This window comes from Pelodiscus sinensis, chromosome 1 (genome assembly GCF_052426305.1).
Source record: "Pelodiscus sinensis isolate ZL-2025 chromosome 1, ASM5242630v1, whole genome shotgun sequence".
NCBI classification, from domain to species: Eukaryota; Metazoa; Chordata; order Testudines; family Trionychidae; genus Pelodiscus; species Pelodiscus sinensis.
Genome location: NC_143052.1, coordinates 115,068,421 through 115,140,509, shown reverse-complemented (window position 1 = coordinate 115,140,509; position 72,089 = coordinate 115,068,421).

The following is a 72,089-nucleotide window of genomic DNA, read 5'->3' as shown; positions in this document are numbered from 1 at the left end:
GACTCGATGACCTCTTGAGGTCCCTTCCAGTCCTATTATTCTATGATGCTATGATATCTGAGGTAACTCTTCAGATTCTGAATCTGTGGTAATACTTCTTTCCTCATTCAAGACAGAGCCTATGCAAACAGTTCAGAAGCCTCTGCAGTGGCTTTTAGTTTTTGTGTTGAAGGATGGATAACAGCACAATTCATAACTTCAAATGGATGGACCCAACTAGCCCTGAGACTGAGGCACAATTATTTCATTGACAAGAGAATTCTATTTAGGTGCCCAGGCACATGGGGTCCACCTAAATCTATTTTCTAATTATTTAGATATGGAATGAGGCTTTCTATACCAGCCGTAGGGACTGTATCTAGTCATGGTACTTATATGGCAATCATTACTACAATATCTGAGTGCTTCCTTTTAATAAATGTCCTCATACCACCACTTTGTGATATGGAATATTTCCATTTTACAGATACAGAACTGTCAAAAAACTAAGAGCCAGATTTACAATAGTGTTTAGGTGACTAGTGAGTTTTTCAAGAGTACCCAAGGGCCAGATTTTTTTTTAAATAGTGACGATTAAGTGCCTTAATACCTTTAAAACTTGTTGTAAGCACATGAATGCTTGCAAACATCTCAATAGGCACTTTCCTCCTTCTATAGGTACCAAAATCTGGAGTTAAATGATTTGCATGAAACTCACATGGTAAGTTTGCAGTAAAGAAGAAAATTGAACCTAGGTCTACCAAGCCCCAGGCAAGCAACCTAGACTACTCCAGGAAGTTTTTTTTTAAATAACTGTGGCTCTGCACATTTATTTTCTCAAAATATATGCTTGCAGCTCCAGAGAGCACTGCTTTAGAGAAGGTTCCAAAACTCAGTGGTGCCAGTAGTATATCCCATAAGTGGGACTATATAGAAGCAGTTTTCAAAGAAGGGTGTGTCTAGACTACAGGGTTTTGTCGACAAAAGTGGACTTTTGTCAACAAAACTATACCTGCGTCCACACTACCGCTGAGTTCTGTCAACATAACGTCGACAGAACTCAGCAGTTTTGTCGACGCTGGTAAACCTCATTTTACGAGGCATAACGCTTTCTGTCGACAGAAACTCTGTTGACAGAAGGTGTTATTGCATGTAAACTGTTCTTTGCGTCTACACTACCATGTCGACAAAGCAGCTTGCTTTGTCGACAGAACTCAATGTAGTCTAGATGCTCTTTGTCGACAGAAGCCTGTAGTCTAGATGTACCCGAAGAGACTACATGAACAGAAAAGCGGCTGAGTTCAGGACTTTTCACAAACAAAAAAACAGGAGTCAGATGCATATGGCTGAAGGAAGTGCTTTCTTTGTGATGGTACTGCCCAGTATGCAGTAGTGGCACCTCCAGTCAGACCTCAACAATGTTTCCCGTGGAGTACCAGCACCTTTCTTTTTCTTACAAAAAAAAACACTGGTTGAGGGGAAATATCAATTCAATGTAAATGGACTAAGGTAGTCTTCACTTTTGGCTACGTGTTTTTATTCCAATGAATACACAGTCATCAGCAGGAAGTCATTAGATATCCTATTTATGCCAGAAAAATGCTACAACAACCTTCCTCTCTTTTCCCTGTAATGTCAGCATAGTAAAACCATTCCTATGATGCTGTTATCTGGAATTATTTCTTCACCAGTGAGAATCCATTACCAAGGAACTGATTTCATACTGTTTTGATGGAGACAGGAGTATGGGCACTGTAGCATCAATTTCTTTTGATGCATTTATTTTTCCACTGTCCACTTACAGAATTATTTCCACTTTCCAATTATTTGTATTCAACCAATGGCATATACAACTTGAGCATGCATTACATTCTAATTATTTTTTGAATATGCAACTCAAGAGGCTAGGTTTCTAACCATTTGGATTTGCTCCCTCAAAATGAAGGACTGCTTCTTTTGTGAGCACAACTGTTTGCACAAACAGAAGTAATAGTACAGGTTGGACCTCCCTGGTCTGACACCCTTAAGACCTGACCAGTCTTGGATGAGGGATTTTGCCAGACCAGAGGAGGTCATTTTTGGACCCCTGACACCTGCCTCCCTGGACCAGCCGCTGGCCTCCCAGCTGGATCCCCATCTCCTGTGGCCACGCTACCCTGCAGACCCTGCTGTGCAGCCATTGCTGCCATGGCTCTGCTGGGCAGTGTGGCACTGGGGCTCTAAGCAGCAGTGTGCACCATGGCTCCCTGGGCAGTCGTATGTGCTGCCTGCTGTGCATCCGTGCATGTGCCATGGGCTGAGGCTTCCAGCCCCGTGGGGCATCCACAAGCCGGGGTCTCCCAATCCTGCTGCGTGGTCCCGCCATTAGTTCCCTGCAGGCAGCCCACTGCCCTGCCAGCCCCTCAGGGAATCTTACTACTGGTCCTCCACTGGAACAATGGTCCTGAAACATTCAAGCCAGACTATGGATGTTGCCAGACCAAAGAATCCCAGTTAAGAGAGTTTCAACCTGTATAAAGCTGAAAGTCAGATGAAAATTTGGTTTGTCATGTAATCCCTCTGCCTCAGAGAAATCTTGTATCCCTCCCTGTAGTGAGTCAGCGTGGCCTCCCACTGACCCAGAGGGGGAAACTCTCCCAAAGACCCCTTCGTGGGAGGTGCCAGAACCACCCAGCCCCACCCACAGGAAACAGAAAGGCAGGGCCAAAGGTGTAAAGAGAGGAGCTCCAAGCTCATTTGGAGCTTGGCTGCTGAGCAAGGTAGAGACTCTTCCCCAGTCCCAGTGGAGGAAGGCCCTGCCATGCTGCCCTCAGGGGGAGGACTGGGTTGGTCTGCCCGAACTACTGCCGGGCCCTGAGCACTGACCTAGGCCGCCACGGTCGCTGCTGGACCCAGATAATTGGACAAGGCTGTGGAAGCCGCTGCTCGGGCCCACAGATTTTCCCAGACCCCAGGACGCTTGCCAGGCTCAGATGAATCAGCTGGACTGCCTGGACCCTCACCCACACTGGACCTGGAGCCTATGGACACGTTGCGGGCGCCTCAGTCTCATACTGACCCGAGGAGCAGCACCTGAGCCAAGTAGCCGCAAGGGGGAACAGGGAGGTGGCCCAGGGCGGCCAACCCTGGAGCAGCTGAGGAGATGGAGTTCAGCTGGGCAGCATTTTGTGGCTTGAACCCCCACTGACCCACAGACCCAGTTGGCATGTTGCGGCTTGGATACTCGCTGACCCAGTGGCCGTGGGGCTGCCACTGTTAGGGCCCTGGGCTAGGACGCAGTGGAGCAGTTGGGCCTGCGTCCCCCCCCACCTTTTCCCTTGGGTAACCAATTGCCCCTGTAGGGAAAGAAGCCTCCGCTCTTGTCGGCTCTCCGCCAGCAAGGAGATCTGGCCCCTGACTCAGCCTGCCAAAACCCTTTGTCTCTGAGGGTATGTCTACACTATCCCGCTAGTTCGAACTAGCGGGGTAATGTATGCATACCGCACTTGCTAATGAAGCCCGGGATTTGAATTTCCCGGGCTTCATTAGCATAAGCGGGGAGCCGCCATTTTTAAATCCCCGCTGCTTCGAACCCCGTGCAGCACGGCTACACGGGGCTCGAACTAGGTAGTTCGGACTAGGGTGCCTATTCCGAACTACCGGTACACCTCGTTTCACGAGGAGTAACTGTAGTTCGGAATAGGAACCTAGTCCGAACTACCTAGTTCGAGCCCCGTGTAGCCGCGCTGCACGGGGTTCGAAGCAGCGGGGATTTAAAAATGGCGGCTCCCCGCTTATGCTAATGAAGCCCGGGAAATTCAAATCCCGGGCTTCATTAGCAAGTGCGGTATGCATACATTACCCCGCTAGTTCGAACTAGCGGGGTAGTGTAGACATACCCTGAGATTGGGCTAGAAATGTCTCATGGGCTATTCAAAATGATATGGGTATATATGGACTGGGAATACTAAAAGGAGAGCCCCCTTTATGCATGCAAGGAAGTTGCTTGCACAACCTTCATTTTGACATTTCCAGACTTGTTTGCTTGAAATTGAAAACTTATTTTAATCTAATTTTGGTGATGGAATTTCCTAGGTTCATTTTTTTTAAGATGGCAAAGGATGCATCCCAGCAGAATAATTTGTCCCATATGCCTTATAAAGGAATACCTCAGCCCAGCAATTTAGGAGCTACCCAGTATTTGAAATATGAGATGTGTAGAGGCTGAGACAGACTGGGACAAGGAACTCGGCTTAACCGATTGACAGCTATACAAGGTAAATACTGAATGAAGCTCATCTTCTTCACCCTGTTTGTGGGACATTCACTACTCTCCTCCCCCCAAATAATCACTATTCAAAGGCCATAAAATGTCATCATAGTGTGAAATTGAATTATGACATGAGGACACTCAACACCACCACATTGCTCTGCAGCACAAGACAACTTTTTGCATCAAAATGTCGGCTCTTTATTGGGATATGTGCACCCAAGTTAATGACATCTTCATGTCACAGTCTGCCTGCTGGATAAGCTAGGAGAAATGGCAGCACCAATTCCACTTATGAACAACACTGCTCCTTCAACCCCATAATCACCTCTACTTCTTGAAGGAAAAATCTATATCCTTTGAATAGTCACTACATAATTGAGCCAAAGCCGACTCTTTGATATACCAGCACTCCATTTTCTTCAGCCAAATGGGGCCATTTTCGAGCTATAGACAACAGCAGAAAAATTATTGTTAAAGTAAATTTCCCTTCAAAATCTTTCACAGAATGTGTAAGCACTGTTAGTATTTATTTGAATGGAAAATATGATTTGTCGATCAGCAATGGCTCACTAAAAAAGAAAGCCTAGTATATTAAGCTCAGATCTGTTAGAGGTTTATTTTCTTTAATTATTAACTTTACAGTGTAATTTCATCCTTTCACAAGTCAAGGGTATTATTAAAAAAATTAAAACAAGAAAAGAGGAAGAAAGGCTTACACTACATTTATCTCTGGACTTAACCGGCTTGGCAGAACAGTGCTGCAAACAATTTTGTTGTGTCTATGCTAGCACTGTCACTACTGCTGAAAAAATGCACAGTAAATTTGCCAGTGTAGACTAAGCCAGGGAGGCTTAATTTAAGTCCTTGGTAATGTATAGCAAAAGTTACTCAGGGGAACAAAGTAGGGCCAAGTGAATAGGTTAGCTAAAGATAGACACCTGTGTGTGCTGAATAGGTTAGTAGCCAAGCACTATTTAAATCCCCCCCGATTCATTTGCATAAATATGGCTGCCGCTTTTTTCCAGCTCGGAGCTTTCCCGGAAAAAAGCACCAGTCTAGAAGGGGATCTTTCGGAAAATAAGCCCTTTTCCGAAAGATCCCTTATTCCTATTAAAAAAAGGAATAAGGGATCTTTCAGAAAGGGGTTTATTTTCCAAAAGATCCCCGTCTAGACTGGCGCTTTTTTCCGGCAAAGCTCTGAGCCGGAAAAAAGCGGCAGCCATGTTTATGCAAATGAATCGAGGGGATTTAAATCCCCGCTTCATTTGCAATTGCGATGTGTCTAATTTGCATCCCTTTTACAGAAAAGGGATGCAGTCTAGACACAGCCTATGGATATAGGTCCATCTGTCATAATCTTCAAGGTAATATTGCAGTGGTTCATCCATACAAACCCCTGAGTTATTAGCCCAAGAAAACATCAGAGCTTGGAGAATGTATCAAATGACAGCTGGGAAGCCAAAAAAGCCCCCAAAATTCTACTCCTGGGGAGCTCAAACTCGGAACACATGAACAGAGAGGAGAATGAAACAGCTTACTTCCTGTGACTGAGCAGTAGAAAAAGAACATTCTCAGGACTTCAGGCTAGACTAGGCAGGTGTTGCTGCAGTGTCTGTATTTTCAATGACCATAACCATTAGGAATGGAGTGCCTGCCAGAAATAAAGTGACTATCACCTTCTGGTGCTCTTACTCTCTCTCTCTTTTCAAACGAAAAAGGAAGCTTTCCTACCCACACTCAGTTTACAAAACTTAGATCGTCCAGTCAGGTAACAGAAACAATACCATGTGATATACCTATCTAGTCATACAGTAGCCACCCTTCTACAAAATAATTTAAAAACCGGATTACAAAGGGAGACAGCTGAACTAGAATTCATTTGCATATTCAAGGCAATCAATTTAGGACTGGATAAGGATCTTAGCTGGTTAATGCATTACAAAGGCAATTTCCCCTCTCTTGGTATCCACATTTCCACATCAACTGCTGTGAACTGGATACTTCCACCCTGACTTGATTTAGCCTCATTTACACAAGTACCCTCTTTCTTTTATTATATATATATATATATATATATATATACACACCCAAGTCTCCACTCCAATTCATCTGATGAAGTGGGTTTTACCCACAAAACTTTTTGCCCTAATAAATCTGTTAGTCTCTAAGGTGCCACAAGACTGCTCTTTGGTTTCGGTCATACAAAGCAAATCGTGAATAAGGAGTGAAGACCCACAATCCACAGAGAATCCAATTACATTGATAGCAGGATCTCCAATCCCACATAGAGATGCTGGATTATTGCTGACCTACATTATCATTGTGGCAGCTGTAGCTTAAATCTACCAAAATACAAGAGGTCTCAGTGAAGCTGGTTGGATAAATATTTTGGGTTTGGGTTGGAATTTTCCAATACAGCAAAACTGAAACATTCTATGAGACTGTGTTCATTTCAACTAAATTCTGTCAGAAGCTGACAGAGGTTCCAAGCTCCTGGCTCTTTGGCAACCTGCCTGGTGGTCTGACGAGAAGCCAAGAGGTTGGAAATCCTATGAATCTCAGGTCCCAAACTCCTAGGCTATGTCCACAGTATGAGTTTTCTTGGCATAAAATATGCTAATGAGGGACTCATTTGCATGAGTCGCTATCGCAGTTGCATATTTTCTGCCAATCTGTTTTTGTGCTGGGTTTTTTTGTGCAAAATGGACATTTTCTTTTTGCTCAAAACCCCCTTTTTCTGCAAGATTGGTAAACCCCTTACCAATCTTGCAGAAAAAGGGGGATTTGCGCAAAAAGAAAATGTCCATTTTGCACAAAAACCCCAGTGCAAAAACGGGTCGGCAGAAAATATGCAAATGAGATCACGACTCAAGCAAATGAGTCCCTCATTAGCATATTTTATGCCAAGAAAACTCGTACTATAGATGTAGCCCTAGTTTCTTACAAGTCCAGACTTCTAGAGTACCCAGCTCCAGATGAACTGAAAAGAAAACATTAATTCCACTTTGCAGAGTTTCAACATTGTTGGTGTTCATTTCAGAACAAAATCAACTGTCAAGATTCTTCATGAAACAGAACTCCTGTTCTGAATCTAGATGTGAGCATGATCCTGACTAGGGGAGCAGGAAATTCTACTAATGGCTCCTCTTGAACTGAGGCTGGAGTTCATGTTCTTTTGTAAGAATTACTAACAGGGCCAAACTCAAGGAAAGTGGTGAGTTTGAATGGCCATCAGAACACCTGTGCTTTTTGAGAGAGGCTCATTTTGCACAAGAAACCCCTGCGGAGCATCCACCCATGCCTTTTTGTGCAAGAGCTGTAGAGCAAAAAGAAGTTATGCCTCATAGAAGGAGGTATATCTACACTGCAAAAAGCCCTCTGTTCTGCCAACTGACTGCAGATTTTCTTGTGAAAAAACGCGCTTGAGGTGTGGACGCTCTGTGGGTTTTTGCACAAAAACAGACATTTTTGTTTAAAATGTAGTGTAGATATAGCCATTTTGGCACTCATTTATGCCAATGCAATTCCAATGTCCTCCTGAGGACTAAGGTAAGTGAGGGCTGTACCAGGGTCAGATTACAGTATAAAACCAATTCAACTCAGTCATATTTGTATTTTTTTTAAATATAGTAATATATCTACCTACTGGTGCAAACAGAGTCAGCTCAATACTGATCTGAAAGTTTGGGTTTGTTTGGGTTTGTTTTGTTTTTGTTCCTGAACAGAATAGTTTTGTTCTCAAAATGTCTGGACAGTTCCAAGACAGTGAGGTAAATCTTCAAAGGCGCTTCTTCTCATGTCAGTCCTTGTGTAAAGAACTTGATACAGGCAACTTTCCCTTACCTCAGCAAATAAAAGGAATCTATATCTTTCAAATAGATAGTGAGATAAAACATACTTTTTTAATCCCTACTGTAGGGAGACTTTAATCAATAAAGCTTCCAGTTTTGATCTAAAAGCAGCCAGCCTGTTCACAGAGAGTACATTTTGCATAGTAGGGGCTTCTAATCATGCCTTGAAATTAAGTGTAGACTTGGATAAGTTCATTAAGCAATAAAGCTGAGGTCCAATTATAAATACAATCTGGATGGTACGACCTATACACTGTAGGCCGAACAACAGTCTTCAGAACTCTTCTGATCAAAGAATTCAAGGCTTTTATTGAGGAATTAAACTTTAATTTAGATTTTCTTATCATATGACTTACACGAAGATTCAATAGAAGCATATTAGGATCCAACTAGCTAAAATTAATTTCAAATTCTGGTCACAGTGAACTATATATGGTGATTTCTTTTCATGCATATTTCCTTTATTTTTAAAGTGAATTCAGTTATGGTGAATAGTACCAGAATAAGAGGGCTGGAGAATAAAGTCCTCTTCTTAGCCACGGTACAGATACAATATGAACAACAGTAGTTCAAACTTCTCCTCTGTATCCCAAGATACATCTCAAATATGTCCAGGAGGAACCACTCTGAGGAGTGACAAGACAGTATTTCAGAATTCTAAATCAGTACAATTCTGGAACTGTACACAGTCTTTACAACAGTTGTGAAATCTTCACTGTTTGTTTGTTCTTTCATTTTCATGCCTCTGTGCAAATATAGGTTCCAGGAGACTGCAAAGAGGCAACGGGACCATTTTCAGAGATGGCCCAAAATTGCAAAATTGAAATCCAGGGGAAAATTTTTGATTTAAGAGCATAAATCCCTTTAAGAAAAGTAAATTAGGGCTTCTCACACGGGAAAATTAATCCAAATTCACTGAAAGCATGAATTAGAAGTGGGTTAGGCAAACCTTGTTAAATCCATGCATGTATGCTGTTACTCAGAGTTAATGTGGACAAAACTCTGTTTAGGTTAATTCACAAGACCACTTTATCGCTGAATGGAGGGTATTCACACTGAGGCTTAATGCAGTGTAATTAATCCATTTCAAATTTAAAGCTTTAATAATTCAGACTCATTTTAAATAATTGGCACTTCATTTAAATTAAAAAGCCTGCCTCTCTGTGCCGATCAGGTGTTATGCCTCGTGGGATGAGGTTTACCAGGGAGGTCGACAAATGCCTTTGATGTTGACTGCAGAGAGTCCAGACTACAGCGCTGTGCCGCCAAACAGCTGATTGGCACAGTGCGGCAGCCATTTTAATTTAAATGAAGTGGCGATTATTTAAATCGCCACTTCATTTCCCTTTTCCGAATAAACAAATCTACATGGCTCTGTTGACAGACATGCCCTAGGTTATTGTTGAAAATTGACTTCAAGTCATCTGGATATTTGAGTATCAGAGGGGTAGCCGTGTTAGTCTGAATCTGCAAAAGCGACGAAGAGTCCTGTGGCACCTTATAGACTAACTGAAGTGTAGGAGCATAAGCTTTCGTGGTCTTTGCCCACGAAAGCTTATGCTCCTACACTTCAGTTAGTCTAAAAGGTGCCACAGGACTCTTCGTCGCTTTTTCTGGATATTTGAGAAAATTTTATCCCAGAATTAGTATCTTTCTAAAGTTTTTAGTCTGAATCCAGACTTCTTTGAGATCTATGGTATCAGAAGAGATAAGCAGTGCAAGGGTACATCTAGACTACATGCTTCTTTCGAAAGAAACTTTTTCGAAAGAATCTTTCAAAAAAGCTTCTTTTGAAAGAGATTGGCTAGACAGCCACAGCTTTTTTGAAAGAGAGCACCCAGGCAATCTGGATGCTCTCTTTCTAAAAAGCCCTGTTTGCAGTCAAGAACGCCTTTTTTCGAAAAAGCTCTTTCAAAAAAAGGCATTCTTCCTTGTAAAATGAGGTTTGCCACTGTCAAAAAAACAATCTAGATGCAGTCTAGACGCAGGTGAAGTTTTTTCGAAAAAAGGCTTTTTTTTTTTTTAAACCCTGTAATCTAGTCATAGCCTAAATGATGTTTTGCCCCAGTGGAACTATGCAGGTGTCCACTGGTGACTTGACTGTGGTCTACAAGTACCTAGCTGGGGGAGAGTTATCTGATTAATGCCACAAATGGAGCTTTTTAATTTAGCAGTAAAAGATGTAAAAAGGTCCAGTGGTTTGACATGGAAACTAGATAAATGCAGTTTAGAAATATGGGGCAAAAATTTACCAGTGAGGTAGTTAGGACATGGAAGATCAGTATCATAGTCCTTTCTTGCCTTAAAAATCTGTGAATCATACCACTCTTAGATACATAGTTTACCTGCTGTTTTGCAGAACAGGTCTCACTCCACAGTAATATTTACACATTTTTATGAGAGCTGGAAAAAAAAAAGAAATCACACTTTTAATCTATGCAAATATATACCCTGATAATCATGACTCTACCAAATTCCTGACTCTTTCACAAATTTCTGTTCATAAAAACGGTTATAGTATTTAAGATATTTTGAATGTCATGCTTTCAGATAATTTAAATCTTAAATTTCACAGGGTTATTATATATCCATGCTTTGTTTTCAGAAACTGCAAAATATAGACATGTAAATCCCACGATAATGCCCAATTATGACCCCCCAAGTCACTTCTTTGCAAGCTGCTGGTGACAGCTCTGACTGTAGGGCTAGGCAGCCATCCAGCAGATGTTGCTCTACAGCCACCTAGCATTGAAGGCTTCACAGAAGTAAGGGCAGCAATACCACAATATCCTACAATAGTCTTTTAACCCCTTTGGGTCAAGACCCCTGTTTGAGACATGCCCCTATGAGATAATAGTGCACAAAAGATCAGATTTCACCATCCATTACATGTTTTTCATGGCTGTGAATTTGGTAGGGCCCTACTTAAAATTACATAGTAGTTAAGGAGGTTCCAGAGCTTGCAAGGTTTAAAAGTTCATAGCTTTATAAGACCAATTTTCTTTGAGCTTGTGTTAGCTCAGTATAGGTTTAAATCTCAGTGAGCTCTAGAAAATGAAGAAAGTTTGAAGAAAAATTCCTCACTAATTATGATTTCACATTTAAATTCAATGCGTAACTGCAGAAACCCAACAAAACCTATGCAGTCAATACAGTCATCTTACAAAATGAGTATTTCAAGAAATTGTGAAGGTTTACGAACATCATGTGTTGTCAACTTTAGTAATATTGGATGCTAACAGGCTGTGATATAAAGAAATAATTTTCATTATAAATACTGTTTGAGATTAGAGAGAAATGGATTATTTTGCAAAACTGGTATAAAAAAACTCTTGGTGATTTACTTTATGTAAGGTTTCTGTCCTTCTACTCACACACAAACTCACACCTCTAATAACACATCCATGACCAGCTGCATACATACAGGTATTAGCTTAATGACATCTCTGTAGCATTGTGGAATAAACCCAGGACCTTTGACTCCTAAACCACAGACCTTTGCTACTTCAGCTAAAAGGAATACTTCTACTAGGTGTCAGTTGAATTATGGCCATATCCTTTCTTAGGCTTCCAGCCACCAGAGAACAACATAATTACCAGCACTTGAGTAGGTCTAATTCTATTTGAAAAAGGATGGTACACATATTTACAGCCAGTACATTAGATAAGGTGGCACAGGAACCTATCTGTATAGCTGTTTTTTATCCAGAGTTATCTCAGGTGAGGGAGGTGTGTATGTGTTCAGTCATCCATGTGTAGCCATTTCTGTGATTGATCATGGCAACACCACAATGCTACACACCAGTTTAGGATGGGAAGCAAAGAATAACTTTTCCAATTAATGCCAGAGATGAAGCCTATACATTTACCCGCATTGGAGCCTGGCTGGTGACTGGAGCTAAAAAGTTAACAGCTGATCTGTGAGAATGCCACCCACCCACCCACCTGAAAGCATGAGGAACTTGATAGGGCTAGTGGCAATTGGGACAGCCCCAGATGAATGAAGAAGGAGAACACATCCTGAAAGGACTCAGAGGTGCACTAGCCCATCAAGCAGGACTTGTGACAGACTTCACCGGGCCTTGGGCAAAGTGGAGGGTGCTTGGCTACAGGGCCCCTGAAGGGGCAGGGCTTTAAGAAGAAGGGGTGGGGTTAGGGCAGACAGCCCTCAACACTGCCTGGACTCCACTGCCTGGAGCTCCAGAGGCAATTTAAAGTGACCAGGGTTCTGGAGCCCCAGGCCCTTTGAAACCACCAGGCCTTGAGATAACTCCCCTGCCCATCAGTGACCCTGCCTTCAAGTTCTAGAAACTCATTGGCTAGCTTAGTGAGGAAGGGAGATGAATGATTCCTGCCCCCTCCTTTCGTTAATTTAAACTTGAAGCTGTGCCATTGGAAGCTTCTTTTTGCCTCATTCTAGTAGCTCACCCGCCCCATGCTGTATGGGTAGCCTTGAAGCAGTGTTCTGCCAATGCTGAAGGATGGACCAGACATCTGTTTTGGGGGGAGGAGGGGCAGAATTTTTTTCTTCTCACAAGCTCTAAATTGGAAGAGGTCTAGGGAATATTTCATCTTCCTTGCAACACCCTGAATACATAGTTATAGAAGTAGGGTTCAATTATTCATGGTAGTACTTGATAGGGATGTTAGTTCATCACTTGTGGCCTTTTCAAGTGGGGTTAAAGGCTGAAAGGAACCATTCCCAGAAATAAAAGACCTGAGGATTTCACTGATGGGCCTTGTGCTCATAGGATAGTGAAAGATCATTTGGCCTTTGTGGGCTAATTCCCCCTCCCCCTTCTTTTGTATCCTCTCTCCGCCTCATAGGTGACATGAAAAGGTGTAGGAACTAGATGAGTGAGCTGACTGCTAGAGCTTTGGTTATTTAACCTCCCTGCATAAGAACCAGTTAAAATGCCTGGTGGGTGAGAGTATGAGAGACAGGGCAGGTAGTGTTCCTTCCCTGTGTTAGTTGCACCCTGCTGCTTAAAATCCATCCCTGGGTTTGTCTTCATTTCATGCCACGTGTACATCAGTGGCCAAAGATATTTTAGGTCTTCATCAGAGTTAGAATAGAGGTGCACCTAAAAAGTGGTGACTGAATATCAACATCAATAAGAGTGATAAAATTCAGTGATGCATTTTGAAAAAGGTTTTGAGTGGCTTCCTGGAGCCACTTGGGAAAATTCCACCATCAAGCCAAAAGGAGGTTGGGTGATTTTCAAGCTTTTGATAGACTAATGCTCTTTGAAGATACTGCTAATTCAGGGATGGATAGATGGACAGATGTAAAGATGTACATGCATGCGCGCACACACACACACTCACACAGACTCCCTTTGGATTACTGTAGGTTGTACTAAATGACAGGTTTTTCAGGAAATGTTCTAGGAATTGATCCTTACAGATGCCTCCTAAAGAACTTCTCTCTCATTTCCTACTTGAAATTACACATTGTGACATTACTCATCATCATCAGCAGCAGCAGCCACATAGTTTTCAGGAACAAATTATAAACATTCATACAAGGGATGCTTAATTTACATTCATTTTCCAAGTGGTTATGCCTTCCTTCTTTATTTTAAAACGTGAAAAAAATGAATAGAACCTCCATTTCCTTCCCTCTACCCCCCCTCAAAGTACATTCAATCTGTTATATTGGATTTACCATCTAGTAAATTGGTGTATTAAGGGTATATGTGCAAAAGCCACTTATAATATTTGCAATACATCTCTCAGAAAGTGTCACTGAAATAAATATATAGTTTCCTGAAATCTGCAACAAAGGATGTCGATGTCTACGCCTCCCCCTTCCCCCCCCCCCCCCAACTTCTTCCCTTATTTATTCTTGGATTTGGACTTCTAATATTCCTGTGATCTGAAGAAGTGGGCTGCGCCCACAAAAGCTCATGATACCATCTACATGTTTTGTTAGTCTTTAAGGTGCTACTAGTCTATTGTTGTTTTTTAAGCTGTAGTAAAAGCATCTTGGAAAAATAATACAGGTTAGGAGGGGACCATTAATTAATCTGCAAAAATAATTCCTGTACTCTATCCAGGACTGCAATGAACTGAAAAGATTCAAAGACATCAGGAGTAAAAAGTCAGGCAAGTGTCACCCAAACCATCTCTGATACATAACCAAAAAAAGGAAGATTGAAAACAGGCCCATAAGTGGCCCGATTGTCAAAGTCATTGGATGGGTTCTCAAGCAGAGGGCACTTGTGAACCTTTGAAAGATAAAAGCATTCTGCCCTCCTGTTCCCCACTGCCTTTGATAGCAGGATGAAAATTCATCTGACACACAGATGTGTGCCCTTAACACCACCTATACCTCAACAAGCCACAAAGGCCAAAACTGAAGCTGTATCAAATATTTTACAGTAAAAGTCAATTATGCTGCAAGCTAAAGCAAATGGATGGTTTCAACCTGGGATATAAAAAGAGAACATGTTTTAATGGCTCCGAGGGAAGTAGAAAAGAAAGGAACGGTGCACTAAATAGATGGAGGAGCATGAGTGAAAGAGTTACTTAATCCATTTCAAGAGTCTCAGGAGGACAACAAAGAAGAAACCAAAAACGGAAGAGTAGAGTAAATGTCTGGCAAGGGAGGAAGTGAGAGGAAGAAGGGTAGGTGCATATGGGGTCATTGAAGGAGGAGGATGTAAATCTAAACTTGGATGAAAGTGTGGGATTGTAAGAAAGTTAGTTCCCAGGCCAACAATTTCTTATATTTTCATGAGCAGTTTGAAGGATGAAGCAGACTGTACACTAATCAGATTGTACAAAAACAGAGGTGACCTATTATCTTGTTTATACAGAATCTTTTATCTCAAAATATTTCATGAAGGATTATGGAGTAAAACAAGCTGAACCAAGAAGTCTAAGCAAAATTTCTTTACATAGATGAACACTTTAACTAATAATGAAAAAATCAGCCACCTGTAGAATGCAAGTTAACAACTGTTTAACAGCAGAGAACAGAACTATTTAACAATTTAGGACAAGAAATGAAGCAAAAAACATACAATGGAAGCTGAAGGAAAAAAATTAGCCCAACAGTAATATGGAACTCGTATCTAGTCCACAGTTGACCAGGAGTTTTGAAATCGCAGAGGGATAGCCATGTTAGTCTGTAACTTTAAAAATAACAAGTAATCCCAAGACACCTTAGAGACTAACAAACTATAGATAGCATCATGAGTACCATGAACGTTCATGGGTAAAACTCACTTCATCAGATGATGAGTTGGAGTGGGGAAAAAACCTGGAGTTTTGGTTTATGTTTTATCTGATATATATCATCTACAAAAGGATAGTGACTTTGATATCATGTTGGACTAAGAAGGCTGGAAATTGGCCAAAGACTGGCAGGCAGAGAACGTATTCTTAGATAAGGAGAGAAAGGACCACTGTGATTCACTAGCTTGATATCCTGGATAGCACAGGCTTACCTGAATTATTTCCTTTTTGAAGTATAGTGAGTCTTTTAGGGTATGTCTGCCCAGCAACATTATTTCGAAATAATTAGCATTATTTCAAAATAATTTAATCTGCGTCTATACAGCAGACAGGTATTTCAAAATCTTGTCTATGTCTAGACTGCAGAGCTTTTCCATGGTACCGGATATACCCTGGAAAAGCTATGCTACGTCCAAGGAACGCGTCTGTTTTTTTGGCACAATTTCCAAAAAAGTGGATGTGTTCCTTCGCCATCCCTGTAATCCTTGTTCTATGAGTAAGAAGGAATGTGCTGAAAGAGGAGATTTTTCTGAAATATGGTGCTGTGTAGATAGGCCAAATTTCGGAAACGCCTTTTTTGAAAGAAAAGCAGAAAAAGATACTCAAATTGTGAACTGCAATTTGCGTATCTTTTACCACTTTTCTTTGCAGCATAAACCTAGCCAATGTCAAAAACCCCGTTGCCAGCTTTGTCAACATATTCACTCTGCTGATACCATTATTGGACCTAACCAAGTGAGTTATAAGATCAAGAACACATATTCCTGCGCATCCAGAAATATAATTTATGCTATCATGTGCCGAAAGTGTCCATCTGCTTTGTACATTGGACAAATGTCTCAGACACTTCGCCAAAGGATCAATGCCCAAAAAAGAGATATTAGACAGGATCACAAAGAAAAAACAGATTCTTGCCATTTCAACCAGAAAGGGGACTGTCTCAATGACTTAATTACCTCCATCCTGCTTCAGAAGCCTTTTAAATCTGCACTTGAAAGGGAATCCTCTGAACTGTCATTCATGCTAAAATTCGACACTCTGCTCAGGGGTCTCAACAAAGACTCTAGCTATCTTACCCATTACAAAGATAGCTTCCCCAATTATCACCTCTAATACCATTAGCTCACAGACAGTTACCTCCCCCCCCCCCGCGCATTCCCCTTCTGTTCTGAAATTTGATTTGTCCTTTTAATATATGTTCATTTTTTTAAATTGTATCCTTTGGTATATATGGCTGTGACTATTTTCTTCCACTATTTGATCTGAGGAAGTGGGTCTGGCCCACGAAAGCTCATCATCTAATAAACCATCTTGTTAGTCTTTAAAGTGCTACATAGTCATGTATTTTGTTTCAGCTACACCAGACTAACAGGGCTACATTTCTATCACTATTTTGAAATAAGTACTGTGTAGATGCTCCCAATTTTAATTTCAAAATAAGTCACGCAATTGACACGTTATTTCAATTTGCGTAGCTTATTTTGAGTTAAGCCCTACTGTGCAGACCACCCTCAGAAAAACATCCAGTCATGATTTATAGATTGTCACAGGTGTGGACTGGGGAGAGCTGCTGGCATTGCAAAAGTGGAACTCACTCCAACACCATGTCAGAAATGTCCCTAGTCATTGAACTATCAAACTCCTATCCTGGCATAAAGTGATGTGTAATTTTTGTAATGATCTCATGGGATCAGTGCCATATCTTTATATCTCATCTCAAGGGTGTCAACCTCAAATGTTATCTGATCAGCCTCCCAGCTTTCAGTTTCCACTTTAATCCTATCCTGAGGGGATTCTAGGGGCCACTGTAGTGTTCAAGGGGACACCCTTGAGATGAGATATAAACTCATGGCACTTGACCACATATGGTCATTAAAAAAATCCACATCACTTTCTGCAAGGGTAACAATATTAGCCCACATACCCTGGGCAAATTCCAATATAAGTAATTATATTCTGGGTAATGACATACTGGCTAGTTTTCTAAGGTTTAATACATATTGTGGAAAGTGGTTTGCACCCAAGGGCTATGAGTTAAACTCATTGCAGTCAGCTGGGATAAAATTACAGGAGAAACTACCCAACCATGTCAAATGTTTAAGCTTAAAAACCTGGAGTAGAATGAAACAAAAGAGGAAATGATCCAGGGGTGCTTTAGCATAATCAAGCTGGCTCTGAAAGCTGTGTCACTGAAAGCACAGCTGGGCTCTAGAGCCCACTGCAGCAAGGAAAGTTGTGACTACATTCCCTCCCCACCTTCAGCAGTGAGCGTGCATGTACATTAAATCTCCATGATAGATGAGAGAGAAGGGTGAAGAAATTCATTGTAAAGTGTTTGTTTAAAATAAGATCTTTGTCCTACCCTAAAGAGCTCTCTTAAAACACAGAGGGTATGTCTACACAGCAAAGTTATTTTGAAACAATAGCTGTTATTTCTAAATACCTTTACTAGCATCTACACAGCCAAACCGTTATTTTGAAATTAATTTGAAATAGTAGAAAACTTATTTTGAATTTGTTAAACCTCATTTCATGAAGAATAACGCCAAATTCAAAACGGCTATTTCGAAATAAGTACTGTGTAGACACTTATTTGGAAATAGGGGACCTCCAGCCTTCCCAGGGTGCCCTGGTGGCCACTCCAGCCTCAACCAAGAACACTCCTGTCTCTCCCCCCTTCCCCGGAGCCCTTAAAGGGATTGACTCGGGCCACAGTGCCTGTGCCAGCTCCAAGCCTGCCAGCCCAGAGCCAGCAGTCACTGCCCCTGACTCAGTGGCCCCAAAACATGAGCCAGCAAGCCACTGGCAGCCAGCCCTCCACTGCTCCCCAGGAGCAGACTGCCAGCTCCCAGGAGCCTGCCAGGGCCCGAGAGAAGGTGGGTCTCTGCACTAGATGGATGAACACGGCCGTCTATGTCAGGATAGCTGCCAGCCTGGCCACCAAAGGCCACATGTGAAACCAGGAGCTGGTTTTCACAAAAATCAAATTGGTCCGGCAAGACCCCCAACCCTGAGCCCTGACCTTCCCCTCCGCCTTCTTACCCTTGCTTCCTCCTTCCAGCTCCCTCCTTCCAGGTTTCCCCCTCCCCTCTCCTGCCTCCTTTCCCCAGTCTCACCAAAGTTTCATCCCCCCATTTTGTTACATAAAGAGAGTTTGTGTTCATGAAAATACGTGTATTTTATTTGAAATCAGGAAGGGGGTTAGGGAGGAGTACGTGGAAGGACGTGAGGGAGGAATGAGGCACAAGCCCCCTGTGGTGTAGACAAGGAAGGCTCTTAGTGCTCCTCAGGGCCTCCATAAGTGAAGGATCAATCCCTAAATATTTTGCATCCCAATCAGGATCTGCACAGGGCAACAAAGATGAAAAGCATTGTTCCATCCCAGTATCTGTGTTAAAGCAGCAATGTTCCATTGATCTCTCTCCAGCATTCCATTAAAATCAAGATGGGCTATACCTGCTACATTAAACGTCAGTGAATCTGTATCAGAGGTTTAGCCATGTTAGGGTATACCTCTGGTATCCTGGAAAAACTCTGCCAAGTCCAAGAAATGCGTCTGCTTTTCCAAAAAAAAAATATCGTTTATCAAGGAAGAAGGGATGTTCCGAAAAAAGGTTTTTTCCCTGACATTAGGCCCTGTGTAGACGGGCCAACAGTTGGAAAAGCCTCTTTCGAAAGAAAAGCAGAAAAAGATACACAAATTGCAGTTCACAATTTCTGTATCTTTTTCAGACTTTTCTTGGTAGTATAGACACAGCCTTAGTCTGTAACTGTAAAAACAATGAGGAGTCCTATGGCACCTTAGCCCTAGTCTACCTTAGCGAGTTATTTCAAAATAAGGGGCTGGTTACTTCAAAATAACAACTCCGGCTTTCTACAGGGATTAACATTTATTTCAAAACAGTTATTTCGAAACAGTGGTAGTGTGGATGTTCCATTGCTGCTATTTTGATATAACTACTCTCCAGAGTCATTCAGAGTAATTACTCCGCAGTGCTTCCTGGAGCTCTAAGTCAAGGTAGCGTGTCCACTTTAAGGGAGCCTATCTTGGACTAATTTTGAGGCATCCCTGTGGTGTAGACATGCTATTTCAAAGTAGTTATTTGGGGAGTTATTTCAAAATAATTTCCTAGTGCCCTCAGAGACTAACAGATTTATTAGGTCATGAGCTTTTGTAGGTAAAACCCACTTCATTAGATGTGATGGAGTGCAAATTACAGAGTTTGAAGTATATATAACAGCAAACGACTATCTATCTGTTTTAGGAGTAATGTGAATGATGCTAATTTAAGTCATGGTGAATGTGTCTTATTCGCAGTATTTGATGTGGAGACACAAATATCAAAGGCACGGAAATTGCCAACCAGTTGGTGTGGCATATAAGATTCATTACAGTTTGAATATACACTTGAACAAAAAAGAGACCCTTATTTTAGAATACAAAAGCAAGTATCAGCATGGTTTGCCATTTTCTTCACCAAAATTTAAGTCTTCTGCAAGCAGTAATGTTGTTCTTCACATTGCACCACTTAAACTTATTTTACAATTAAGAGGCCAAATTACTCCCGTGTGGGATTTCAGTATTGTTAATGGATGGATTTTACTCACTGTATGTAAAGGATCAAAATGTTAACATATGAAAAACTGTTTACAGTTCAAAATCAGAGCTAGGTCAAAGGCACGACATTGATCTGGATTTTAAACCTCTGTACTTGATAGCCAGGATGTTTGGATCACTTGGTTTGGTTCAACTGATTGTAGAATTTGATCAACAATGAATTTCAGATCCAAATTCACTTTGGACTTCTCATCCCCTCAATGTTTGGCCATATTTGGGGCCTATCTGAATTTAAAACAAATGTGCCTTAAGTCATAGACTAATATATAAATTCTCAACTTTTCATCACTTCTGCTCCCCCTCAAAAAACTCTGTACTTCTTCCATAGCTGGATAAGCAATTGAAAGGGAGAGGAGGAAGAATTCTCTCCCCTCTCTTTGTCTTTGCTTACAGAATGTTGCTTCACCTCCTCGACTTCTCCCTCCATTAAAACGCATTCAAACATAATTAGTGTAACATTAAAAATGGAGGAAATTTTGTAATTGCCAGTTGTTCCGTAGCTATGGTTACATCAAAGATTTATACCGAGCAACTCCAGCCCAAGCACGCACAAGCAGTTAGCAGGAACAGCAGTAGGATAATGTTTGTGTGCATGTACAGGTGCGCTGACGTGAGTGTTTGCCAAAAATAAAAAAAAGCGAGGGGGGGAGGGGAAAAGAGAGGCCAAAAGATAAAGAGGGGGAGAGAGAGAAACAGAGAATATTCGGTGACATTTAAGGTGCTAATATCGGGAAGTCAACCTTTAATTTGACAGCTTTTAGTGCTAGTTAATTTCACTCATCCAGACGAAGTGTAGGAAATTTGCAGCACCTTTAAATTATCACGTTTTTCCACACTGCCTAAGGCCTATGTGGAATACCTGAACCATACTCCCTTCCACCCCCCAGTTTTTTTTTTTTTCAGGTCAGTTGAAGTAAAACTTTCATTCCCTTTCTCAGACAATTAATCTTTAGCTAATTGAAGCAGGAATACGGCAGGATGGGTTTCAGTGGGGCCTGTAAATCTCATTTAGCAAAGTGAATTCCAGGCACATGCTGCACCTAATGATGTGACAGGTGGGCTGCACTGCAAGACAGCAGCCTCAGAAAAGTTGATTCTCATTAGACCCGTGGAGTCCTGCAGTCAGTTTTCTGATGGCTGAAGAACACTAATAGCATCTGTTTGCTACTGGGTGGGGTGGGGGAGGAGGGAGAGAAAGCTGAGAGATGTGGGGGGATTCTATTTCTTTCTTTCATGAGTTAATATCCTTGACTCCTGCCCAAAAAAACAGCAGGCCTGCCTCCCACCATGCGATCAGTCTCCATTCTGCTGACTCCTAGAAGGTGCACCCTTTTTCTAATTAACTGGAATGGCTATGGAAAGCAAAGGAGGCCTTGTGTTGGGTGAACCAATTATTTTGAAGGGTATTAAGTCATCAGATTTACTTTTATCTTGATTGCATTGTGGAAATCGTGCATAATTAATGGTGGGAGCTTATTAGGAAAATGATTAGGCAAATTACACAGGTGTCGGATGCATTTTTTATGATAAATTTGCTAGAACAATCCTGCAATTCCATCTGTTCAGCTCATATCAGAATGTCACTCTGGAAGAAATTAATGGTGCAGAGTCGCACAAAGTTACTCGAGGCCTTGGATGCAGATTTATGTTTTAAAAAAAGAGAGTTAAAATTATCCAGCAATTTCCTAATAAATAGTTGATGTTGCAGTTCAATAAATTACTTATTTAATCTCAAAAGAAAATGATAATCGTCTGGAAGCCAAAAAGTGGAAAAAGTATAAACCTCATTTTGTCAGTTTGATGTGTATGTAAATAAAAAATAATCACAAGACATAATAATTCTTTTCTGGGGGATGCTGACTACAGACAAATTGTCAGTGTGAGAGCACTTTGTGCCTAGAAATTCTTCCATAATAACAAGGTCTGCCTATGTTAGTCCGAAGATCAATTTTCTGGCTGACCACTTCAGTCATTTGCACAGACCCTAACCTTAGACTGTGGAACTTTTCTTTTAGAAACTAAGCACTCCCATAAATGTCACTATGTTCAAGTCAAAATGCAAAGCACGGTGCTTTGACCTTGTCTCTCCTTCCAGCACCATAAAGCTTTTTAACTTACTAAAAACATGCAAGCAAAACGCCACACATGAAATTTTAACCTCTGAAAGTGTGTTTAATAGAAAGCAGCATGGAAATGACTGTTACTTTCTTTGGCGCAGACCTGACTACCTCAGTGGCTGCAGTGGGAACCTGCTCCCTTGGCCAGATATGGGGCTTTTTGCATCCCTTAAATCTCCATGGTTTTTTACTCAGCCTAAGGGGGCCAGAATGGCAGTAATAATCTCATTCTTCATCTCTGACCACAAAAATGGAGGCAACGGTACTCCTCTATCTTTATGAAGTGTTTTAAGGTCTATGGAAGAAGAGTGCTGCCTAAATGCAATGTATTTATTATTTCCTACCCTGCGAAGGGCCAGTCACACCTGTCAACTCTCCCTATGTCCCTTGTATGTAAAGCTATAACCAAGCCACACATATGGCAAGAGGAATAGACTAGAGGACTGCCTTCTCTTTAAAGAGAAACCTCTAGAGCAGCACCCATTGCGAGGCTTTCAGGCAGATTCTCCAAAGAGTTTAGTTAGTGAACTCTCCTCGTAAATCTTGGTTTTAATCCAAGAAAGATGTTAGAAAAATAGTATAGTGCAGTTTAACAAAGTGCCACCCAGGGGAGCCACTTTCCAAAAGTCTTCTTCAGTTGATTTTCAGTCCCAGCTCAGAGTTCTGTACCACCATACCAGTGTCTAGTTAGGGCGTCTGGACTCACTCAATGCACTAGGGTCTGGCCTGTGGCCTTATAGCCAGCAATCTAGATATGCTCTATCCCCTTCCGTGTTGTTGTTTTGTGGGGTCCTTCTTGTGTAGCCTCTCTTTCTTCCCTTGCCTGTTTCGGGGTTCCCCTGGGAGTATACTGTACTCTCCATGGGTACTTCATCCCATCCCATCCACTTGTTAGACTTCTTACTTCAGGACAGGACTTCCTCTTTGGCACTGACAACCTCCTCCATCTCAAGAAGTGACTAGGCTCCTTCCCCTAAAGTCTCTTTCAAACTTTTGACTCTATGGTGTTGTTCCAGCCCTTTACTAGCTGCTTCTCTCTCAGTTAACCCTGTCCTCCTCTCTTGCAGGTGACAACAACTAATCTAATCCCTGAGGGTACATCTATACTGCACGCTTATTTCGAAATAAGCTATTCCAGAAGAAATACTCCAAAATAGCTTATTTTGAAATAGCACGTCTATACTACATGGAAGCCTCAAAATTAGTCCAAGGCAGGCTTCCCTAATGTGGATGCGCTACCTCAATTTAGAGCCTCAGGAGGCAGCGGGAGTAATTAGTCTGAATAGCCCCAGGGAGGAGCTATTTTGAAATAGCGGCGGTGGAGCTGCTATTCTGAAATAGCTATTTTGGAATAGGTGTTATTCCAGACCTCGTGGAATGAAGTTTACAGAAGTTGGAATAAGCTGTCCATTATTTCCAATTTATTTTGAAACAACGGATTTGCTGTGTAGACACTCACTTTGTTATTTTGGAGTAACAGTTGGAGTAACATTATTATTCCAAAATAATGCTGCTGTGCCTTTATGAAGTGTTTTAAGGTCTATGGAAGAAGAGTGCTGCTTAAATGCAATGTATTTATTATTTCCTACCCTGCTAAGGACCAGTCACACCTGCCAACTCCTCCTATGACCCTTGTATGTAAAGCTATAACCAAGCCACACATATGGCAAGAGGAATAGACTAGAGGGCTGTCTTCTCTTTAACCAGAAACCTCTAGAGCAGCACCCATTGCGAGGCTTTCAGGCAGATTCTCCAAAGAGTTTTGTTAGTGAACTCTCCTTGTAAATCTGCTTACAACTGTAAAAATATTTGTTTTAAAATTAAACTTTTTTTCTTTTTCACAGCATCATTCAAATCCTTGCCATGTAACTCATTCCTAATCCTTTATAAAGATAACTAGTTCAAAACAAAGAGGCCCTTTTGTAGGATTGACAGTATTACACTTTTATCATATCATAAGCTTGCATGGACAGTTTAGAGGAATACATTCTCTGAAAAGATGTGGGTGGTGCACACACAAAGCTATTATTTGTTTTGTGAGCACATATTCCACCTAATGGTTTTATAGTTTAGCCTTTAAAATGCAGAGCAAGCTAACATTTCAAGTCTTGGCACTCTTTTGCCCTGATCAGGCTTTCATAAGACAACAAGCTTATTCACACATGTCTCAGAGGTGGTTTAAATCATGTATTTCTACTGAGCAGAGTAGATCCTGGGCAACATTTTACTTCAAAGGCCAGTTACTTAAGGTGAACCCAAGCCGAAACCACACACATAAAAAGTTATTCTGAAATAACTTTGCTGTGTACACATACCCAGAGAAAGTAACTACCAAGCAAAGGCGTGGGGGGAGGGAGATGCCTGCCAGGGAGTGAATCCTTTCCATCTATTCATCTCCTTGGTCACATTTTCCTCCATTATTAATATGTATATTTTTCTGCCATTTTGGGATAATCTGGTAGTCCTGACACTTTGGGCAAATGACTATTTCTTTTTTACTTATATCATCTCCATTTCCATGAAATCCTTAATGTATTTACCTTTACAACAACTTTGGGAAGTGGGGATTGTGCCCATTTTACAGATGGCAAATTGAGGCACAGAGAGGTTACATGATTTGCCCAAGGTCACACAGGAAAGCTATAGTAAAGCAGGACCCTCAACCCAGTTGTCCCAAACACTACTTCCACATCTCTAAAGAGGGAGGGCAAAGAGTAAATAGGCACAACTGTCCTCAGTTTTGCAGATATCTATATCTCAGGGAGGCCTGCATTCCCAGAGGTGCAGACTGTTGGCCAGGGTTGTGGAGGACAAGGTGGTCTACAAGATCTCTGCTCATAATCCTTACCTCAAATTGTCTCCTAGAGCCAAGCTAATAAAGAGTTATGTATCTCTTTTACCCATTTTAATCAAAAAAGATAAGTTAGAGGCACCTGTGTATTTTAGCTGCTGGATAGACTCTATAGCTCATTTCCTCCCCTTCTAGTGTAAAGGAACATCTGAGTTTTTATGACTCAGCCTTTTCCATTTATTAGCAGATCAAATAAAAATGTATGCAGTACAGAATGGAATTATTCATTTTGCCCTAGTCCTACCACTTTTTACTGAAGCTCAAAGAACTGGAAGAAACCTGCCTAGCCAGCATGCTTGCTTCTTTGAAAAGAAAAAAGCATAAAACAATCTTGAAGGTTCCCTTAGCAGATCAGAGGGAGATAAACTCAACAAGAACATCCAATGGAAAGAAAAGAAAGGCTCGAACCTTAGATATTTTGAAAATAACATGTTTTGGGAGCTCATCCTAAAAACCAACTTTCAAACTAGTGCTGAACATTTAGCAGCTATGTCCGTATTTGGGCATCTAAATAAGTTATCAGAAATCAATGGGAGGATGTTCAGCAGCTCTGAAAAACAAGCCAATTACTTAAGTTCCAAAATATGAACTCAGAACTTCATGCACCTAATTTTGAAAATTTGCAGGCTAAGTAGCTCAATATTTTTACTCTAAAAATCTTAGAAAATATATAACAAGTCTCACCATTGTAATCATTGTCCAAGCATCAATTACCCTCTATTTACATCAGTTCTTTCCAGGACAACTTGAAATTTTGCTTTCACTAAATACCTAGATAATTGTTTGGCCATAGCAAACATGGTCAACATTGAAAAAAGACTTGAAAGTGATGCAATGATGGGGACCATATTGCTGGATTAAAGTCCTCACTGAAGTATATTTCACATTGCCTATGCCATCTTTGTCCATCACATTAATAAAGGAAAGGGAAAACACTTCATAAAATATTATTAGTTTATATACATCTCCAAGGGCACCTCTGATGTGAGCGGAGGTTTTTCTTGAATTTATTTGTTACCAGATAATACCCCAATAGAGTTGGTTAAAATTCCATTTAGTTAATATGGTGTATGTTGTTTTGTCAATATAAAAATAATTTTGCACAGACATCAGTTTTGATGAAGGTTTTGTCAGAAATACTTATGCAAGAGAGAGCTATTCAGATTTCAGCTTCTGTAATTCGCCTTATGCATTAGTCTGTGATGTGGTAGACCTTAGTCCAGGTCCTGTCTCTGGCTGGTTCAGGCTGATCTGGGACGAAAAACTCTGCTCTGAAGTAGGCAAAATAGGGATTAAAAACAGGGCTCCTATAACCCAGGTTAGTAGTGCCCTAACCACCAGGATAGACACACCATTTCCTGAATCGAAAAGCTCAGCTTTTGATTTAAAACAGACATTTCAACCCAATTCCAACATTATTAACATGTTTTAAAAGTTTTTTTTTAGTTCCAATGTGGAATTAAATTTTGTTTGAAACCCCGAAAGTTACCGCAAAATGGAATTGTCACCCTTGGGCCCCAGGCTGCAAGGAATGTTTCAGGCAAAGTTGTTAGTCAGAGCTCCAAGCTGCTGGAAGTAAAGAAGCACATACATTGTAAGCTCCATCAAGGAACAGCACAGTAGGGTTTATTTGACAAACTGGGGGGAATGAGGGGAAAGCAGATGACCAATCTGGCAATGAAAATCAATAAAGAATTATGCCAGAGAAAGACATTCAGCCAAACTGCTTGTCGCATTTTGAAGACAGAATATTAATATAATTCCCACAGGCATATTAGCTATCCCTTCTTTAGCAACTCTTTCTTTAGCAACTCAGTTTCTGGTGGAAAGAGTGGTCAATGGCTAAGATAAGGGGGCATCATATTCATGTGGCACATAGGTAGGTTTCAGGGAAGAATGAGGGACGTCCATCAAAAGGAGGGACATTTAAAAGCTATGGCAGAAGCCAGGCCAGCTTATCCATTAGGCACAGTAGGCACAGTGCGTAGAGCCCACGATACTTTTAGGGACCCACAAAAATGTTTTAATTTCTTTTAAAATCAGAAGGAAAAAAATGAACTTTTAGGGTCAAAGAAAATGTTTTAATTTTTTTCTCACATCAGAAAAAAATGAAACTTTTAGGGCCCACGAAAATCTATTAAATTTTGCCTAAAACAGAAAAAAAATGTTGAAGTATTTAAAGTTATATCAAAAATTATTTTTAATTTTTTTTTATGGAGGAAGGAGCACACGAAGGTAAAAGTGCCTAGGGCCCACGAAAGTCATAATGTGGCCCTGCCAGAAGCTCATGTTTACAGGAGAGGCATTTTCTAAAGTATCTAATGCCAGTCCCATGACTATTAGGACAGGAAATTTGAATGGACTCTGCACAAACTAGTGCACAAACTGGAGCAGTGGATTGATGTGTCTTTGGGCACTCAGCCCAGATAGAGGAGATGAGTGTGATATAAGACTCTGAATAGAACAGACAACAGAATTAATGGCGACTAGTGTTACCAAGGTGGCAAGTTACTGTGTGTTGAACCAATTGGCATTTTGTCCAGGATGCATGGTTTCATTCTGATACACAATAGGCTACAAGCAATGAACACCATGGACAGATTTGTATCTGATAGGCTGGAGTGTAATCTTTCAGCCACAAAAGCTCTTGAGACATTTGATATCTCTGGTGAATCCCAAGGACTCTGGAGCTAACCACCCATGTAACAATCTGAAGGCAGATGACTTCAATAATGGGAGACCCTATAGAGAAGGCAAGCTCTCCATGGCACCTTCTATCAATCTTTCTTGAGTCCGGATGCCTAGCTGCTCTTCACTCAGATGCCGATTTAGCTAAATATGGAGAATGCTGGGAGATGACATTCTTTATTTTTGATATAAAGGAGGTGAGTTGTGCAAGAACTCTCACAGATCCTGTGTCCCATAATCTTAAAACAGTGCTCCTTAAAATAGGGTTTAACTAGCTGGGATTTCAGCTTGTGAACCTACTGTAACGATGAAAGACTAATATGTCTTTTATGAATGGGAAATGAATTATTGGATGCTCCGTGAACAATGATCAGGAATAAAGTTGTTGTTTCTCTAAAAAAAATTGGATGGTGTATGTAACGCCGAGTTGGGGTTCCCCCAAATCCTTCAGCCCTGTAGCAGCAAGAACAGTCTCCGCCAGCCAGAGAATAGAGAGGGTTTATTGCTCCTCCAAGATACAGCACAGCATAGACGTGATATTGCTAAAGGAGTCTGGTCCAGGATGCCTCAGATCCCTTGGGTTAGGTGGGTCCATCACACCCCTAGACCTCCAACCCTCAGTTTAGGCTCACTCCCTCTTGTTTCCCAGCCAACAACTGCCCCTTCCCCCGAAACTTCCCTTCTTTGTTCCCTGCCTGCCTTCAACTGGTCAGACAGGTTGGGTCTTTGCCTACATGACTTAAGGCAGCCATCCTGCTAGGCAGTGCTACAGGTACCAGCCAGCAGGGGTCAACCCCAGCCCACACACAGCCACCAGTGGTGGCCCAGAGGGTATGGCCTGCCCACTACATCACAGTGTATAAACTGGAATATGGGAGCAGAATTAAGGTTATTTGGGTGACTTGTACAGTTAGAGTTAAATTTCATACTTTCCCATTTCGTACTTTCCCCCTTTTCATGTGCATGTGTTTGTTTAAACTTTGAATTCTCTGGCTTCTTTCAAAAACTATACATTTTCTTGTAAAAAATATTTTCCCTTGAGTTAAGGATGAAAGTAAATATCGATAATTTCATGATTCAGTTAAGCTTTTACTTACTGGCTTTGGAACTATAGAGAAAGATAATGAGAAAATCATTTTTTTAAAGTATTATTATTTTTTCACTTCTATAGAGTTCAGTCCTGGCTCCTGAAATGAAGGGAAGAGACAAGCAATGTCTTACATAGAACACTTACTAATGTCAAAGATTAATAGCATTTCTTGTTACTGATCTGGTTGAGAGCCAGTTAGGAAGGAGCTACTTTCCTATAACCCACATCTGTAATATAGCAACTAAACAGATACAAATATATATGCAGTGCATTCATTTCTGTTGTGTCTTCCAAGGGCATGATCCTGGGAGGTGCGGAGAACCCTTAAATCCCTATGGACTTCATTGGGGGCTCTTCAGCTCACATAAGCAGGCCCTGGGACAGTCTTTTTTTAACCTTCCTTTGAACAAGCAAATGGTGTAGAAGAGTACTAAAGAGATTATGTATTTCAATACAGGTGGAAATAATCACACAAGCACTGAAACGCTTTCAACGGGTGATGCCCAGCAACACAAAAGCTCTTGCATTCCTAGATGAGAAAACAAAAGTAAGTGGTTGGTTGGGATTGCTGCCTAGTGAGACCTATTCCAGGCACCATTGGATTCAGTGAAGTTTTTCCTATTCATTCCAATGGGATTGGAATCTGACCCTATGTGCACTGTGGAATTGTTAAACTAGGTGTGGGTGCTAATTGCAGTACAAAATGTAGACAATTCATTTCAACATTTAAGGATTTCCATATTATATAACCTTAAGTTTGTAACACTTTGCATTACATTCAGTACAAATCAGAATTAGAGCATTCTATACTTGCCTTGCACAGGAGTAAATGCAAATCAGCAGTCAGCACCTATAGCTAATGCAGACTTCAAGAGACATTTAGAGAAGTAGAACATAGTTGCATGAATCAGAGTTTGGCTAGGACATGGGCTTTAATATCCCTCTTACTAAGAGAAACACAGAATTTGTAATTGTCAGCACCGGGACTTTTTAAAATTAAACAATGAAATAATAACATAGAAATATCTGTTTGAAATGTTCTGATTCTTGCAATTAGGAATCAAAAGCTTTCTCTGGATGATTTCTAACAGCAAAGCTATTAGAGTCATCATGGCGCAATATCAGAAAATCTTCCCTTCCGCACACTGATCTGATTAAGAATTGCCATCCCAGAACAGACCGCCAAAGTTGGCTTGTATCAAATGGTACATCAATGATAAATTCTGTATGTTTCAGGGTATGGTATAAAACCTACAGAGTACAGTTTATTATGCAGTAGTGCATCATTAGGGAAGGGAGAATTTCTTCATAATGCAAACTAATAATCAGCATAAGCTCTGAAACTTAATGATGGAGCTTTAAAAGATATAGGAAAGAAAAAGTTATCTCACCACATCGTATGGCAGTAAACAATGTTTACTACAGCTTGAGGATTTTTGCTGACTTACCAACATTGACTAGGCAAATAAACTGATTGGACAGAAGTTTCAGAAATATCACGGTAGACTCAAATCATATCACTTCATCTGCTGCTGCCAGCAATTGTGTGTGTCTGAATGTACAATACATAAAAATAGCGCTACAATTTATTTTAATGTAATGCTGCCCCCTTGTGCTTTTGTGTACGAGGGAGTTTGGTCAATAACCAAGCTTTTTAACAAAATTAAAAAAAAGAAAAGTGAAAGATCAGGTTCTGCTCAATTTTTACTTCAGGTTTAAGCTCTGGGCTTTGTTACAGTTATTTTTACTTGAATCAGGAATATGAGCATAGAAAGTAGGCAGCACGCTTAAGGCCTAAGGAAATATAAAACTTATATTAACAAAAGATACAAAATTATGTGTCTAAGAAAGAACAAAATGACAATACATCAGTGAAGAAAATCTAAGGCAAAAGTCAGATAAAAGAAATGTGCTATTGGAAACAAATGGAAAGCAAGCATCTAGATCTTGTGTGTAAATCATAGTATCATGCAGCCAAGAAACAGGATTTAGTAAAGTAAAGGAAGGCAAAATGCAAGAAAAAAATATATGTAACACAGAGGGTTATGTAAGAAGCACTAGTGAAGTCAATACAAACTAAAATTTCATAAGTCTGGTCAATACTTTTCTGTATATTATACACCAATATGTAAACACAATATTCATAGTCCAATTGATTTATAATTACATGATAAAAATGAGAAAGCAAGCAATTTTTCACTAATAGAATGCTGTGACACTTTGTTTTTTTATGTCTGAGTATGTAAGCAAGTAATTTTTAAATGGGGGTGAAACTTAGGGAAAGTCAGATCAGACTCCTGAAAATGGAAGAGTAGTCTGGCAAATTGAGAGCTACTGCATTAGACCAGCTAAAGTATGAAGGAACATGGAGAATGTTCTCATCCAGAGGAGTCGTCACTCCAGGACTGGGCTCAGGCATCTAAGTGAGGGAAGAAAGATGCACTGACACTCCCCATGTGTATCTCCTTTGTGACTCAGCAGAGAACACCAGTCATTCCAGCACCTTTCATAGACACTAAAAATTCACACACTTCAAGGGGCAAGTAAAAGACAGGAGCACAATAAAAAATGAAAATGTATCATTTCTATCAATAGCCATATCTTTTCTGGGCTTGATTTTTAAACAAACCTAGCACCATTGAGCAATTACTGCAATAGCACAACACTGTCCTACCCTATCGCCTATTTGCACAAGCAATATTGTGCTTAATTTTATGTGTTTAGTCATGAGAAAGGCCTATCTAGTTTAAAAATCAGGTCCTCCAATTCTGAACTTCAGCCAATTGTTCTACTAATAAAGTTGAGATCCCCCTATATAAAAGGAAATGAACAAGTCATTCGTATACATAGTAATGGGGGATTCAATCATTAGAAACATAGACAGCTGGGTTTGCGATGACTGGGAGAACAGTAGTGTGACTTGCCTGCATGATGCGAAGGTTGTGGATCTCTCGAGACATTTGGATAGACTTTCAAGTTTAGTGCTGGGAGGAGCCAGTGATCTTGGTACGTGTAGGTACCAATGACATAGGGAACAATAGGAGGGAGGTCCTGGAGGCCAAATTTAGGCTGCTAGGAAAGAGATTGAAATCCAATACCTCAATGATAATGTTCTTTGATATGCTTCCAGTTCCACCTGCAGGGCCAAGGAGACAGGCAGAACGGCAGGGTTTCAATGCATAGTGATAGTGTACGGAGGAGAGGTTTAGATTTACATTTATTAGCAACTCAGGAAACTTTTAGGAAAGAGGGAGCCTGTACAGGAAGGATGGGCTCCATATAAACCAAAATGGAACCAGATCGCTGGCACTTAAAAAGGCTGTACAGCAGTTTTTAAACCAAGGGTTATGGAAAGCTGACAGAACAGAGGACCTGGACCGCATAGAGACTTTCCTTAGGGGAGGGACTATTAATAGAGATTCTCTATGTTCTAGTAAGGCGAAGAGGATGAAAAATGATAAAATACAGGAAGGGTCTTTTCTTAGAAGCAATCAAGTGAAAAAGAGTCTCACTCAATTACATCATGTAATAGAACACAGTTAAATAGTGAAAGGTTTTTAAGTGCTTATATACAAATGCTAGAAGACTACCAAGTTAGATGGTGAACTAGAGTGCCTTATATTAAATGAGAATATTGATATAATAGGCAGAAACTTGGTGGAATTAGGATAATCAATGGGACACAGTAATGCCAGGATACAATGTACATCAGAAAGACAGAACAGGTCGGACTGGTGGGAGAACTAGCACTATATGTGAAAAAAAGCATAGAATCAAATGAAATAAAAATCTTAAATAAACCAAATTGTTCCACAGAATCTCTAAGTATAGTAAATCCATGTACTAATGAAATGAATATAGCAGTAGAGATATATTACTGACCACCTAACAAGGATGGTGATAGTGACCATGAAATGCTAAGGGAGAGTGAAGAGGCTATAAATATAAAAAAACCTCAATAATTATGGGTGATTTCAACTATCCCCATATTGACTAGGTACACTTCACATCAGGATGGGATACAGAGATAAAGTTTCTTGACACTTAAATGACTACTTCTTGGAGCAGCTGGTCCTGGAACCCACAAGGGAAAGAGGCAGTTCTTGATTTAGTCCTAAATGGAGTGCAGGATCTAGTCCAAGAGCTAAATATAGTTGGGCACTTGGAAATAGTGAACATAATATAATTAAATGTAACATCCCTGGAATGGGAAAAACCAATACAGCAGCCCAACACTGTGGCATTTAATTTCAGAAAGGGGAACTACACAAAAATGAGGATAAATGGAAATTAATGGTATAGTTCAAACGTAAAATACCTGAAAGATGCATAGAAACTTTTCAAAGAAATCATAATAGAGGCTCAATTAAATGTAGACCCCAAATAATACATTAGCAGAATCAAAAAAAGTGCCTCTGTGTGGCTTACCAATCAAGTAAAAGAAGCAGTGAGAGTTAAAAAGGCATCCTTTAAAAAGTGGAAGTTCAAACCTAGAGAGGAAAACAGACAGGAGCATAAACTCTGTCAAATGAAGTGTAAAAATATAATTGGAAGTTCAAAAAGAAATTTGAAGAACAGCTAATCAAAGATTCCAAAAGGACTCAAGAGGCAATCCTGACAATTACAGGCTGTTAAGTCTAGCTTCAGAACCATGCAAATTGGTTGAAACAATAATTAAGAATGGAATTGTCAGACACGTAAGTGAACATAATTTGTTGGGGAAAGTCAACATGGTTTCTGTAAAGGGAAATCATGCTTCACCAATCTACTAAAATTCTTTGAGGGGTCAGCAAGCATGTGGACAACAGGATTCAGAGGACATAGTGTACTTAGATTTCTACAAAGTCTTTAAGAAGATCCCTCATTCAGCAAAATAAGCTGTCATGTGATAAGAGGAGGGTCCTTTCATAGATTAATAAATGGCCAGTTTTCAGAACTGAGAGATCTGAGGGTATGTCTACACTACCCTGCTAGTTCGAACTAGCGGGGTAATGTAGGCATACCGCACTTGCAAATGAAGCCCGGGATTTGAATTTCCCGGGCTTCATTTGCATAAGCCGGCCGGCGCCATTTTTAAATGCCGGCTTGTTCGAACCCCGTGCCGCGCGGCTACACGCGGCACAGGCTAGATAGTTCGAACTAGCAAGCCATTCCGAACTATCTGTACACCTCGTTCCACGAGAACTTGGAGTTATTGTGGATAGTTCTCTGAAAACACGAGGTGTACAGATAGTTCGGAATGGCTTGATAGTTCGAACTATCTAGCCCGTGCCGCGTGTAGCCGTGCGGCACGGGGTTCGAACAAGCCGGCATTTAAAAATGGCGCCGGCCGGCTTATGCAAATGAAGCCCGGGAAATTCAAATCCCGGGCTTCATTTGCAAGTGCGGTATGCCTACATTACCACCCTAGTTCGAACTAGGGTGGTAGTGTAGACATACCCTGAGGGATCTGTGCTGGGACCAATCCTATTTAACATGTTCATAAGCGATCTGGAGAAAGGGATAAACAATGAAGTGTCAAAATTTGCAGATGATACTAAACTGCTCAAGATAGTTAAGTTGAAAGCACACTTTGAAGAGCCTCAGAAGGATCTCACAAAACTAGGTGACTGGGCAACAAGATGGCAAATGAATTTTAATGTTGATAAATGCCATTAAATGCCACGTAATGAATATTGAAAAATATATACCAACTACATGTATAAAATCATGAAAACTAAATTAGCTGTTACCACTCAAGAGAGAGAACTTGGAGTTATTGTGGATAGTTCTCTGAAAACATCCACTCAATGTGCAGCAGCAGTTAAAAAAGCAAACAACGTTGGGAATCATTAAAAACTGATCAAGAAAAAGACAGAGCATATCCTATTGGCTCTATATAAATCTATGGTAACCCCACATCTTGAACAGTGTGCGCAGATGTGATCACCTCATCCCAAAAAAAGATATCTTGGCATTGGAAAAAGTACAGAAAAGGGCAACAAAAATGATTAGGGGTATGAACAGATGTTAGATGGGAGAAATTAATAAGACTGGGACATTTCAGCTTAGAAAAAGAAGATTAATTGGAGATATGATAGAATTCTATAAAATGATAGTTGGTATGGAGAAAGTAAATAAGGAAAAGTTAATAACTTGCTCTTACAATACAAGAACTAAGGGCCACCAAATAGGCAGCAAGTTTAAAACAAACAAAAGGAAGTATTTCTTCACTCAACACAGTTAGCCTGTGGAACTCCCTTCAGGATGTTGTAAAGACCAAGTCTTAGAGTTTAAAAAAAAGAGCAAGATAAATTCATGGAGGATAGTTCTATTGATGGCTATTAGCCACGATGGGCAGGAATGGTGTCCCTAGCTAACCACAATACCAACTCTGTTTGTTAGAAGCTGGAAATGGGAAACGGAATGGATAACTTGATGATTACGTGTTCTGTTCATTCCCTCTGTGGCACCGTGCATTGACCACTGTTGGAAGACAGGATCCTGGAGTAGATGGGCCTTTGATCTGCTCCAGTGTGGCCATTCTTATGTTCATATACACATTTTCCCTTGATTTTTTTTAATGTAATGTTCAAAAGCCAAGTCGACCACTGTGTGTGTGTGTGTGTGTGTGTGTGTGTGTGTGTGTGTGTGTGTGTGTGTTTTCTCACAGGTAAAAAGACAGCATGAGTACCAATGGTACAAATTTCTTTGACATGCTCAAATCAATGTTTATACACGCTGAGCGAGAGGAACCACCTCTAAAGTATGAAAGAATAATTCAGTTTTCATGGCAACTCAGTATTTGGCTAACAACATATATAGCAATTAGTGTCAATCATGGTGGTGATGGCTTTGTGATACAGCTCATATTTATTGGAAATCAGGCTAACCTCAATAACAACTCATTTTGGATAAGCCAGAGATTTAGTCACTAGATTTAATGATCTGGATTCTAAATGGTGACCTAGAAATGAAAGACTCCTTATCCTATCATCAATATCATGAGCTATTGAGTCCTTTTAATTTTTCATATAGTAATATATGTGTATATTATTTTTGAATATGTAAAGACATACAATATATTGATAGACACATTTGAATAATTAGCAAGACCTTAAATCAGTTTAATCTGAAAAAACGCACTTCTTTTTGTTTCATAACCTATTACACAAAGGGTGCATCTAGACTACATTCTTCTTTCGAAAGAGAAATGTAAATGAAGGAAATCTAAAATGCAAACGAAGAGCAGATTTACAAATCGAACACTTCATTTGCATAATTGCGTCTGATTGCGTTTTCAAAAAAGGTTATTTCGAAAAAAAAACAGTCTAGACGTTGTTCTTTAAAAAAAAAACCCTTTTTGAAAGAACCCTTATTCCTGAAAAAATGAGGTTTACAGTATTCTTTCGCAAAATGGGTTTTTTCCCCGAAAGAACTGCATCTAGACTGTTTTTTTTTCGAAATAACCTTTTTCAAAAAAGCAATTGGACGTGATTATGCAAATGAAGCACAAGATTTGTAAATCTATGCTTCATTTGCATTTTCTATTTCCTTCATTTACATTTCTCTTTTGAAAGAGGAATGTAGTCTAGATGCACCCTTAGGCTACATCTACACTGGCACCCTTTTCCAGAAATGCTTAAAACGGAACAGTTTTCCGTTATAAGTATTTCCAGAAAAAGCGCGTCTACATTGGCAGGATGCTTTTCCGGAAAAGTCCTTTTTCCGGAAAAGCGTCTGTGCCAATGTAGACTCACTTTTCCGCAAAAAAGCCCCGATCATCATTTTCCCGATCGGGGCTTTTTTGCGGAAAAGGAATCTGTGCTGTGTACACTGGCCCTTTTCCAGAACAGTGTTCCGGAAAAGGACTTTTGCCCGAACAGGAGCAGCATAGTTTTTCCGGAAAAGCACTGACAATTTTACAGTAGATCGTCATTGCTTTTCCGGAAAAGCAAGCGGCCAGTGTAGACAGCTTTCAAGTTATTCCGGAAAAGCGGCTGCTTTTCCAGAATAAGTGGCCCAGTGTAGACACAGCCTTAGTGTAATGGGGTGGCTTAAGCCCTGAGGCCTCCTGCTAGAGACCCTGCAGTCCTGCTATATCCCATCCCAGAGAAACCAAGCTGGCACGTGTGGCAGTGGAGGAAGCAGCCAATTAGGGGCCAAAAGGGAACTAAGGTGGGATATGATAGAGGTTTATAAAATTATGAATGGTATGGAAAAAATGAATAAGGAAGTTATTTACTTATTACCACAATATAAGAATTATGGGCCACCAAATGAAATTAATAGGCAGCAGGTTTAAAACAAACAAAAGGAAGTTTTTGTTCACTCAGCACACAGTCAACCTGTGGAACTGCTTGCCAGAGGATGCAGAAAAGGTTAGAACTTTAACAAGGTTCAAAAAACAGTTAGATAGGTTCATGGCGGTTAGGTCCATCAAAGGCTATTAGTCAGAATAGGTAGAAATGGTGTCCCTAGCCTCTGTTTCTCTGAAGAAGGGTGACAGGGGAGGGACCACGTGAGGATTACCTGTTGTGATCCCTCCCTCTGGGGCACATGGCATTGGCCACTGTCGGCAGACAGAATACTGGGCTAGATGGACCTTTGGTCTGACCCAATATGGCCGTTCTTATGTTCTTAAAAGGAGCTGAAGGACCAGAGGAAGCTCAGTGCCACTGGAGATCTCAAGGAGAGAAGACCATGGGTGACTGGTTGGCTGAAGGAATGGCAGCACCACGGGGTGCTCCGTGTGGGGAGCTATTATGAACTATATGATAAACTGTAATAAAGCCCTATGATAAGGGCCAAGACACTGTATCAAGGAGGGGAAACCCTGGAGGCACCACTCTCCAGCTGAGAGGGGAAGAAACTGAAAAACCATACAGATGGCACCGAGATGGGCCCTGGTAAATGCGTACCAGGGAGGAGGTTTTGAGCGACTCACACATGAGTGGAACTTGGCTGGAATGCTAAGTAGTCAAAAAAGGCTGAAGAACAGAGCAAGTACAGGCACATAACTTGGCTCACAAGAGGTGAGTGCCACCACCATTACACTTATTTGTCATGCAGAAACTTGACAGATTTCTTAAACAAATTTAACAGTCTATGCTGTGTCATTAAAGAGTCTGAAGTATTTAAGTATCTGAAGTGTTATCCATTGATCTTCCCTGTCATGAGTGTAAGATCAAGAAAGTAGTCTAGTAAGTAATTTAAACATTTGATCCTCAGTGCCTCTGTCCACGTTAGTCATTCTTACACTGCACTTTGCCAGGTATTGTCCAACACGCAGCACTTATCTATATTAAAATCACTGGGCCAGAACCAGATATTGAGTTATGGCTCCTTGCCACTCTTAGGGTATGTCTAGACTACATGCCTCTGCCGACAGAGGCATGTAAATTAGACATACTGACATAGTCAATGAAGCGGGGATTTAAATATCCCCCATTTCATTAGAATAGAAATGGCCGCTGCGTTGTGCTGACTCAGCTGTTTGTCAGCACAAAGCGGCAGTCAAGACGAGGATTGGTCAGCAAAGGCTAGTAGTCTAGACATACCCTCATTGGCTGTGTCTACACTGCACCCCTTTTCTGGAAAAGGGATGCAGATGAGACAAGTCAGAATTGCAAATGAAGCAGGGGATTTTAATATTTCTTCATTTGTATAAACATGGCTGCAGCTTTTTTCCGTCTTGGGGCTTTGCTGGAGAAAAACGCCAGTCTGGACGGGATCTTTCGGAAAATAAAGCCTTTTCTGAAAGATCCCTTATTCCTCTTAAAATCAGGAATAAGGGATCTTTCGGAAAAGGCTTTATTTTCCGAAAGATCCAATCTAGACTGGCACTTTTCTCCGGCAAAGCCCCGAGCCGGAAAAAAGCGGCAGCCATGTTTATACAAATGAAGTGGGGGATATTTAAATCCCCCGCTTCATTTGCAATTCTGACTTGTCTCATCTGCATCCCTTTTCCGGAAAAGGGGTGCAGTGTAGACACAGCCATTGTGTAAAGTGAACAGACAAAAATTCATCTGTAGGTGAAGAACACCAAGCTTATCAACAGTGTTCCCTCTAAGGGTACGTCTAGACTACCGCGTTTTGTCGACAGAAGTTTTGTCGACAGTATCTGTCGACAAAACTTCTGTCGACAAAGCGCGTCCAGACACATTGAGTTCTGTCGACAAAGCAAGCTGCTTTGTCGACAGAACTCCGTAGTCTGGACGCAGTGTTACAGGCAATAACACCTTCTGTCGACAGAAGGTGTTATGCCTCATAAAATGAGGTATACCAGCGTCGACAAAATTGCTGAGTTCTGTTGACGTTATGTCAACAGAACTCAGCGGTAGTGTAGACGCTGGTATAGTTTTGTCGACAAAAGTCCACTTTTGTCGACAAAACTAGGTAGTCTAGACACACCCTTAGCTGCAGCTCCACGAGCCTCTGACTGGGCAGGGCTGATTAATCACCTGTGAAGCTGTGTTGCCATGCAGCTTAGCTGGAACACTGTAATATCAATAAGCAACTGCTGAGTGCCTAACCCTACTCCCTCTTGCTTGGTTAGGGAGAAGGTATAGGCATTCCAGGGATGGGTTGGGCTCGGAAGCTGAGGTAAAGTAGAGCTCTGCCATAGCAAGTAAGGAACTAGCAGAAGGCTGAACTTGTGTTAGGGCTCGTTCTTGCCTTGAAAATCTGGACTTCGGAACTATTTCCCTCGTGCCATTACCTCCGTTCCTTTTTCTGTATAGCTCAAGGGAATCAAAATTCTGACTAACTGCTTACATTTTCCAGTGAACTTTTACTGTTAGTCAGTCCTTTGCAAGGCGTGCATGTGTAACAGTATGTTTTTGTTGACTTTTGGAAAAACTATACCAGTAACAGTAATCTTATAGTACTACTTTGTTGTTCTTTTCACTGTTTCCCCCATTTACTTTTTATGTGGATTATTTTCAATTACTTACTCAGCAGAGCCTATTGCTTGGCCTGCCTTGAATTTTACCACAGCCCCCATATGAATCTAGTGAACTTTTACTATAAATCATTTCTTTGTAAGGGATTACAGAGCAAGGCCCACCCTTGAAATCAAGCTCAAATCTGATCAGAATCAATCTCTCATTAAATCATTAGTATTTCCGGGATTTGGCCACACTGAAAATTCAGCAAGTGTGGTCTTTCCTGAAGTGTTTTGGTATTTCTGTTTATAGCCCCAGTTTTCTAGGAGGGGAAAATATAACATTTTTAAAAAAATAATTAAACTTTTTTCAAACATAAAGATAAAGTTTGGATTGACTTTTATTTAATCTGCAATAGTCCACCCCTCTGCAGAAAGTTAGGGAACTCTCATACTAGATGGGAGCCTGAAGTGCATCTAAGATAAATGTTGACTGAAACACATGCAGTCTGATAATATATAGCATGTGTTGCGAGGAATTCATAAAAAAAAAATGTATACCTGTAATTACTTCAGATAAAACAAGAGTTGTTTAGAGCGGCAGAAGACAAAATTTAAAACTAAATTTAGTGAGACTGAAATTATGCAAAGGAAAATTTAGACTCGATTTCAAAAATTATTTCTTAATGGTGAGATTAGACAGATGATGGAATAGTTTCCCAAGACATAAATTATATTGCTGGAGTCCATTAAAATTAATGACAAGAGCATTGAAGAATATACTGCAGGGAACTCTTGTGAACTGGGACCCCAGGTATGGACTAATTCAGGGTTCTCAACCTTTTATTTTTTGAGCCTCCCCCCAACATGTTTTTAAAATGCCATTGCCTACCTGTGCCTATGTTTTTGTACATATGAAAACCATGGGTAGCCAGCATATGTGGGTAGCAAGCCAGGAAATTACTAGGGGTCCTCTACCACAGGGGACCCCACAAAATTAAGTTGCTCAGGCTCTAGCTTCAAACCTGGGTGACAGGTCTTAGGACCCCTGGCTTCAGCACTATGCCACATAGCTTCGGTTTTCTGCCCTGAGCTCCAGCAAATCTAATGCTGGCCTGGTTTGTCGAACCTCCTGAAAACTACCTCACTCCCAGATCCCTGTTTTAGAATCAGTGGACAAGCTGACTTAACTGGTTTTTCCCATCATAATGTATGGGATCACAAAGCATGCTGCTATCTTATTACATTAATCCATAAACTCAAATATATCTCTAGTAATTTCACTGACATATGCAGAGTTACATCAGGACTGAATTTGACCCACAATATTTAAATATGAAATAACTTCAAACATGATTTCAACCAGCCTGATGAAATAATATTATTCTAAGGCAAAGAGCTTTTGTGGTTCACCAGTAAGAATGGTAGATAATTGTATCAATGCAAACTTTATAAAACATAATACTTATCAAATATTACATGCCAGAACAGCACTAGACTCCTTAAAGCAGTAAATAAAACATTAGTTTGGGAAAGAGCTTCAGATTTTTTCCCTCACATTATTGCAATGTTTTATTCATGTCCCACTTCAATATTCTCTTCATTCTGCTCATCTGAGTGACCACCATATGATCAAACAGTTCAGTTGTATAGACTTCAATGTCCTTTGAAATGGTGTAGCTCCTGCAAGGCAACAGGAATGGCACGGATAGCAAGCTTAGTTTTCAAACACATGTGTTTTAATTCACCTGCCAAGCCTAACTATGCCTGTTTCCAATAGCCCTTGATATTAATTTGAAACACCATATTAGATTGATCGGGAGTAGTATTTAAATGAATTGTTCTGTAAAATGACAAATGTGGTTTTTTCCTATATGTTAGTGAGGATATAAAGTGCTTTTTATGTTCTTTTAAGCAGTATGGTTTTGAATCTGGGATATTGTATTTTGGAAAGGCAAATTACCTAAAACCACCATCCAGGACAAGAACAGACTATTTTACTTAATAGCATCGTTAAAGTACAATGGTTAAGGCAGTGACTTTGGAGTCTAGGGAATCAAGCCCTGGATTCATTTTCTGACTCTGCCACAGAATCCCTTTGTGGCCATAAGGAAATAATTCAGTTTCTAAGTGACTCAGTTTATCCTTGTTTAAAATGACATGACCAGCCTCCCAGTGGTTGTGACACCTAGACTCAATTTTTCAATCAAGCTCAGCACACTAGCTGTTGGTTAGGCCTAGTCAAAAATGTTCCATTTAACAAGATTGTCAATGGAAAGTTGATTAAACAAAAGTGTTTTCATTCTGGGGACAATTTTGGCTTTTTCTTGAAAAACCAAACACCCTCACACTGAAATATTTTAGCTGAAAATCATGGTTTGATTTTGGAATGCCACTGAGATGCCTCATGAAACTTGTAGCTCCAGTACAGTGTTTCTCAAAGTGAGCCGCTGGCCTCCTTTGGGAAAGTCACTAGCAGTTCCACACTGCTTTATTTTCCTAAAAGCTCCATAGCTATGAAGTCTTGTGGCTCCTATTGGCTCCGATCTGCTTTCTCCAGCCAGTGGAAGCCCTTACCACTGCTTCATATGTCAAATTGGCACAGTTAATGCCTTGACTATAAGTCTCATCAAGGTGACAGCTTCCCGCAGCTCCCCATGGCTGGAAATGGCAAACCGGAGCCAATGGGAGCTAAGAGGCTCCATTGGTTACCTAAAGAGGTATAGATCCTTTAGGTAACCAAAGTGGCACAGGCCCACTAGTGGCTTTCCCAAAGCAGGCCCGTGGCTCACTTTGAGAAACACTGTTCTAGTGCCCCATGGACTGAGCCACCCAAGTGAGCTGAATTTCCACTGATGCACTAGGGCTGTGCGACTGCCATTATGCATCACATGCCCTTGCCAAGAATCATAGAACTGGAAGGAACCTTGAGAGTCCATCAAGTCCAGGCTCTGCACTCATAGCAGGACAAAGAACCGTCTAGACCATTGCTGACAGGTGCTGGTCTAACTTGCTCTTTAAAATCTCCAGTGATGGAGATTCTTCAACCTCCCTCAGCTGTCTCCCAAGAAAGGAGATAGTGATGCATCATAGAACATGTAGTTCAATCACAGAGTATATAGAGAAGAGATGTCTATAGAGATGAATAAGGAGCACAACTACTACTTCCAGGAAGTACCACAATGCCATTTAAAAATCTTAATATTTCATTTTGGGGCTGAAAGATTTCAAATTTTTATATTTCACTGATATTTTCTGCAGAAAAATAACCATTTTCTAACAGTCTGAGCACTGAGAACTTTTAAAGATCTGGTCATTTAAGTCTTCTCAGTGGGAGCTGCCCAGTGCTGAGCTCCTGATATCCAGCCCTGAGCTCTTCTGAAAATTTAGCCTTTGACCACTATAAAGCACTTAGGGCCTCTTCTTCCATTGATCTGTTTTCTTCACAGCATACTCAAAGAAGTTAGATTAAATACATAAATACTCTTGCAGGAAGGTTGCAAATACTTTCTTAGAATTCAAACCTACACCACACAAAAACCCAGAAGCACAGGATGCCCCTTAAGGCAAAGAGGCACTTTTCTTTAAGCTGGCTCTTTCTAGAAGTGACTCTGATCTCAGACTTTCCTACAAAGACCCTAGACTGCAAGTAGGATCAAGCCCCTTCTCCTCCACAAACTGGTAACTTGCAAGTCCAGCTCAGACTTCAGTACCCCACAATCTCTAGGAGGATAGACCTCTGTGACTGCGAAGCATCCTACCAAGTTCAGTGGAAGAGTGCCCATATAGAGCTCATTGCAGGACCAGGATTTTACAGAGGCTCAGATGAAAGGTGCAATATACCTGGAAATCATTCATGTTATATGGAAAAGCTACATTGTGACAGAATTTTGGCTGCTTTTCCCCCCTCATGTTTTCTCCATTTAAAATGTACGGGGGGTGGGGGGAGTTGTTTTGGGGTTGTTGCTGGGTTTTTTTTTCAGAGACAAATATTAGTATTTTCTCTTTGAAATGAAAAAAAAGAGTGTGTGTTCTTTTTCATCACTTGGCTTTCTATTCTCCAAGAAATAAACTACTTTTAAGAAAGAAAGAAAGAAAGAAAGAAGCAGCTGATATGAAGGATGAAACTTCAGCAATAATTACTGCACATCAAATAGGTGTGCAAAGCCCAGTAAGTAAAATGCTTTTATCATTTAGGGAAAAAAATTCCCCCTGAAAATCTATAAATTGTGAGAAAAAGGGTAGGAATTGCAGTGTTATTCTGTTTAGCTTACCAAAAGGTTACTTTATCAAGTAACTTGTAAGTTGCAGTCACACATTACTGCTGAGGGAAAAGTAATTTGTTGTAATCATTTTTAATTATAGTTATTCTTAATTATCTTTGCTGTATGTTTAAACATTAAAATACAAACAGTGCTGCCATGGCGCAGATGGCTGGTGCCTGCTACACAGACTGTCAAGCTTCATTTGAACACCACAGTCTTACTTTCCCCAACAATTGTAACTTAAAGTTGTAATTGTGGCTCAGAGAAAATATTCTATGTTGTAAGAATTCTGTATCTACCATACAATCACTTAGCAGAGATTGGTTTGAATAAAAACTCTTGTTCAGAACACACCTCAGTAGTAAGGGGGTGGAGGGGACTGGGCGACAGTGTTTGAAATCTGAACCTTGATCTGAAATTTGCCAGTCGCTCATTATTGATAATGGCCTGACAGAAAACCCTGACTATGAACACTCTGGAGGAGAACAGTGTGGCTTGATCTCCAATATTATCATTAAGGCAGCAGAATCAGATTCCCGGATTATTATTTGCTTTGACTCTACAACAATGTCTTACGTCTGTTTAAAAAAATTCTCATTGTTAATTTTCACTCTTGCAGTTTTTAGGATAGACATCACTGTGAAAAGAACTGCTTCCACCACCCACATCTTAAGTATTTTTAGGATGAGCTAATTATGGAATATCTGAATGCTTTTACTTTCAGTTCCTGTGAGTTCTCAACCCTTGAATTTTGCTTAGAATTTCAGGTCTAAACAAACAAAACTAGGTCAAAAATCCTGATATTCATAGAGTTTCTACTCAAAACAACAAATTTGCTTTTTTTTTTTTTAGAATTGAATTCAGATGCACTCAAAACAGGGAGAATAAGAACAGCTAGCTGATATTATAGATTGCACATTCAAACCAATGTTTCATTTTCAAGCCACTTGCCTCCCTGTTGTCCAATGTGCATTCATCTGTTATGAACCTTAGATTATTGGCATTTTCTCTAAAAGATCTTCTCTAAAAGATCTCTCACAATGTCTATTTCAAAAGAACTTTTTGAAATTCAGTCACTTAATATTTCTAAGGTGATTTAGGATCCTTGCATGAAAGGAGTTCTATAGGTTATTATAATTATTTATTAGAAAATGACAAAACAGACTTAGATTAAATTTTTTAGAAATGCTTATGAACATGCCTGAACTGTGCATTAAAAAGTCTACTGCATGAACTCTATCAGTATTGCTCGTGTCCATTCAAATTCCCACTTTGCACTCACAAAAGTGCTCTTACACATTTGCACTCAAAAGTCTAGTGAATAGCCTCTGCAAGCTCACAGTTACAACTGGAAATATCCCATTGTAATTAAAGCACACTGAATATATGTTAGAAATGTCTGAACTGCATTATAACTTAGAAAAAGCTTTCCCCATATGTACAGCTTAGAAAAAAATATAATAGTAATTTTAAAAAAGTCAGTGACCTCAAGTTGTCATAGCTTGCTTCAGTGAAAAGGAGATATTTACATCCAAATATCTTTATCCACCTGCAACAGAGTTGTCATGTCCTAATGGTTAATGCCATATGTTACTGATAGCAATTTTTATTTTTTCACAAACCTCAGGATTTTTTTTTCCTTCAGTTCCTGGCACATTTCCCATTTTTAGTCTCATAGGTGGAAAAACATGCAAGCTATAATTTGCAGATGACATAGGTACAATTTATCTGAACGAAAGACCATCTTCATTGTACAGATGAAAAATACTTGGTATCTATTTCACAATTACATTTTTTCCACAGAAGTAAAACAAAACAAATAAGTCCCTATTTTAAAAGATTGTGTGGTCCATTGATACAACACAAAACTTTATTTGCAATATTTATAAATAAGGGCCTGATGAGAAGCTCTCAGTCCCACAACTCCCATTGGCTGTACTCACACAGCTCTTCTTAGAATTAGGCCATCAGGAAAAGTTCACTCCTTTGCAGAGGACCCGTGCAAAGCTCATTTTAAGTACTCAGAAGGAGGCTGAATTGGGTGTATAAGTGTGAGCCCTTTGCCCAGTAGTGCTTAGCATGATTCAGACTGACTTGGTGATGACCTTTAGGCACTACTGAATTATAAATGTTAACTAATAACAACATTCATAATAAAAAGAATGAGTTTCTCATTAAACAAATGGTTAGTAATGGTGGAAAGGTGCCTGACAGTTCTGGATATTGCATTCCTTTATCCACAGTAAAACTATTGCATGGGTAGCCATAGGACAAAATTGTCCATGCTGTCCCATCAATATGCCTTATTAAATGGGATCACCTCTAAGGAAAGTGAATAGTTCACTTTATATATTTCTATCCAAGCCTTGGCCACTTTGCCACAAGTACACTACAATATTTTGTGCCACTAGTGTAAGACCTTCACAACACCAGGGATCAATGGTGCAGCAATTATTCCACTGGCCATCGATTTATCACATCTGCTTAGATGTGATAAATCCATCTCAATGCGGGTAGTCCACCAAGGCAAGAAGTGTAGCTGGCATTGATGGGAGAACTGCCTCCTTTAAGCTTACCGCACACAAGATGCTGCAGTTAGTATATTGACTTTGGCTATGCCACTTGAGTAGCTAAAGTAGATCGATGGTGCCTGTTATTGTAGACAAGGCCTAAGTCTCCATGGTATAGTCACATTTGCTCACTCGAAATTGGATGAAGACTACCATGTCATTTTTCACCAACAGGCAAATAGCCGGCACATAAGAATGACTTCCAAGCATTAATGACCTGGTTTGAAAGACTCCAGATCCCATTATCAATTTTCTTTACCACCTAGTCCCCCTTTGTATAGTATTAATGTTAATTTTTAATACTATTTTCATGCATTTTTAAGATGGGATGTTTTAAAACTAGACTGCAATAATTTCCCAATATTAAATAAATAATGTTACAGTGCTGAGACAATTATGATTTTTGACAGTGTTGATATATTATTTTTTCAGTTACAGAAACTCCTCTGTTTTGTGTTTATAAGGAGTCTTCTTTTTTTGTTCTGTATCATTCCTTTTTGATATTTTATAACTTAGATTTGTGTGTTTGCCAAGATGGTTCCCTCAGGCCACTGCTGACTAACACTTCAGGGTTTTTTGTTATAATCAATCTAGCACACAATATGCACCCATTTCCAAAAGAAAAGATCTATAGCAAAATTCTAGAACATTGATAGAATCAATGTTTTATGCATCAGGCTTCTTTTGATGTCAGAAATATAGGATTAAAACCTTTTGTGAAAATTTAACACATTATTGTAGGCACATTCAGATAAATGTGCAACTCTTGGGATTTTAAAGTTCTTTCTGTCCATCAAAAGTTTTTTTAAATTTATTTGTTTGCACAAAAATACATTGCTGAGACAGACTAGCCACTTTTCTGCTTTTTAGTGGCTCTTGGGTCAAATTCATGCTGTGGGAGACCTCAGTAAGTCTAGACTTTTGGGGTGGGGAAGTTCAGGCCTCCCTCTGCACATTAGTAATTCCAATGGGGAATGCATCCACACTGCAAAGGAAGGTTTCCCTTGTTATCTGAGGACATCATGCCACAAAAGGAATAAAACATACAATCTAAAAGAATCGTTTCAGCACCTCGGTTAAAGAAATATTCAGAATGCTCTGTACTACCAAGAAGAAATCAAGGTTTGATATCTGATTCCTGTTGGTCATTCCCTGAAGTTGGTAGGCCTTGGAAGAAACAAAGAAATATGTATTATTTTTAAATCAAGGATACAGATATTTCAGTACTTATTGGCTACGTCTAGACTGGCATGATTTTCCAGAAAGACTTTTAACGGAAAAGGTTTTCCGTTAAAAGTATTTCCGCATAAGAGTGTCTAGATTGGTCCCGGAGTTATCGTTAGAACGATGCGCTTTTGCACAAAAGCGCGTCTAGACTGGCGGCGCGCTTTTGCGCAAAAGCAGAAGCCCGGAACCATTTTGAAGAGGGCAAAAGGGCGAAAGCGGACGTTCTTGGAGCTGTGAGCCTGGATCACCCCTGCGCTCCAGAGAACCACCACCCATCCCCGTGAACAAGAGGGTCGCCATCGTGCTATGGAAGCTGGCCACCCTGGACAGCTACCGATAGGTGGCACAGCAATTCGGGGTGGGAAGATCCACCGTCAGTGTCATCCTCATGGAGGTAAGTCCCAGGGAGAGTGGGGAGTGGGGTGCAGGGAGCGTGCTGCACTCCATGCCCAGGGGCAGCCAAGACTCCAGGCTGGGTCACCCAGGGGTTTGAGCCGTCCCTCCCTTGCACAGGCCTGCTGGGGGGGGAGGCGAGGGGGCCCTGGTGTGTGTGTACGTGTGCGTGTGTGTGAGGAAAGAGGGAATCACAGGGGGGGCCAAGAGAGTGCACACTCACCCCTGCCTTATGTGATGTATTCCCTTGTGTTTCTCTGCACCCTTCTGCAGGTCGTCCACGCCATCAATGATGTCCTGCTCCCAAGAGTGATCCGCCTGCATGACATGGACACTACGCTGGCCGGCATCGCTGCCCTCAGATTCCCCAACTGCGGGGGAGCCCTGGATGCAACCCACATCCCCGTCTGGGCCCCGGAGCATCAAGCAGCCCATTTCACGAACAGGAAGGGGTACTGCTCTATTGTTCTCCAGGCCCTTGTGGACCACCGGGGCTGCTTCCTGGACATCTACACGGGCTGGTCCGGCAGGCACACGACGCCTGCATCCTCCGCAACTCCAGACTGTTTCGCAGGCTGGAGGCGGGCACCTACTTCCCCCGGTGGGAGTTGACTATCGGAGATGTGCCTATGCCCATCTGTGTCATCGGGGATGCGGCCTACCCCCTGCTACTGTGGCTAATGAGGCCCTACATGGGGCCTTGGTAGAGCTCGCCTTCGGCTGCTTAAAAGCCCGCTTCTGTTGTTTACTCATCCATCTCGAGATGGGTGAGTGGAATGCAAGGGAGGTACTGTTCATGTGCTGAGTGCTCCACAACATTGTGGAGCGGAGTGGGGAGGCCTTCCTCCCTGCATGGACGGCAGCCAAGGCACAGACGTTTGAACAGCCCCACACAGCTGCCATCCGCCAGGCACACCAGGATGGGGTGCGCATCTGAGAGGCCCTGACGGACATGTTCGCACAAGCCCCATAGTAGGGTCGCCTCGGTCTCCCCATACAACTCCCTCCCATCCCCTACTCTTCTCCCTCCCTTCCCCTCCCCTCCCCTTACCTCCCCCCAATTGTTAAGTTCCAAGCACATCGGCCTTCATTGTGAATGTTCGTCGGGTGCGTTGGACGTAGCTAGGGTTTTTCTTTATAGTTTAGGCCACCATCACCTGTCCGAGCTGTCCCGAAAAACAGGAAGAGGATTCTTGGTTTGTGCGGAAGGCTCGAGTCAGCGTACCTGATTCCAGTCGTCTTCAAGGGATCTCCTGGCTGTTCCTCTCCCGAGGCCCGGAAGGACCAAAAGATTGAGGTTGCCAGCAACACTACAATCATCCCTGCATCTAGACTATGTACATATTCTTTTGTACGCGTCTTTTAATCTTTCTTGCTTGTTTGTTATCTATGTTAATATAGTTGTGGTTTAAATTTTACTTAAAAGTGTCAGTATTTATTTATGTGCCACAAACCAATGACCACTTAAAGGAAAGAGCGGTGATAGATACAGAATTTGGTGTCCGCATTTTGTAATCCTCTTAAATTTAGTTGGCTAATTGGCATCTCAAATCATTTATTACAGTTACCTCGAGTAACACAATAACCAACACAGTTTTGTTTTCAACTGAAAAACTTGTATGTTTTTATTTACAAGGGGGAGGGGGAAGAGACCTTCAACTGGGAGGGGGAGGAGGAGGGGGAGGAGACCTTCAACTGGGAGGGGTGGCCCCTGAGAGCGCTCCTGCAGGGGCAGACCTGGACATGCGGGGCAGGCCGCATCGGGGCAGACTGCACGGAGAGGTGGCAGGAGGGGGCATTGCAGGGGCAGGAGGGGGCATGGGCAGTGCTAGCGGAGGGATGGCGGGGGTATGAGGTAAGGCCATGCCATAATGAATGGCATGGGCTATGTGGGCAGTGAGGGTGGCGATGGAGTCAGCCATCCGTGTGCACTGGGCCTGGAAAGCGGCCCAGGCCTCCTGGCGCCACTGCAGGTCCGCCTCCACGCGTTGTCGAATCGCTGCCTCGATGCGCTCGACGGCCTGCACATGCCGGCGAAGGAGTTGGTCCCGGTGGCGGAGCCTGTGCCTGCGTGGTTGGGCAGCTGGGGGTGCCGCTGCTGCCGGACTGGAGGGTGCCTGGCTTTTGCTTGGTCCCACTGCAGGGAAGAGAAGAAAGGATGGGTCAGTCAGGCAGGCCGACCACTGTCCCCACACCTCATACCCTCCACCCCTGAGCCCAGGTGACCCCACAGTTGTGTAGCTTGTGCCCACTCGGTTCCCTCCCTGCCCCCCATGTTGTAGGTTTGCAAGGAGGACCGCCCCTGGAGTAGGGTCCTCTTCCATGTATTGTAACCACTGGTCTGTGTCCTGGCCCCGTGGAGGATGGGAGGGCGCTTGTGTCGTGTTAACCTGTGGAACTCCCTGCCGGTGGAGGCTGTGAGGCTTTAGGATAATCAATGGTGTTTGACAGGGAGTGAGATGCATCCCCACACAGTGCTAGGGAGCACATCTGGCAGAGGTGGTCTGGGCTCTCAGATCCCCATCACGTGGGATATCTCCTGGACGGAACCAGGAGAGTGACTGGGGTGGCGTCCCATCCTTGCAGCAAAACTCAGGCGGCCCTAAGGGCGGCCCGAGCGCTTCCCCCCCTTCTTCCTCCCACTATCCCTCACGTGGCCTGAGTGACATGCTCTCCGCCTCCCCCGTCCAGGCGCCTGGCTTCTCCCCCTCTTGCCCCCCGCCCTTGTGAGTGCAAAGTGAAAGACTCACTGGTGGATCCTTCCCCGGCCTCGGAGGATGCGCGGGAGACGTCAGGGCTGCTGGAGGGGGTCTGCTGAGTGGCAATGCTGGCCTCATCCTCCGATTCAGTGCTGTCTCCTTCCCCCACCTTGGTGGTCCTGGTGACAGGAGGGCGCACGCTGCTGTCGACTGGCATAGTGGGGGCAGGTGTCTGGTCCTGCCCCCCTGCCCTCGCTGGCCCGCACAGAGCCCAGGCGTAGTTCTTTCACTTTAGCCCGGACCTGTTCCAGGTTCCGGGCTGGATGGCCCTGCTGGGCTAGTGCCTGGGCCATGCGGCCGAAGATGTCGGCGCTGCGGCGCCAGGACTGGGTGTCATGGAGGCCCTCCTCCTCCTGCCACAGGTCCAGTAGGGTCTCCAGCTTCCCCGAGGACCACGATGGGGCCCTTCTTTTCTGGCTCCTGGGGGCCTCCTGCTCTGGGGGTGCAGGTAGCTGAGCTCCCGGAGCTGCCATGTTGGCTGCGAGGTGGCTGCTGGGCACGGCAGGGGTACTGTGACAGACCTCAGGCCAGAGGTCTGAGGCATGTCCTGCCACGTGTGCTCAGCAGCCTGCGTCTGCTTTAAGAGCTTGGGTTACCAGGAAGTCCGAGGCTCCTACGGGGTCTCCCAGCGTCCAAACTGCTTTTTTCCGTTTAGCCTGCTTTTGCGCAAAAGTCTTAGCTAGCTGTCTACACTGGCCCTTTTGCGCAACAGTTTTTCACAAAAAGGATTTTTGCCCGAACGGGAGCGTCAAAGCTTTTCTGGAAAAAGCACTGATTTCGGACAGTAGAACGTCAGTGCTTTTGCGGAAAATCAAGCAGCCAGTGTAGACAGCTGGCAAGTTTTTCCAGAAAAGCGGCTGATTTTCCGGAAAAAGTGGCCAGTCTAGACACAGCTATTGTGAGGCATACCTAACAGTGAAAGGGCTGCAAAATTTGATACCAACAATATATTCAATGCTCACAATATTGCAGATTTATTTGGATATGATTAGTACTAAACAGATCCATTCCTTGGTGGACAGCGCCATTAGTAATAGAAATGGTGAGCCATCCTCACTAATCATGGCACATAGGCACTACTCTACTACATGAATATGCACTCTTGCTTTCTCCCTTTCTCCCTTATCTTCAACCATGCTGACTTGTACTGTAAGTGAAAAATCTGAACTAGAAGCATTTGAATCTCCCAACTGATCTTTTTAAAAAATAAAAAATGAAGTTAAAATCCACTCTGACAAAGGGTAAAGCACTCTTGAAAGCCACAGACACCTGCAAAGGTCAGCTTTAAATTAGAAGCCATCAGCATTTGGGACTGAGGAAACAGTACAATGGAAGAAGGCCAAGAAAACTAAAAAAAGACAAAATGATACTAGGAAGAACAAGATTAGGGACACAAGAAGATTTTAAATATATATATACACACACAGGTTGAACCTTTCCAGCAGCATCCGTGGCCTGGAATGACTTTAGTTAGCAAAATGCCCACTTACGGGTGTGGCCAACTTTCCTGTGGTCCCATAAAATTAGTTTACAGCCACCAGTCCTGGCTCCCAGTGTTCTGTGCTGTTATTTAGCTGTAATTTACCCCTAAATGTCTTCTAAGGTTCTAATTTATCATTAAATGTCTTCCAGTAAGCAGTGGAATTGTTGTTAATGCTGCTAGACAATATTCACCTCCCATGATCCAGGAAATGCTCTGGGTCAACACCAGTCAGGTCCCGAGGGTGCCAGACAAGAGAAGTTCAACCTGTGCTGTATACGTGTACGTATGTCCATACCTACACCTATGTGGAACACTGTACAGCAATGAAGAAAAATTAACAGTCCCCATCTTAGGACAGTTCCTATTTCCTATTGACAGTCATTGATAGGCTCCTAAGCACCTATATCATCCCTTTGACAAAGGGATTTTAGGCACATTCAGAAGTTTTATCTTCAAGCTTGTCATGTGAAGAGTGTTACAGCTTGGATTTCATGTTTTCTGGTGCTGTTTTTGTCCTAACTATAAGAAAATGTGAAAACACTGCAGACAATAGAACTAGAGTCCCATCCCCACTGGGGCAGCTTTGCGTTGCATCTTAAGCTCCCCTCCCCCCCCCCCAAAAGTCCTGAATGTAGCTTAATAATCACAAAAGAATCACCACAATGTACACAAATACTCAGGTGATATTCAGCTGCTCTAATGGGTCCTACAGAGGTATAGGGAAAGGGATGGGGGAATGCCCATTGTGTCCTTTTGTGCTAGGATGGCTCACTGGTCCATTAAGACAGTTGTTAGCTGGGGCAAATGAGAACAGCCTTGAGCTTTAGTAAAGTAAGTAGCCAAAGCTGAGTGACCCCAGAATCGAGGGAGCAGAAAGGCCTATGCAATTCTCCCTCACTCCGGTCATGCTGAACCAATTCTTGATCAGCACCGAGGACAAGAGGCATTAACTACAAAATTAACCAGACACACAGAAAGTTGTCAGTGATGTCAGACACATGAAGCATATGGATTTCCTTTCACTGACGTTGCTCTTAGAAATCTGGTGACTTGCCCAGTACAAAGAAATCCACTTCATCATCAGCACCTTAATAAATTCCAGATGTCGTTAATTTTGGTTCATAAATGCTACATCTGAAGTAACAGTCATCACGATTTGGGAAGCAAATGATATCACTAAAATGTATTATTAAATTAATTCAATTACAGGAACAGGCTGCAAAGTTGAGCCAAGATTGTTTTTAAAAATCACTTAAAATGAGGAGCTTTAATCCATTTGCAAGTCACTTGATTTTCAAAAGTACTGAGCGCCTCACAGCTCACAATGAAGTCAAAAGGAGTTTCTGGATGCTCAGAACTTTTGAAAATCAGCATAACAAATGTTTATATTTAGGTTGTAAACAGGCTTTTTCATCTTAGTTTTGGAGTGTTCTAACAAAACAAGCTGCAACCATTTTTATATAATCTCATTTAGCAAAGTTTTATCAAGGATGTGGTGTTTCAAATAGTGTACCATCAGAAAAAAATCTGATTGGCTGATCACTCCCTGAGGACAGAATACATTTGCATAGCAACTTCTAAGAGCTGACATTTACAAATTAACTTCTTATGGATGTCATTGATCACAATAGCCAGAAGACAGATTATGTGCAGTGCATACAAGTCGCTCTAAAAACATAAATGGCACACAGAGACTAATTAATAATAAATAATTGTAGACTTTTCACTTCTCAAGCACCTTCTGTCTCAGACATTATACAGCAGTATCATTCCCATCTTACAGATGGCACAACAGCAATAGTTTGATTAACTGACTTGGCCAAGGTCATTGCAGCTACTCAGTGGCAGAGCTAGGACGAGAACCAAGATCTTATGAATCCCCTGCCTGGGATTTAACCATTAAGCCTGTCTCAGGAAGGCTACTAATTTTGTGAAAACTTTTAATGGTTTTGAGTTGATAATTGTTGGTAAAAACAATTTCCCAACCTGCGGATTATTGTTCATTTTTGTTGTTCTTCCTTTCTGTTGTGTTTGCTAAGGTTTTTACAATGGTAGAGAATTAAAGTCATTCCAACACAACAACCATAAATGGAGGGCTAGAACATCTTCTGGGATAAATTGGCATGGCTCCTTTGAGGTTCAACGGAGCCATGCTAATTTACACCAGTTCAGAATCTGGTACATGTTATTTGCTAACACAAAGGGGGCACAGATGTTTAGATCCCCTGATATTTTACATTTCTATTTCCACTGGGGTCTCTGTGCCAGTTACACAGATTTTATTGTGTTTCGCAGAAACTATTTATACAAATCTTAGGCAAAACATCTGCGTGCCTTCTACATATTTGGTTACTCATTAAATGAATCTAATTGTTAGATACTGTATTTGGTAGTGGAAGAGGATCAACCTTTCTTTCTTTATTTTTTTTAATGCTTGCAATTTAAATTGAAGGTGGTTGTGGAACAGCATATTTGTCAGAAGCCAAGGACACAATATGCAGACAGTTCATTTCATTCCTTTGCTTAAAGCAACCCTGTAAATTACAGTTTCTGTAAACAAGGAGAAATTTCACACAATGTATTCACAGCAACATGCAGAAGACACCATGGTCCCTCCCTCAAGGTGCATACAAGAGACCTCAGCTTCATCTGAACCGTAGAAGATCAGAACCCATCAGGATCAGACCGCACATTTTAAAAACAGACCCGACAATCAAAGCTTGACTTCACGAGTAACCTCAAATTATCAGTGAGTCTTAACGTCAATGCAGATGCTAATTTCCCTCAAGTCTGTGAATGCTTGATGCAGGGGCATTGATAGGGACCCATCTTTACATCAGAACTTAGCACATACAGTGATTAAAGATTGACCTTTTAATTAACCAGTGTTATTTTTTTGTAATAATATGTTGAAAGGCCCCATGCTAGAAGAAGTCATTAAAATACAGTCTTTCGAACCATGTTTCATCTGAAGGAGCCAAGCAACAGAAAGTTCTATTGAAAAGGAATACCTCAGAGCTCTGCAGACGGTGGAGACACATGCTGGGGAAAGGATATAGAGTGGCCAGTTGAACTGCATGCCACAAGAATCCAGGAAGCCAAAGGCTGTAACAGACCACCTCAGAAACAACACTCTATTGCAGTAACCAGTCGTGACTTGACTGCACACTTAATTCCTGAGCATGTAGTCTATGTAAATAGGCTGTGCATTATTTTCCATGACTGGTCCCTTATTATTACCTGCTTTTTATTTACTCTATAACTGGAAGTGCATTGACTATATTTACTTCATCATCTGGAAAGATATGCCGTACATAAGTAATTTGTCCAGTAGTCCCGCAGGGTAATTCCCTTTCATGTCACTTTTAACCTCACCTTTTAATCCACCTCACAGACAACTTTGCACCATTAAGGTCACTGGATAGAATGACCAGCTGCTTTTTTTTACCTGCCAGGGCCTGAACCAGCACACTGATGCTACTGCACTTTCCGTCTCTGCAGTGCTACCTCAGGAACTGGTTTACTGCGATCAGCTAGCAAGCAGTAGGGTAAAGGAGAGAATGGTAGATTCATAGAAATTGTGGAGGCATTTTCCAAAAGGAAATAAAGCTCTGTTCCTTCCTGTATTTAGTGATATTGAAGATGACTGTTGGAGTAATTTGCTCACTCAGCAACATTTTACTAATAACAAATGGAAAATCCAATCTCATTTGTAGGAATGTCAGGTTCCTTACATTGTAGGGAATGATCAATACTAATAAATTGTATTTGTAAGAGATTGTATAAAGAAACTACAGTAAACCCTTATATAGTACACATTTATATGGCATGTTTTGGGCATAATGTGGTTTTCCTTTAGTGACCCATTTTTATGTTGTGTACTAGTTTGTACAGTGCACTCATAGGATGGAATTTGGGTGTGGGAGGGTGTTTGGGGCAGGAGGTTGGGCGCTGGATCTGGGGGTGCTTACCTCAGGCAGCTCCTCATGTCTGCTTTCCCTAGAGGAGGCATGGCCAAGTGACTCTGCATGCTGCCTCCACCCACAGGTGCTACCCACGCAGTCAGTGCTCAGGGAGAGACAGGGCAGCACATGTGGCTGCTTAGTTGTGCTTCCGCCAGGAACAGTGGGGGAGCCACCTGAGGTGAGTGCCCCTCATATCCAGCATCCCAAGCCCCCTTCCACACCTTAGCATTCTACCCCAATCAGTCTACCATACCCAAACTCCCTCCCAGAGTCAGATCCCCACACACCTTCCTATGCCCCCAGTATGTACAACTTTGTCATGTCTGGGATCGTCACCCTGTTTTCACCATTTACTTTTCTGTTTATACAAAGCATTTTTACATAAACCACAGATTTATAGGAACATTACTACCATGTTGTGTAAGGATCTTCTGCATTGCTTGACTTAAATAATGTTTAATGTATTGGTTTACTCAATCAAAATCAGCAATATTAAAAAATGCATAGCGCACAGGTCTTTTATCTACAATTATTTCATTACATATATATCTAGAGAGAGAGAAAGAAGAGAAAGAGAGAGATCATATAGAAATAATTTCAATTACTCCTGGGTCATTTCATTGATACAAATCTGTTAATTATTTAAAACAAATTAAACCAAACAAAGGAATTGTACTATTCATTTTCTTTAAAAAAAAATCCTCATCAAATCTCTCTGATGCTTCTGAGAGAGCTTTTTTGGAACAGATGGTTGGTTCGTGTTTTTTTCTTAAAGCACATATTGTTAACACTTGACCTGATGTGTTCCCTTTGGATAATGATCCTGGCGTCATTAAAGTGAAGAAAAAAATGGGTGTTTTTTATCCCTATTAACAATCTAAATATAATTTATTAGCACTAAGCAATGTCAAATTCCTGTAAGTGTATGCCGGCTATTTTGGACCAGATGCTGCTCTCAGCTTCTGATCAGTGCATTGTGGATGTGCAATACCTACTTCATATAGGTAAATGTGTCAATAAAGGGCCCAATTCTCTGCTGAGAGTCCTTAACGACCACTGATCGACCTTATTGACCCATAATAGACTCTTAAGGTCGGACGGAACCGTCATGATCATCTAAGTCTGACCTCTTGCAGATTGCAGACCACAGAACCCTCAACCACCACTCCTGTAATAGACCCATCACCTCTGGCTGAGTTTCTGCAGTCATCAAATCATGATTTAAAGATTTCCAATTCCATATATTCTTTTACCCTATTTCAAACCAACAAGTGTCGGTGCGCCACACTGCAGAGGAAGGTGAAAAAAAACCCAGTCTCTGCCAATCTGACCACAGGGGATAGGGAGATTTCTTCCTAACCCCCACATATGGTAATCAGTTTATACCCTGAGCAAGTGGGTAAGACCCACCAGCCAGATACAGATGAGGAGGAATCCTCTGTATCAACTCAGAGCCCTCCTCATTTAGTTTCCCATCTCTGGACCTTGGAGATACTTGCTGCTAGCAGTTGTCTATCAACCACATGCCATTGTAAGCAGTCTCATATTATCATCCCCTCCATCAGTTTATGAAGTGCAGTCTTGAAGCCAGTTAGATTTTTAATTTTGATTCTGTTGCTCCCCATGGAAGGCTGTTGCAGAACTTCACATCTCTGAGGGTTAGAAACCTTAGCCTTATTTCAAGCCTCAATTTATTGATGACCAGTTTGTCTCCATTCATTCTTGTGACAACATTGGCCCTTAATTTAAATAATCCCCCCATTTCTCGTGTTTATCTCGCTGATATATTAATAGAGAGCACAATCATGTCTTCCCTTGGCCTTTGTTTTGTTAGGCTAAACGGTCCTTGCTCCTTAAGGTAGCTTCTCCATTCGTCTGATCATCTTGGTAGCCCTTCTCTGCCACCTGTTACAGTCTGAATTCATCCTCCTTAAACATGGGCGTCCAGTACTGCATGCGCAATTCCACAGGAGGTCTCACTGGCACCTTGAGTAATGGTAATAACACTTCCCTATCTCAGAGCTGCATCTTCCCGGCTCCTCATAGTCATGCTGTGATTGACCAGTACACCCAGGTATTTCCCCTCCTCTGTCACTTCCAGCTGACACATCGCCACAGTCTATAACACTACTCATATGAACAAAGGTTACAAGATCTAACTCTGTTCCATTCACAATATCCTGTTACATGAATGTGTTCTATATATGGAAACTTAGTTGAACACTTGGGCCTGCAAAACTATACTAGCCTTCCAATAAAGAACAGATTCTAGTGCAAGATTTCTGGTCCTTTCTGCTTCTGGTGGGATTGAAAATATTATGTAAATTGCCCTTTCGTCAGTAAAGTATTTCAGCACAGCTACTTAATAGTAGGAATCAAAAGTGTTCAAAGGTGTAAAAATGAAAAATAGTAACACACAGGTACCTAATGTTTAGAACCTTTACGACAGAGTCAGTTTGGGGGAACTGTTGCCTATTTCTAATCAATATTATCTATTTTTCCAAGTCCTTTACACTCAAATCCTAGGGAGCAAATTTACCCTCTCACCTTTACTGAGAGGAAGTTAACCTTCCCATTCCCAGAGTTACGAGCTTGTTCCAATCATGCAGAAAGAAAGATGAGATTCAGTGGATGTTGTTTAATTAAACTGCAACTTTATTCACATAACGTATCTGGGAATACCTGGCAATAAATTGCCTGGTGGAATTCCTTAATTGTTACCTGAAAAGGTGACCATCAGCCCTATCCTCTCTTAATATGGACCCAGCCTGTTGCTGGAGCGTCAGGTGATTCCTCTTGTATGAGAGTAAATGGAGGCAGAAAAAAGGCAGGGTTTTCTCTGTTTTACCAGGTGTTCATATTTGTTCACAGAACACACACTGAGAAGAATTAGATAACATACAGAAAAACTCTTGCCAGAAGGTTGCAACATAACACTGCTCTATTTCTTAGAATTCAGAAGAATACACAAGAACATCAAAATGGAGGGAGAAACCAAGCTGTTCCCTAAGCCAACTCATCCCCACCTTGCTTTAAATAGGTTCTTGCTCTGTTACAGGGTCCCTTAGACTGCAAGCAAGATCAGGAAACCCCACCCCTCCACTCTTAGATGATTGTTATCTTCCAATCCCAATGCCGGTCCTCATAGCCACCGTTAGGCACTTCAACAACCCTTTTCCCAACTTTCTTAAAAATGGATTAAGAAGAAGGCATACCCTAACTCCTGTTGGTCAGGCAACTGTAATAGCTCTCTAATAAGTACCTGCATTGGACAGCTGCTGCACTTACTAAGGATGCATCTACGTAGCACCATCTACATAGCTATGCAAATTGCATATCTTATTTAGATTGAATTTTGAGATAGGCTATTTTGAAATGTGGTGTGTCCACACAACAACAGATGTCAAAATAACACACTATTTCATGGAATGAGGCTTACCAGGATTCCAAAATAGCACGCCTGTTATTTTGAAAAATAGTCAAAATAACTGGTGGCTTGTTACGATGTGGGGTAGCCATATCGGGATATCTCTGGGATCCTGAAATATCCATGCAGTGTAGACATGCTCTAAATTGCAACATCTTGACCTAACTCTCCTTATCTATCCCACCGGATCCACGACCTGCTGTAGGGAAAGCAGAGATACCCACTTCCACATCAGCTGTAGGGGTCAAGGAAAAATTCCTTCCCTGCCCCAGAGGGAAAAAAAAGCAAGTATTGCAAAGTCCACAGCCGATGGTAAAACAGTCCTACTCTGATCCCAAGGCTGGGAGGGTGTTTTCTCTACTGGTGAGTGATGAGCGAAAAGGAGTGCTTCTTCCAGAATGTGGGGAATACAAAAACCTCCCCTCCCCAGAGTACACAGATTTCCAACCCATCGTAACCAAAATACAGAAGGGATCCTTAAAGGCATCCCAACCCCTTTTCTTCCGGGCTGGAAGATGAGTGCATTTGTCCCAAACTGAGCCAGGTGGGTTAGGCTTTAGGAATTCACCTAGGTAGGGGCCAAACAGTAGTTTATTAAGCCAGTTTCAATTGGGGCTTTCCTTTTGGACTTCATTCATGGTTAAAGAGGGACAAAAGCTGTTCATGTGTCCTTTTGCTTGACCAGACCAGGAGTAATCTTTATGCGCACGGTCCCATGGGTACTCCATCTTCTCTGAATGCTAGAGAACTAGAAGATGCAAATGTCACACACCTGCCCACACTGGGATCCCTGGAGCATTCCACATGACCCCCTGATGCTTGCTTGACATAGAAAAGAAGCCCTTTCTGTTGATGACTATGGCAAGGTAGTCTGGTGTCCAATTAGGTGTGCCATCTATCACTCTGCTGCAGTTCAGGAACTCCACTGCTTCAAATCCATCCACTGTCAAGAGAAACAGTCCTGTGTAGCATGTGTTGATTTAAGAGCGGGTTAGATAGTCATCTATCAGGATGATCTAGATGGTGTTTGGTCCTCCTGTAAGGGTGGGGGTTGGACTTTATGACCTCTGAATGTCCTGTCCAGTTCTAGTATTCTATGATTCTATGGCCCAGAGAACAGGTGTGTCAATAGCCCACACGGTGGATTATCCAACTCCAAAATGATGTTCTATTATTGTGTAGCTATTCACAGTACAGTCACCACTCACGGTTCCACTGTCAGTGATGCTCTCATTCTGTTGTCCCTGTGCTGAAAGGTGGGCCGAACTTGGCGCACAGATCCAGGCATCTGGCCTTTTGCATCCACAAGCACCAATGTTGCTGCTCATAGTCCCAAATCCACATTGCAATGTGATCCCACCAGAGATTGCCTGTTTCTCAGGCCCAGACACATCACTCCATGGTCGGCAGCTGCTCTGTGAATGTCACCAATCACCTTGTGTCCCTTTTGTCTCTCAGCAATCTGGCCTTAATAGCAGTATCACAGTCCCTAGTGTTGTGGTTCTTTCTGAAGGACCATCACATGTGCTTACAATGACCATGACAACAGGGCAGATCTACATAGGCTCCTGTCTTCTGTTAGCAATGCTGGACAGCAAAAAGTAATGGGTGGGTATGTAGGATTTGTTTAGAAAGGTGTGAAAATTGTCAGATATGGATGATAGTATGGGATGAAGAAAGTTGCAAACTGTGGTCCTTGATCCCTAGCTCCTAGAGAATTCTGTGTGGCTCATTCCTACTCCACAATACTTTGCAAAAATTTCCCAGAAGGCAGTCTGGCAGACAGAGGGTGTGTGACACACTGGGATAACTGCCTGTTGTGCACTGCCGATTGTGTTAACATAAGCATCCCTTGCACAGTGCCGCTGCAAGCAGCCACATATTCACACACATCGGTGATATATGGATGTCGTCCAAAGTTTGTAGAGTAGTCATTGCTCTAGAGACTTATATAAAAAGGGTGGCACTGTGAAATATGTAAAATCAAAATGGCCCACACAGGTGAAATATAACTACTCCATAGGAGACTCTTCCAGGCATAAGATTAGTCTGAGATTTCAATCTTGTAGTTAAATAATAATATATCAAAAAGATGGTGACAATAGCTCCTTTCTGAGAAGTTCTAGTGCCAGTTTTCACTCCCAAGAAAAAAAAATGTCAGCCCCTTAATTCTCAGCCCCCCTAATTTAGAAATCTTAACTAAGATAAGTGTTTCCCAAAACAAGCTTAAAAATCTAAGCATCTCCTCTTTTGAGATTACTGTTTTCAATATTGGGTGGCTGCTGCAGGCAGTTATTTTTCTATGAGAGACTGCAGCATGTCATTACTTACAATACAATGTTAATACTCACTATTCCTCGGAGCTGTAGCATGATTTTATCCAAAACTGTAAATATTTTAATCAAATATGAAATTAATTTATCTGAAATAAGACAAGTTGATCTCTTTTCTATTTTGTTCTGTATGTCTCTGACTGTGAATTCAAATATAACTTCCCCCTTCACACCCGCATCCACAAAATTAATTAATTTATGGTTAAAGTTGGTGACTTTTCTTTTCAACACAACCACTTCTTTTCAGAATTTCAGCTGGTGTCCACTGACGTACTTCTACAAAAGGGAGGAAACTATACCAGATTACTGCAGCAGAGAATTTGCACCCAGGAAAATCTAAGAAATATGAACATCCGGACTATCCTCTGTTCACTCCTCACCACCAAAACACACTCAGTCATGCCCCTCTATGATGAATGTGCCCCTTGTTCAACATAGAACTCCATCCACAGTGCACACGCTCAACTCCCGCAAATCTGATTTGGACACATACTTAGTGCCAACCTGTGACAGTAATATGGGTTACCAAGCACTCTTAAGGCTTGTCTTTACTTTACCACTGCCTCAGTCGATCTTCTGGAGTTTGATTTAGTGAGTCTAGTTAAGACTCACTAAATCGAATTCAGAAGGTGTCCCCTCTCGTGTCCTGTGCTCCTAGTTTTGCCAGGAGTAAGCAAAGCCAATAGGAGTGTTTGCTCCCATTGGCCTCCTATTGTGAGGACGCCGCTAAGTTTGGCTTAAGGTAAACTGACTCCAGCGATGTAATCCATCTGGAGTTGCATAGCTTAAGCCTAGCTGCTGGGTCTAGTATAGACCTGGCCTCTGAAACTAAAATCCATAGGCATAAAGTTTAAGTTAGAAAAGACTGAAAAGCATTACTGAAGTATTTGAAGTGAAGCACACACCTAACTGATTTTCTGTACAGAGCACTTTGCAGTACAGAAACATAGAGCTTTTTTTACACCCGCCTTATTTCTCTAAAATGTCCCACTATTGGTTTTAACAATGGTAATAATGATGGTGAACACAAGCCATTGGCTGCACACGTAGGCTGTGTCTACACTGGGCCACTTATTCCGGAAAATCAGCCGCTTTTCCGGAATAAGCTGCGAGCTGTCTACACTGGCCCCTTGAATTTCCGGAAAAGCAACGACGCTCTACTGTACAAAATCAGCCGCTATTCCGGAAACCCTACACTGTTCCTGCTCGGGCATAAGTCCTTATTCCGGAAAAGCTTTTCTGGAAAAGGGCCAGTGTAGACAGCTTTTCTGGAAAAGCAGAAGAAACGGAAAAAAGCGGTTTGGACGCCGAGATACCCGGTAAGAGCCCCGGACTTCCTGCTAACCCGAGCTCTTAAAGAGCTCGGAGGCTGCTGGGCGCCCATGGCAGGAGCCTGCCGGAGAGCGTGCAGCTTGAGCTCTGCCACATGCTGCTGTGCTGCTCAACAGCCACCTCTGAGCCCAGCGTGGCAGCCCCGGGTGGTGAGCCACCTGCACCCGCAGGGGAGGAAGCCCCCAGGGGCCGGAAACGCCGGGCCCCATACTGGACCCCCAGGGAGCTGGAGACCCTCCTGGACCTCTGGCAGGAGGAGGAGGGTCTCCACGACCTGCAGTCCCGCCGCCGCAATACAGACTTGTACACGCGGCTGGCGCAGAACCTGGTGCAGCAGGAACACCCCGGCCGCAACTGCGAGCAGGTACGGTCCAAAGTAAAAGAGCTGCGGCTGGGATATGTGCGGGCCACCGACGGAAGGGGGGCAGGACCCGATGCCTGCCCCTATTACGACCGGCTCCATGCTTTTCTGGGCCAGCCAGCCCCGGAAGCCCCAGCTGTCCCTGTGGACACCTGCCAGCGCCCCCCCATCAACCATCCCACCGAGCCAGGGGAGGGAGAAGACAGCGCCAGCGCGTCTGGCGGTGAGGAGGCCAGCGTTGCCACCGCCCAGCAGGCCCCCTCCAGCAGCTCCTCCGAGGCCGAGGCCAGGGAGGAACCCACGGGTGAGTTTGTGCAGGTTGCACTCCCAACAGGCAGGGGGCAGAGGGCGGGGGGGGGGGGGCAGGTGCCCGGAGGGAGAAGGGGGAGAGCATGTCACTCAGGCCACGTGAGCTGCACGCTGCGTAGCATGAGGCAGCAAGCAGCAGATGCAACCACGTGCAGCCTGGTGACCGAGTGGCACGTGGCAGCGGCAGGCAGCTGCCTGCAGGGCACGCCTGGGACCGTGCTGCTCACACTCATTCGGCAGGACCAGGGGAAGGGTGGATGCTGGCTGGAACCGGCCAGGGCCCCAGGGACTCAGCCCAGAGCCCGCAGCTCCACCAAGGGTGCAGCACGGAGAATGGCACATTGTCCCATGCCTCGCTGTGAGGCACAGCCAGCTGCTATTGGGTACATCGCAGCGTCACAGTCCTGTGACCGTGGACCCCCACCGAGCCCCTCGCCTGCTCCCGGTGCCTTGGCTGCCTCCCCGAGGGAAGTCCCCACTGTGGCCACACATGTCCCTGGGCTACCGGGCTTGCGGGAGGGATAGTGAGAGGGAGAAGGGCCCCTGAGTGTTGCTGCAAGGATGGAACATCCCCCCACCCAGTCACTCTTCTGGTTCCGTCCAGGAGATATCCCACGCGAGGGGATCTGAGAGCCCAGACCGCCTCTGCCAGATGTGCTCCCAGGCACTGTGTGGGGATACATCTCGCTCCCTGTCTAACACCAGTGATTAGCCCAAAACTTTTCACAGTCTCCACCGGCAGGGAGTTCCACAAGTGAACGCAGCACAAGCATCCTCCCGCCCTCCACGGGGCCAAGATACAGACCGGTGCTTACAGTACTGGAGGGGGGACCCTACTCCAGGGGCGGTCCTCCTTGCAAACATACAACACGGGGGCAGGAGGGGAACTGAGTGGGCCCAAGCCATACAACTGTGGAGTCACCTGGGCTCAGGGGTGGAGGGCATGCGGTGTGGGGACAGTGGACGGCCTGCCTGACTGACCCATCCTTTCTTCTCTTCTCTGCAGTGGGACCCAGCACCAGACTCTCCACTGCGGCAGCAGCGGCACCCCCAGCAGGCCAACCCCGGAGGCACAGGCTCCGCCAGAGGGACCAGCTGCTTCGCCGGCACGTCAACGCCGTGGAGGCAATCCAGGCCTCCATCACAGAGCGGGTGCAGGGGGACCTGCAGTGGTGGCAGGACGGTTGGGCTGCCTTCCTGGACGAATGCCGAGGGATGCGCACCACAATGGACACGCTGACGGCACATATTGTGCGTGCGATTCACTATGACATGGGCAGAGCCCAGGCCCCCACCATCCCTCCTGTAGCACAGCTCCTGCCCCCTCCCATCCCAGCTCCTGCCCCTCCTCCTATCCCAGCTCCTGCCCCTGTTCCTGCCCCTGCCCCTCCTCCTATCCCAGCTCCTGCCCCTGCCCCAACCCCTGCCCCTGGCCACCTCCGCATGCAGCCTGCCCCAATGCGGTCTGCCCAGCATGGGCAGGCTGGCCCCCGGAGGAGCGCTCACAGGGGCCGCCTGTCCCAGTAACTGCCCCCCCTTTCTGTCCCAGTTGAAGGTCCCCCCCCCTTGTAAATAAACAGTTCTCTATTTTGCTGTTCATTCCTGTGTTGGGTATTGTGTAACTCTAGGTAGTGTACGAAATGATGTGAGATGCCAAGTAGCTACTTAAATTTAACATGGTGGCAAACTGTGGAGAATGAAATCTGTACTCTAACACTGGAGGGGGGGCCTTCGTAAGTGGTCAGTGGTTTGTGGTGCAGAAATAAATGCTGACACTTTTCAGTAAAATGTAAACCACAAACTATATTTACATTGATAACAAACGCACACAACAGATAATTAAACATAGTCTAGGCGCAGGGAGGACGATTGTGGTGTTGCTGGCCACCTCAATCCTTTGGTCCTTCCGGGCCTCAGGAGAGGAACAGCCAGGAGATCCCTCGACGGAAGATGATGGCGAAGCTGGCCACCTCAATCCTTTCGTCCTTCCGGGCCTTTCAGCCTTCCGCACGAACCCTGCATCCTTGTGGCTGTTCTTTGGGACAGGCGATGGTGGCCTAAACCCTAGCCTAAGCTAAAAAGAAAAACCCTAACTAAGCCCGACGCACCCGACGAACAGACTCGATGATGGCCGACATGCTTTGACCCGACGCTTTACAATTGGGGGGCAAGGTAAGAGGAGGGGGTGGGGACGGGCGGGAATAGTCTGGGAAGACCCAGGCGACCGTACTACGGGGCTTGGGCAAACATGTCCACCAGGGCCTCTCTGATGCGCACCGCATCCTGGCGCGCCTGGCGGATGGCAGCTGTGTCGGGCTGTTCCAAGGTCTGTGCCTCTGCTGCCATCCATGCAGGGAGGAAGGCCTCTCCACTGCACTCCACAATGTTGTGGAGCACGCAGCACGCGGCCAGGACCTCTGTTGCATTCTGCTCACCCATCTCGAGACGGGTGAGCAAGCAACGGAAGCGGGCTTTTAACCGTCCAAAGGCCAGCTCCACTGGGTTTCGGGCCCGGTTGAGGCGGTCGTTGAACTGGGCCCGGTTCTGTTCCGGCTGCCCCGTGTAGGGCCGCATTAGCCAGGGCATCAGGGGGTAGGCCACGTCCCCAACGACGCAGATGGGCATCGGCACATCCCCGACAGTCAAGTCCCGCCGGGGGAAGTAGGTGCCCGCCTCCAACCTGCAATACAGTCCAGAGTTCCAGAGGATGCGGGCGTTGTGTGCCCGGCCGGACCAGCCCCTGTAAATGTCCACAAAGCGGCCCCGGTGGTCCATGAGGGCCTGCAGAACGATGAAGCAGTACCCCTTTCGGTTCATGAAATGGGCCGCTGGATGCTCTGGGGCCCGGATGGGGATGTGGGTGGCGTCCAGGACTCCTCCGCAGTTGGGGAACCCGAGGGCAGCGAAGCCGGCCATGGTATCATCCACGTCCCCCTGGGACTTACCTCCACGACGATCACTCTGACGGTTGATCTTCCCACCCCAAACTGCTGGGCCACCGAGCGGTAGCTCTCCGGTGTGGCCAGCTTCCAGAGTGCGATGGCGACCCTCTTCTTCATGGGGATGGGTGCCCGCAGGGTGGTGGCTCTCTGCAGCGCGGGGGTGAGCCAGGTACACAGCTGCAGGAAGGTCCGCTTTCTTATTCGGAAATTCCGGATCCACTGGTGGTCGTCCCATAGTCCGAGGACCACCCGGTCCCACCAGTCGGTACTGCTCTCCAAACTCCAGATGGGCCGGTCTACGGTCGGGTGCTGATGCCACACGGTTGCCAGGGCCTCCCTGATGAGGGAGTCCAAGGCGATCTCTGCCTCCTGGTCCATGAACAGCATGGCACCGGCCTGCAGCAGGAGCCGCAGCCACCTGTACAGCCCCAACAGGGGCCCGACCAGGCACATGGCCACCCGTGGCTCCATAGCAGACAGAGCAGGGCAGAAAAAAAAAAATAACCGCAGGCAAAAGCAGTTGGGGGCCAAAGGGTGGTGTCCCCAAAAGTCAGAGGGCAACCACAGACCCTGCGAAGGGTGTCAGTCCCTGGCAGAGGCCCCAAGGCACGGGAGCAGGAGACCAACGGCTGCCGGCGAGACCCCTTTAACCACATGTCTGAACGGCGCTCTGGCCCCGCCCCCGGAAAGGTCTGGTGGCCTTTGCCCTCTTCAAAATGGCTCCGGGCTTCTGCTTTTCCGGAAAAGCGCGCCGCCAATGTAGACGCGCTTTTCCGGAAAAGCGCTTCGTTACGACGATAACTCCGGGGCCAATGTAGACGTTCCTTTTCCGGAAAAACTGAAAATGGAATAGTATTCCGTTTTAAGCTTTTGCGGAAAAAGGTGCCAGTGTAGACGTAGCCATAGTGTTTTAAACTTACTTTTGAGTAGACTTTCTCTGAACAAGTTTAAACAATATGATGCTTCCTGGAACCCTGTCTCCAAAGTATGATCATCATTGAAGATGATCTGGTGGTAGCAACAATATGAAGTTCTGGGAGAAAGAAAACAGACTAGTGGACACTCTTCCCCTCCCCCTTTTCCCCCCCACACATACTAACATAGGGTATATCTACACTACCACCCTAGTTCAAACTAGGGTGGTTAATGTAGGCAACCGGAGTTGCAAATGAAGCCCGGGATTTGAATTTCCCGGGCTTCATTTGCATATAGCCGGGCGCCGCCATTTTTAAATGTCCGCTAGTTCGGACTCCGTGCCCGCGGCTACACGCGGCACGAACTAGGTAGTTCGGACTAGGTAGTTCAGACGAGGTGTACCGGTAGTTCGGAATAGGAAGCCTAGTCCGAACTACCTAGTTTGTGCTGCATGTAGCCGCGGGCACGGAGTCCAAACTAGCGGACATTTAAAAATGGCGGCGCCTGGCAATATGCAAATGAAGCCCGGGAAATTCAAATCCCGGGCTTCATTTGCAACTCCGGTTGCCTACATTAACCACCCTAGTTCGAACTAGGGTGGTAATGTAGACATACCCATAAATAGTAAATGCATGTTTAATTGAAAACTTTACTTTGAACATATGAACTGAACCATCTCCCAGGTAAATCGAATTAAATGATGGACCTACCACTGGCAATATATATTGCGTGTTGCATAAAATACAGTGAATGTCCTTGAAATGCCATAGATAAATAGTGTAGAACAACAAGCATTGCGCATATAATAAAATTCTAGGGAAATGTCCACTTAAGTGGCTTCCCCACAGGAAATAATATCTTCTTTGCCAGCCATACTATCTACTTAATATTTGAGAGAGTTTGTGAGTGAGTCAGTCTGTCCGTCTATTTGTTCAAGAACTCCTCCTAATTGGTAAGAGCCAGGACCACCAAATTTGGTATACAGCTTCCTCATATCATAACTTAAAGCAAAGGGCAGTGTTTGGTTGTGCCAGGACAATGTGATGTGCCTGGAATGTGATTGTTTTTCACAACATAGAAAAAGAGGGGGCTGCTAGCAGGAGTAATTATACTGGGCAATGACCACAGGGGAGCAACAAGGGGCCAAAGATGGAGAACAGGATGGTTATAACCCACTGGGCCAGCAGTGGAGATAATCTTCATGCCCACACCCCAGCCAGCATATGGCCCCCACTGCAGCCAGCTCCAGGGAGCCACCAACCCGCTCCTGCACCCCCAACCGCTCTTCCCCCTGCCCTGAGCCCCATCCCATTCCCCAACTCTGGCTCCTCATCCCCCACACCCTCTTCCCCCTTCTATGAGCCCCTTCCCACTACAAAACCTTACTCCCGCACACCCCACATATACCCTGCTCCCTACTACAGCTCCTCCTCACCCCAACACTGATCCCTGCACCTCCATACCTCTGCCCTGAGACCCCACATCCTCAAACCCCTGCACTCCCCTCACTTCCAGACCTCTGCCCTGAAGGACCCAAGAAACACCAGGTAAATCTTCTAGTCCTAAATATTTCAAATAAACACCCAAAACGTATGGCGGAATCTCTGTAGAGGTTCAAGAAGTTTGTAATCTTTAATTTTTATTCCAAACACATTAATGTTTCTTACTTGAAAATTACCTTGGTAAACTGTGAAATTTGCTTAAGCTATTAAGAGTAAACCTGTCACACTGACAATTTCAAGCAGTGTCCTTATTGCTGAAAGGGCATATACTGTATGTTGCAGATTTAATGGCTATTGCTTTTTTGCCCTGATGTGTGCATGTCCTTTACCTTCACATTTATTAATTTCCTGATAAGCAATCAATGTGCAAAAAAATAGAAAATCCAAATTGCTAAGAAGGATGTCCCTTCACTGACCATAGCATAACGAAAAGGGTTTATTTTCATGCATATGATCAGATCTACATTTAGAGAATTTTGTCTCCAATCTGCTTTTGAAAAGGTGGAAGGGATCATCAGTTCAAAAACAAGCTTGACAGCATATCATTGTACAAAATTTCATAAGGGTGAAGTTCACCTCCAATGTGGAAGGCCTGCACTCTACTTAAATCTTTGGCACAGGCTTACTTGGACCACTGGGACTTGTATGAGTCCGCTGCACTGCAGATGAAATTTCATTCTCAGTCCTTAGTCCTGAACTTTTAACCCCCCCACCCTGCAAATGCACATGCTGAGCTTTCCCCATTCTGCAGAACTACTAAAAGTTAAGCATATGCTTGTAGGATTAGAGCCTTACCTATGTGGGTTTACCTTGTACTTACATAGAGCCCTAGTGATTTCAATTGAACACAGACGGCTACTAGTCAACCCCAGTTGGACATGATCAAGGCCTAAATTAACAGAGATGTGAAATATATTTTCTCATAATGGAAGAATAAACTCAACATAAATACACATTAGAGCTGCAGAATTATCTTGTCACAAAGCAAGGAGGTGCAATCTCTTTTTAGACTGAACTGGTAAGACTGAACATAGAATACCACCTGCTATCAAGTATTGGTTGTCAAAAGGTGTGACACATAGAAGTGCCAGTTAGCGGCTGAATTTTATTTCCTGCCCACAATCATATGACCAGGGACAGGGATACAAATGTTAATTCCCCGGTCACATGTCAGTGGTCAGGATCTAGCTGTCACTCTTACATTAAGAAGTGTATGGCTTGCAGAGAAGGGCAAGAAATGATTAAGTTGATGGAAGTATTGACTAATAAAGGAAGATTAACAGGCTGGTCCTTTATGAATTCCATGCTACAAATTCCCATTTAAATTAATTGGCTTTCTAAATATGAGCATTAGCAGAATTGATCCTTTAAAGAACTAAATATGTATGGGTTGTCTAGGCAGCAACTGAAAAGGGCTATGAACTTTGTTTACGAGGATTCCAAGGCCATAAACACTACTGGGGAGATGTTTAGGGTGGTCCCACGGTATACAAATAATGAAACCGAACTCCATAAAAGTTAGGCTGAAAACCAAGAACTAATTAACAACAGTGAAGTTTCCTATAGTTTTCTGAAGCTCCCATCAACTGAGTCACTTCAAACCACACCAAATAAAGCACTTGTGAATGTACAGCCAAGAACAACCCTGCATTGGCTGAGAGAGAGTTAGACAATTGTTGAGCCAATAGACTTTTTTCAATATTTCTCTGATTCCTCTAATTCTAAGCCTCACATATTACATGGATGGCAAGGAAAGGGTCATCACTTCTGCAGAAAGTTAACACACACAGCAAAAGGTGTATGGTATTGCACGTGTTGTATACATCCCAATTTCAGAGGAGGAAATGTAATAGGCAGAGCTATGAATGGCCTGTTAATTTTCTCTGTCATGGCAGAGATCTGAGGAAGTGGGTCCGGCCCACGAAAGCTCATCACCTATTAAACCATCTTGTTAGTCTTGAAAATGCTACATAGTTTTTCCTTTTGTTTTAGCAAATTCAGACTAACACAGCTACTGCTCTATTACTATGGCAGAGATTATGAGTTTGCATTTGAATAACTGTTCTGTATGTTCTATAATACAAACAGATATAGGGCCTGATCCTAGTACATTCAGAAGGAATACCTTATATTTTATCTGCATGCAGAAATATCACTTTCCCAAAGGGCATGCTTAGAAGATGCTTCTTGTGAGTTTCTAAAGATGACTATTATGGAATGAGTTCAGTAGATAATGCTGAGGGGTGATAGCATTAATAAATTAAGAGAGAAAGAGAACCAAAACATGAGACCAAGAGACATTATAAAGGAAACATGATCACGAGTTGAAAGACAGTTAGAGACAGGCAGCTGATAGAGAGAGGGCTGCAGCCAGACTGCAGTGTTGGCTCCATGTTATCCTCTGCCCACTGTTTTGTCTTGTAGAGACAGACAGCCTGTAATACTGGTATGGCTGGCTGTTAGGGCCATTGATAACCATTTGAAACCTTGGAGCTAAGTCAAGTCAAGTGCTCTGAGAGCAACACATAGTGGGATGGAGTCAGGCTGTCTGTCCATTATAATCCACAATGTGAGCACCTAAAGTTTAATCTGAACAAGGGATTTATGACTGCAAGTATATCACTATATTGGCGTATCATATTGACTTTCTGATAATGTTCTAAAGCTAGTCGGGCAAGAAAGAGAGAGTGCCATTGGGTACAAATTGTGGCATCAATTCTCTGCCAGACTGATCAATTGAATTTATATATTACC